Genomic DNA, 71,870 nt, shown 5'->3' on the forward strand with positions numbered 1-71,870 from the left:
TTGAGCCAAGTCGTTCATGAGATCATGCATTACAAAATATGATTTGTTGCTACCAGACTTTTGAAAAAATGATCTTGATAATAGGTCATAAAAGTACCCATCACCTATCTCTTCCATTGTTTTCTTACCTTTTTCTGATTGTTGCAAAAACCCTTCTGCCATCCACAATAAAATCAAGTTTTCCTTCTCAAATTGGTAGTCTTTAGGAAAAATAGAACAATATGCAAAACATGGTTTTAGATGTGAAGGAAGATGATAGTAGCTCAATATTAAGGCAGGAAGAATTGCATTATTTGGTAAATCCCATGTTTCACTGTTCAATACATTTTCCCATTCTTTTACTCGACCTTCTGAGTATAAGGCACCCCCAAGGGTTTTGACAGCTAAAGGCAATCCATCACACTTTTTTACAATCTCTTTGCCAACCTCTTCTAGCTTTGGATGTGGACTAGAATTTCCATTTTCAAATGCATGTTTTGCAAATAGGGACCAGCAATCTTCAGAGGATAACTTTGCCAAATGATGAGTATGAACTGAATGCATGACTGCTGCAACCTTATTGATACGTGTAGTTACAATAATCTTACTGCCATATAGACCAACATTGAATGGAGTTTGTAGCGAATCCCAATCATTATAGTCTTCATTCCAAACATCATCAAGGACAAGTAAGAATTTCTTCCTCGTAAGTCTTTCCTCCAATTTATGTTGAAGCAGATTCAAATCATTGTCATCAGGAGTCCCAGAATCAATTGCCTTAAGAATGGTTTTCGTTATCCTGACAAGATCAAATTCATTTGAAACACAAACCCATGCTTTAAGGTCAAAAAATTCCACCACTCTCCTATCATTATACACCAGCTTAGCAAGTGTGGTCTTTCCAATACCGCCCATACCCACCAGGGCGATCACACTTATCTTATTCCCACTTGCATTATGGGACAACAAAAATTTAACTATCTCCTCCCTGTTAACATCCCTACCGTACACCCCAGACTCATCTACCAAGGAAGTCGTCGGCCATCTTTTTGACAAATTTTCTCCAACGCCTTTTTTCAACCCGAGAACATCTTTTTTTTGTGAAAGATATTCTAGTGTGTCAGTGATCTCCTCTACCCTGGATTCGATCCCCTCACCAAAGATGATGTTCCGTACCTGAGTTTGAGAATCAGACTCCATCTTGCGCCGTAAAGCTTCAGTGGTGATATCATCCACCAGGTCCTCCGCATCATACACAGCATCTTTCAGCTCATCGACCCAATCTTTGACAGCTAAATTCGTGATTTGCTTGGCCTCGGCATCATTCAGCACTGCCTGAACTTCCAGCAATTTCATCTGCAACTTCCTTAGGAGCGTAGCACTGAGTTTCTGTCCCCGGAGGAAGGTGAGGACGTCGCGAGAAGCCATCCGATCAAATATAACTTGGAGAGAAGCCGAGAGAAGTGCTCCCCCTCCTGCTACAGCCCCGGCCATGTCTGTTGGTTTGTAAGGGAAGCGAGTAGTGGATCAGAGAAGAATGAGAGAAAGCAGATGCAAAGCAACGAGGAAGAGCCTGGACCTTGGATAGAAGAAAGAGGTAGATGAAGAAGATGGCCTATCAACAAATGCCAAATGTACAGATGAATTCATTTTCTACCCACCCATATCTTATGGGTTGCAATTGATCCCTGCCTTACAAATAAATAAGAAAATATACATCAACCTTATACATATTTAATTTGCAGGACCCATAATCTACACGCTAAACTCAACATCAGGCTTCTGGACCAATAATAAAATTATTGATTGTAGGTTTTCTGGATGCATAACATGTTGGAAAGGCCTTCCCCTTCAATACTTTACAACATTAAGAGACCTTTGAACAGTATGACATTGACAAAATCACCCTCCTGAGTTGCAAAATGTTGAAAAGAGACCCTTGAATGTCCACCACACAAAGATAAGATGGAAAGGAATCTGGACCACCCTTTGAAGAAGACAATGATGTTGAGCATGGGTTGCAAGAATGTAGAGTCTAATGTCATGTAATTTCAAATTCATTTTTATAGGACAATAATTAAGAAAACATTAATAGATTTTCAACATGGTATGTTGAAATGGTTTTTATTATATATTAGATCTTGAGAGTTTCATAATTTTTGGAACTTAATTGATAAGAAAATTTGAGAAAGTGAGTAGTATTACAACATTTTTTTTTAGGCAAATTTGGAACCGTTTTAGGTTAAGGCTTAATTGATGGTTTTTTTATGATCATTTGACTTAGAAATTGATTTTTAAGGTTTCTAGATTTATCAAACTCAAGTTTTGGCTAAATTTAACTTCATTTGCTTAGTTTTTCATTTTTAGGAAAAAGAATGGTTTTCTCATATTCCATTTTATTAAGAAAAATATAAAAATAAATAAATACAAATAAAATTAGATAGAAACTTATATATTTTTATTCAATCTTTATATAAAAAGGTTAAAATAAATTAAATAGGTTTAAAATAGTACATAACAAATAATTAATTGACTCTATATCTAGTTTTTTATTTTCTTTTACTTTTATTTTTTTTCTACTTTCTTCCCTTGCTTTTAATTCAAATTTTTTGAGAATCAAACAACCTTAAGGCTTTCTAAGTGACTATCATATTTTATGTTTGCTTATAAAATTTTATAAAGATAAAGAAGAGGCTTAAAATCGCATGGGAAAAATGAATTACAACAAAATTACACAATTTTAGGAAGCATGCCATGAAATTTTAATGTTAAACAAATATGATCTCAAATGATATTTTATCATATTTGTTGTTTATTAATTGAGGGTTTGTTTGCAAGTGGTTAAAATAAAAGTGTATTTAATCTCTAGTCTTTCATTACTTCTTTAGAAATGCTTTTACAAGAATTAACTAGTGACCTCGCCTTTTTTTTTCCCCTAATTATTAATTATTTTAAGACAAGTTTGTGTTAATGAAAAGGTTGAATTTTTATTTTCTTATTTTCTGTCAATGAAAAAGATTGTTTTTCTTTTAACTTTACAATAGTTATTTTCCTAAAGAAAACCAATTTACTTTTAAAAAACTACTTAAAAATAAATCAAATTATAATTTCATATAATTTGATGGAAAAAAAAAGTAGGTTTTGACTCACTAATTTGAAAGAAAATAGAAAAAAAATCAATATTTATAAATTGGTTTTATCTTCATTAATTTAAAGATATTTTAAAATACATGACTTTTTTATAAGTCAAATAATTATTTTCTGAAATATTCTTTTACTTTATTATATTAATTAATAATGATTTTATATCATGTATTATATAAGTTCCCTCATCTTCTTTTATTTTTAAAATAAAATTGAATAAAAATTTTATTAGTTGACATCAACAATAAAATAAGAAAATTTTAAAATTAAAATTACACTTAAAACTAAAATACATAAAAATTAAATACAATGAAAAAAAAAACTTTAAAATAAAAAATTAAATATTTGCTCCTATTGTATTTCCAACACTTTCTGGATATCTATATTTTCTACCATAATGTTTTAACTAAGTAAAAGTTAATATTTTATTTTTATATTTTTAGAGTATTTTTTAAAATTTCTTATTTTATTAATCTCAAATTAGTTCTCACGGTAAAAAAATAAAAAATAAAAAATAAAAAATGTTTAATTGGTGTTATCAACATCACAAGTAAAAGGGTTGTTTCAAAAAATAATTTTTTTCAGTTATAAAAAATTGCATGTATTTTAAAATATTTTTAGATGAGTGAAGCTAAAATTGATTTATAAAAATTGGAATGTTTTTGTTTATATTTTTTCAAATTAGTAAATTAAAACTCACTTTTCCCTAAACTTTTGGTTATTGCAATCAGTTTTGGTACTTTAGGATATTAAAAGCTATATTAAAGTACTATCTTTTTATCAAATTATTAAGTTTCAAATATCTTTCTAAATGAGATAAAATCATATTATAATTTTTTTTAATATTTAAGGTTGTTAGTTTCGAAATATCTTTATGAAAATTATTTAAAATAAGTAAAATAAAATAAATTATTTTTTAAGGATAAAGATTCTTCATTTAACTCATAGCAATAGTAACACATCATTGAGAAAAAAAATTAATACTTCAATAATAAAAACAAATTGATATTTAATAATATTAAGATCTATTTCCATTTAGTCAAATTAAGGTCTAGATATAAACCCAAAAGGTGACTTGATATAAAAACAAAATTACTTAAATGATTCTTTTTAGATTTTTAAAAATAATTATTAATTTATTTACAAAATAACTAATTTTTATGGGAAATAAATACTTTCAAATATTAAAAGGGTTCTAATTATCACATATTCATCTAAATAAGCTATGAGTTATACTGATTTTATTTAACTTAATAGTGTATTTGATAATGATTTTAAAAAGTGTTTTTAGCCTTTTCAATACTTGAAAAGTTTTATTTTTATTTAAAAAGTATAACCGCCAGACTGGCTCTTAGTGCACACATACGAGATTATTAAATAATAAAATCCAAAAGCCTCATTCCAATGTAAGCCAACTTGATATGTTGTCAACCTAATTTTCCACAAGCTTTAAGCTGTTATTGCCAAATAAAATAAAAATGAAAATTGAGGAGCTTGTCAATACAAAGGAGGAGCAAACTCTATTGCATGTCAACAAAAACAAAATTATCATAACCATACAATATCAACCTCAAATACAAAGAAAGTTTAATGAGGGAAATTCAATTCACTCATAGCAGACTTATGACTTGGCTTTAAATGATTAAGTTACTATTTAGATTTCAAAAAAAAAAAAAAAAACAACACCCATAAAAGGGCTTAAAGAACTTCGGCTAGCCCTCAAAGGTTGGATGAAGGGCTTAGCCCATCATCTTCATCACTACACTCATTTAAAACCCTAGTACTAATTCTCTTTCTCCTCATTTTCCTTTGCTATCTTAATTTTTTTGGTAAATTATAAAAAATCGATAAGTACTGTAATTCATATCTCAATTTAATCCTTTTAACATTTTTAAGAAGAAGTATCAATCAGGCTTAAATTATACTAAAATATGAAATAGTTCCTTCTATTAATATTTTCTATAGAAATTAAACAAAGATTGATAGACATAAATAAATTGAATTCTATGCAATTTAATCATTCATAGGAGTCCCACTCTAGTATAAAACTTAATTAGGACATTGATGTACTTTCTTATGATATAACCAGAAGTTATATCATAACATAATTGTCAATTCTCAATTGTTTAATGTTATTATAATATTACTTAAATTTTAATTATTCATAACCTAAAGCTATGAAGAAAAAGTTAGTAAATTAATAATTGTTAAAACTTGTATGGTCAAAAGCTATATGAAAAAATATATTTTTTTAATTATAAATTTATATTATATAACCAAAAGTTATATAAATATTATTATTCATGCATAGTCCGAAGTTATGAAAATAAGAAAATTAATATTCTTTGTGCTAATCAAAGGTTATGCCAAAATTGTTAATATGTACTTTCTTATAGCTAGAAGCTATAGAAAACAAAATTGTTAACTAATAATTTTGTACAACTTTATAAAATGTATATAACCTAAAGTTATAATGAAATATGTTATGGTCTGAAGCTATGATAACAAGCATATAGATAATATTTACATATTATCAAAAGATTAATATTTTGTACATCAAGTTGTACAAATAGGTAAGTGTTTGATAGTTTTTATAAATTTCTATTATTATAAGTTATATTGTCATTAGTAGAAAAATTTACATATAGATGTGGAATTTTGGATTGCATGAAAGTATGATATTTTTGTATTAGAGATGATAGTTTGAAATATTTTTGTTATTCTAATTGTTTAATACACAATAATCTTTTGATTTAAAAAATTAAGATTTTTTGGATACATATGAAATATATGACTTGGTCATAGGATTAATAAATTGATTTTACTTGTCAATTTTCTTTATAACATGTTTTTATGATTGAAAATTTTTGAGTTATATAAAATAATATATTATTACATGTTGCCACATATGCTATTTTTATTAATGCAATAATTTCATTATCCAAAATTAATTTTGAAATTAAAATAGATTCAACTATTGTTCTCAATATATTATGTTATATATTTACATATATGTTTAGATGGATTTATAGTATTTCAATTAAAGTTTTGAGACAACAAGATGTTTTAAATCATGATATGTTCTCTTGAAATTTTGATTTATAAAATAATTTTTGCACATTGATTTACATCATAATAATATTTTGAACAAAATTATTGATCTATCACTACAATTAGTTTGATTATTGAAATACTTCCTAGTTATTTCATGTATAAATTGTTTCACACTTACAAAATCAAATGTATGAGATATTTAAGAAATATATAACTTTAAATTATCTTTTTCATATTTGTTTTATTGTGTTATACATGCTCTCATTGCTTTTACACAATTTATTAAGTTAAGTTATCATTGATGACTAATATTTTTCATTGATTTAACTCTTTCTCTATGATAATATTTCTTCAACTCTATAAAGGCAAGGTCTTTATGAGTTGTTATTTTGATGAAACTCTTGTGTTGTTAATTACACAACATTGATGATAGACAATGTTAATACTATATCAGGTGATAGAAACCTAATTAAAGGCTCCGAAAGAGCTTATATTATGTCACTAATAGTATTTGATTTTATGTAAATGACACTTTATACGATGTTAGATGCAAAAGAATCTAGTAAGACTAACTTGGTCCCCTAAGGTAAAAGGTCATATGAATGTACATTATAAACCCAGAAGTTTTTATTTAGTGACTAGTTTACCTATACACTTAAAAGGTAGAATGACATGTTTTGTATATTATCATTTTAATGAGACAATTTTCTCATCATTGGGAGGAGAAGAGCCTGTTCCAAAAGAACGATGTGAAATTATTTGGAATGCATTGACTTTGACTTATCTTGATTATCGTACTAATCAATGTGAACTATAAGTTTAAAAGATTATTTATTTGTAAAAATTTTCAAATCAACTACCAAATGCTTTCATTGATGCAAAGAAAGTGACAAAATCATTTTTACTAACCTAGAATATTACAGTACGAATTGATGTCCTTGAAGGACAATTAAATAATGTGGTGATGTCCCTAAATGACGATTAAATAATGAGTTGATGTCCCTAAAGTATGATTAAATAATGAGTTGATGTCCCTGAAGGACAATTAAATAATGAGTCGAAGGCATGCTTGAAACATGGCAGACCCTAAAGAGACAAACACATTCCCTAGAAGAGGAAAACACAAGGAAAATATATGAAATATGACACTCTTAAAGAAGTTGCATATAAAATGAGTTATTAAATGAATTATCGGTCTCAAGCAACCCCTGAAGAGGCACAATTTAAACGAGTAACCCTATGAAAGACATGTTTTACAATTAGCTCCTGAAAAAGTACAAGTACCTGATATTGATGAAGTCTCAATTATTTACTTATATATAGAGAAAAATGGGATTGAAATACTTTTGTCATTGACAATATATTTTCTTTCCAAATAGCTATTGACATCATAAGAAATGATGAGGATCCCAAAGTAGAAACTATGAATGAATGTCAACATAGAAAAGATTGGCCAAAATGGAAAGAATACATCTTGAAAAAATTAGACTCATTAGAAAAACGGGAAGTATTCGGATCTGTAGTCCAAACTCCTAAAGTTGTCAAACTTGTTGGATATAAATGAAAATTTATAAGAAAGTGTAATGAGAAAAATGAAATCATAAGATATGAAACATGACTCATAGCTCAAGGTTTCTCACAGAAACCTAGTATTGACTACGAGGAAACATATTCTCCTATGATGGACGCAACCATATTTAGATATCTAATTTGTTTAACAATCTTAGAATGACTGGATTTGTGTCTCATAGATGTCATTACTGCATATTTACATGGATCTTTAGATAATGACATATATATATACCCTAAAGGATTTCAAATGCCTAAAGCAATTAATTCAAACATTGTAACATATACTTAATTAAGCTACAAAGATCCTTGTATCGATTAAGCAATCCAAAGAATTGTGGTATGATCACTTCAATGAATATTTGAAGTGAGAAGTATGTATGTGCTACCTTATTTGTCTATGCATATTCATTATGTGGAATATTTACAATTATTATAGTATATGTGGAACATTGAATTTTGTTGGAACTCTTAAAGAGCTTACCAAAATAGTTGACTATTTGAAAAGTAAATTTGAAATAAAAGATCCTGGACAACAAAAAATTTTCCTCAGCTTATAGATCAAGTACTTTTCAAACAAAATATTAGTTTATTAGTCAACATATACAAAGAAAGTCTTGAAGCACCTTCATATGGATAAATCACATTCATTAAGTTCTCTGATGATAGTTCATTCACTTGAAGTGAAAAATAAGCTCTTATGTCCTAAAGAAGATAATGAAGAACTACTTGGTCTAGAAGTACCATATTACAATGTTATTGGTGTATCGATGAATCTTGCAAATTATACACGACCAGATATTGTATTCCTTGTTAATTTACTTGTGAAATATAGTTCTACACCACCCCAAAGACATTGGAATAAAATCAATCATGTAATACAATAATATGGGTTTATGTTATCTTCAAGGTAGATGTTGACTATCTTTCAAACCCCCACAATGCTCGATCTCAAATGAAGTATGTATTTATCTATGGTGGTACGACAATATTGTGGAGATCAATCAAGCAAATAATGGAAATATGTGGATTACCATCCATTAGAGGTAATGCTACCAAGTTAATAATGTTACATGTATTGCACTTATTAAAGTATGATACATCAAGGGTGATAGAATTAAGCATATATCGCTCAAGCCTTTTACTTTCATTAACTCCAGAAGAGTGATGAAATTGTTATTCGATGAATAAGATCAAGTGACAATTTAGTAGATCTATTCACAAAGGTATTGTCAACTGCAATACTCAAGAAGCTCATTGGAATACACCGACTCAAAGATCTCCATGTTGTACTACTAAAGAAAATATAATCATGTCAACATGAGGGAGAGCTAATTGATAAGAATATCACTACGCTACACTCTTTTTTCCTTCGTCCAGGTTTTGTCTCATTGGGTTTTACTGGTAAGGTTTTTAATGAGGCAGTCGTAGTAATCCAAAAGAATATTGTACTTTTTTTCCTTCACTAGGGTTTTTCCCAATAAGGTTTTAATAAGGCATATTCTTATAATCATCCAAGGGGGAGTGTTATAAAATATGAGAATTTATCGGATTATGAAAATTTCTGAATGATCATCCATATTGATGTATATCCCTTTGTAACTCCCTATAAAAGAGAGATACCTCTAATGAAAATTCATCTCGTTCTTTTCCTACATTCTATTCTACTTTTCTTTGAATGTCTTTGTTTATTCTCTCGTATTTTCTTATCATTATTCTTTTATTTTACAACTCATAAAAAGTTCTTACATTCTACCTTTTAAATTGTTTCTTTTTCTTTTTTCTTTTCTCTATAATTATACAAACCAAGAAATTTTTTATAATTGTTATTCTTATAAATCAATTAAATAGAATTTATTATAATTTTAATTTTATCATATTAAGGAATTAAAAATAAATAAATAAATAAATATGATATATACATATTGATAGGAAAACTTAAAATAAAAGACGTGAGAGAGTAATTCTTATAAATTGATTAAATAGAGGTTGTTTAGAATTCTAATTTATTGTATTAAATTATTAAAAATCAATAAAAACAAAATATTCTATTTTAAAAGAACTTGTATAAAATAATTTTTTTAGAAATTAATTTTATTGTATTAAGGAATTAGTAATGAAATATTTTAATTCAAAAGAAAGCGTTTTAATTTAGAGGAAGTGAAATTTTATAATAAAAATAAGTCAATAATAAAAATCATTATTTTATAAAAAATGGTTAGGATGGAATAAAAAAGTTATAAAAATTTAAAAGTCATCGAACATGTTGTGTTATGAATAATTAGTTAGATCTCTATTGCTAAATGAAATAAGTGGATTTTAAGTGCTCTTAATTTGAAGTGGTTTAAAATTTATATTATCAAATATACTTAAAAAAAATAGGACCCATTATTATTATTATTATTATTAAACACAAAATTAAAATTATTATTATTATTATTATTATTATTATTATTATTATTAAAACACAAAATTAATATTAATATTAATATTAATATTATAATGGGAATTAAAATTAAGACATAGATTAGAATTAAAATCAAAATTAAAGAAAAAGTTTTAAATTGAAATTGAAGTTAAAACTAAAAATAAAGTTTAAAATTGATGCAAATAATTGCTTATGAATCAATTAAACAGTGACATGTTATATTTTAAGCAACTATTTATGTTGTGATGGGCGATTATATCACGGATGATATGTTAAAAACTTATTGAGAAATTGATCATTAATACTTATATGTAGATGTCATATATAAATATTTTGGTCAATATGTTGATTTATATCGATGAAGGTATAACATCATATATTGTGCTATGAAATAGAACATAAGAAGATTTTATGGGTAAAAACTTCCATGAAATTACTTGACAAAGACAAGAATGTTGTCAAAATTTTCAATAGAATTTATCATTTTTATTTTTTTTAATAATTATTTTTAATTTTAATAATACATAAATCATATATTTATGATTTCACAAGTCAACTATAGTTCAACCACTGATCCGACCATCGAACTACAAATCTATCACTTTTCCAATTCAATAATCGATCCGAATATAAATAACGGAAAAATAGCATATGATATTTGATGAACTAGCATAACATGAAAATTCCATTTGAAGTAATATTTGACCAAACTTGTTACTTTTCTGCATCTAGCAAAGAAGAAAATTCAAGATGGATGAAAAACTCAATACAAAGTCATCATTCCAAGTCAAAATACAAGTTCAACAAGGGAATTCAAAACAACTGCTTCAAGACAATAACACATCGATTTCTCAAAGAACAAGATAAGATACTAGACTGAAATCTTAAAGGTCAAATTAATAGTCCCACTCCACATAAAACTTAATCAAGATTTTGGCATTGTTTTCTTATTTTCAAAGAAACAGCTATGCATCTTCATGCTTTAAGATCAGATCTGCAAGTCCCTCCATGTTATTTCTTGCTTGTCACATACTTGGGACTAAAAGCTCACTCCACATGGACCTTTTAGAATGCAACTTAAGGCAGGCAATGACAAATCTTCCTTCTGGAACTGCTCCAAAGATCCAAAGTGGTAATCTGAAGATAAAATTTGCCACATGGTAATCAACGGAATTTGATAGTTAAACCATCTAACTTTAAATTAAATTTAGAACATATTCAACCTATATTTTCTTTTAGGACCAAAACCATTAAAATATATCAAGTTTGGAAAATCAACAATAGTATCAATAAGATGTCACTCAACTGACCTGAACTTGGGCGGACAAAGCCACTCTGCAGTGCTGTCACTTTGAATATGCTTCGCCTTCTCTCTTCTAAAAGTCTCTGCCCCAGAATCACAATTGAATCAACAAAAGATTCAAAACATATTAATCATTTGCAAGAACAAGAAAGCTGGAATATTGAAGTCCTGATGTTGATGAAGACATGTAAAGGAGAATAAGATGAGCATAAGCAAATAAGAATATGAAGATTTTAGTTTGAGTATCCACATTATTCAAAATATGTTACATAACAATAAATAGTCAGTCCAAGAATCCATGATTGTGTGGATAAAATTTCAAACGTATTTGATTAGAAGTATTGGCAAGTGATGCTTCAAGTAATACATACCCATTGCTTTTTGGAAAAAATAAGTTATTGTTGCAGATACTGATTTTCATATGACCTGCAAACCGATGTACTACATGATAAAAATAGTTGCAATTTAGGGGTTAGAAAATTAAATTTCTATTTCAGAGCATTGTAAGGACATCAGCAGGTAAAATTATACCCCTCTGGACTCAAGTAAAAAATATAAAATCAAAGGAAGAAGGCATTTTATGAACAATTCATAAAGAGAGCTGAAATGGTTAGATAGTTGTCAAAAGCCTCTAGTAATGTTGAGAAACTCAGAGCTGAAAGCTTAGGATACTTGCGTTAGATTCAGCATATAATGCATATGAAGTTATAAATCTTACAATAAGTAGATGTGAAATTACAGTTCTTATTGAATAAGTGTGCATAAAGAATATGTTACCTGGGGTCAATCTTCCTTTACTCCTCTTCATATCCTTGCTCGAGACTACTGGCTTTAAAAAAAAAACTTTATATCAGACAAACAGAGTGTCCTACATACTAAAATCTCCAACAGCAAGGCCAGCAAATAGCTTTTGTAGATGTACGATTCTTGAATGTAGTTGAACATAATTCAAAGATCTTAGAATAGTTACAAATATGTGTTCCACAGGGGAGAGTCATCAAATATCGTTTCACTGGGGAGATCATGGCCAAATGTCTTGCATTTAGTGAGAAAATCATAATTGAAAGCCTGCAATGAATATCAATAGATCAGCCCACAGAAAAGAAGTTGAGGCTCATAAATATATATCAAGAAGGCAAGTCTCTTCTTATACCTGGAAAGCTGCTTCCAGTCTTACAGGAAGCAATGTTAACCTCAGAAATTTAAAAATTAAATAATTAGAAATTTTGAAGTACAACTTTGGCTCCTCAATGAATTGGTAACTGAACATTTTTGAAAGAAAATCATTTTCAGCATACAGCATGTACCTGTCTTAAGATGAATTTAATCTAAATTATACTTTTGCAGACCCTTGAGCAGAGTGCCAAGATCTTATGTGCCTTTGGATGCAAAAGGTGGTAAAAAGGATTTAATTGGCCACACATTAGTATTGATCCCTTCAACTGCCAAGTACCAAGAAAGTGTCTCTGGTACCTATTTCCAGACAAAGTCCCAACCCTTGGAAGTGACAACAAAAAATAAAAAAGAAAAAAAAAAAATACAGGTCAAGAAATCATACACATAGAGCTGCTTGGTGCACCAGCCTTATAAACATCAATTGATCATAGGCAGATGCATGAAAGATTCAACATAGGCACCCACTGAGCAAGGGAAATTTAGAAGATTAGATATGAGGATATGTGGAAGCAAAACCAGAGTGATTAAGGATGTACAAATCAGAAAGAAAATAAAAATTGGTATTTAAGCATAACTTTTTTTTTTTTCCTTAAGAAAATTGTTTGCAGGACAGAGCAAGCACCTTCATTACAGAACTTGGTTGTCCACCACAATGTGTGGAATATGAGCTATATGATGCTGATCTTCCCTTGGTCAAAATTGGCACCCATGCTTCAGCAATGGACAGTTCCTGATTGTTAGAAAAGAGAGGGAGTTGTGCAGTGAGAGATCTGTAATTTTTTAAATAGAGGTGAGCAGTTAAGACCTGAGATTTGGTGAGAGGTAAGGGTGCAGGGCATCAAGCATTCCTTTGGGAATGATTCCAAGTCTTCCCATCCAAATGCTGAAATGTCAAGGAACCCTTGTGAAAAGCATCTAGATAATTGAATTTCATTCAAATATATGATATAAAAACTTAGAAAAAGGGCATATCTAACCTCACTTGAATTATTCCTATAGCTGGATACATGATGAATCGGGACAATATGGAAATTCCAATGGAAGTAATATTTGACCTTGTATTGTTCATCTAGCGGCTTTGAAGTGAAACCCTAGAGCAAACTTGTAACTTTTCATCATATAAAACAGAAGCAAATTCTATATGAATGAAGATTAAAATATCATTTACATGTAAATGAATATACACAAAATCAGTAAGTTCAAAATATATGATTCAACAAACACATTACTCAAAGAACAAAATGGGAAATAAAACTACAACCTTCAAGGCTGACAAACCAATTGCTACAATATTTTTCATGGGAGTCTTACTCCATATAAAACTCCAGTGAATCCATCTTTGTCGTTCCTTCTTCTTTGCACATACTTGGAAGTAAAAACTCAAAGCACAAAACTCACAAAAATGAGTTGAAGTCTTCCAAGATAAAATAAAATCTTCAAATCTCACTTGGACCCAAAGGCCCATATATTGCATAGGGAGGCTTTGGCAAAGCTCCCTCCAGGAACTGCTCCAAAGATTCAAAATGCCACCATCTGAAAATAAAAATAGTCACATGTTACTCAGAAGAATTTGACAGTGAAATTCATGTGGGGTTATAGATAATTTTTAGACTTTTAAAAATTTTATTGCAAAACTATGAACTATAAACTGAGAAGGGAACAAAAGCTCAAACCATGCTCCAATCAATAGAATTTAGTTGAGTAGCCATTCTCCAAGTACAGAGTTATTAAAATTCATCTATGGAGGGAGGTGGTATGAGTAGATCCAATTAGTTCACAATTTCTTAGCGCAAAGTCAATATAACAAATAGTGCTATGACACTATTTGATCATGCATCCTTCAAGTATTAATAAGATTCAACTCAACTGACCTGAACTTGGGAGGAACAAAACCATACTCTGCAGTGCTATGACATTGAATATGGTTTGCCTTCTCTCTTCTCCAAGTATCTGCTTCAGAATTACAAATTTAAAAAATGAAAATCAGAGCTCACATTATCATTCACTATTAGTTTACAATCATGTAAATGAGAAGCGGATGAGCGTGACTAGGAGGTGAGGTGTCTAAAATGAACATCTGCAGATTAATTAAAGCTAAAAGAGATGAAAACAACATGTGCACCAAGGAAAATGTTGACATCCAGGTCACTCGGATGCCATATGAACATAGTGAATAAAATTCATCAAAAGATATAACCTCAGGCAGTAAGATTTTTGTTTTAGCTTCAGTAGAATTTAGTATTAGGTTTATCTTGTTTTGAAAATGATGGAACTCCACAAGGTGTCAGTTTATGGAAAGTACGAACCAAAAGAAATATAGTTGTTGCTTTTAGAGAAGAACTAAGATATTACAACAGATGCAGCCTCAGAGAACCTAAAAAATAATGCCTAAAGGATTATTAATTGGAATTATAGAGCATACCCCACTCTCCAACAGAATCGAGCTTTCTGTAGTTTGGATGCAAAAAATCTCTGCTACTTCTAGAAAGAGAGTCTTGACTCTGAACTCAACAAAAAGTGGTCCCATTGGAAAAACCATTGCTAGACAGCTCAAGTTTTTTGAGAAAACTAGAACTAAAGGCCTGCCATGAGATTTCAGTGAATTAGCCAATGGAAATGAACTCAAGGTCCATGATATTATACAAGAAACACAAGTTACTAAATCAGACCTGCAGAGTTTCTTGGCTTTTAATCATCAATTTACTCTAGATGAAATCTAAAGCATTCGGCAAGGCGCTAATTAAGCAAAGGAGTCTGAAAAGATTCCTGATGAAGATATGTTGCATCAGTGAAGAATTATGGATAACCTGAAAGAAAACAAGAAATTATTATAATCATTAGAAAATTTAAAGCATATTTTTCCTATTCATACCCTCTATTTAGTTTAGAAATAAGAATATTATAACCTAATAGCTGGTGAAATTAAATTGGTATTTAACATGTCAGTTTTCCTGAGAAAATTACTTTGAGGACAGAATAAGTAACTGACTATAAATTGGTGTAATACCACCTTCATTACAAAACTTGGTCATCGATCACAATGTGTGGAATGTGAGCTATAAGATGCCAATCTTCCCCTGTCCAAAACTTGCACCGATCTTTCAGCAATGGACAGTCGCGGATTGTTAGAAAAGAAAGGGAGCTGGGTAGCCGCTCTTCTGTCAAAGATTGGAGCTTGGGGCCGTCACAGATCTGTAATTTTCGAAGAGAGGTGAGCAGTTGAAGCCCCATACCGTCCAGGGACATGAGATTTGGAAGACCTGAGATTGTGAGAGAGGTAAGAGAGGGCAGTCCTTGCAGACCCCACTCCACCTGGGATGTGAGTTTGTCGCAGTTTTCAATTGATAGTGAAGTTAGATCGGAGGGAAGACCCTGTATTGGGAATATCAATTCCGGACAATCTTGTAATGTTAATGATTGAAAGCATGCAGCGTTGTGCAGCAGCCACTTGAGATTCTCGCAATAGAAGATTGAATATCGTGAGATGTTGAGAGCTGGCAATTCAATAGACACAAGATTAGGGCACCTTCCGATGTTCAACAAATCAAAAGTTGTAAGATCCCCGCCTGAAATTGAAATGGAGAGGGATTCAAGCCCCTCGAGACGACCGATTTGAATAATAGCCAACCTTGGGAACTTGCCGAGTGGGATATTGAATGAGAGAGAATTGCAAGTACTTCTTATGATAAACAAATGGGCAAGGGAAGGGTGGTGACATTTGAAGAACTCAGGTAGGAGAAACTCTAGTTTCTTACACTCTACGATATGCAATGATTTCAATTCAATGGGTAAACAAATTCTGCACAAGGGTCTGGAAAAAGAACATTTTATGATCCTCAAATCTTCAAGACAAGCGTTGCTTTGCAACATTCCCTCCTCCAGTAGAGACTCCGCAGAGTCGGAATTTGTAATTGAGAGACTCCGCAATAGTGGTGGCAGTTCCTTCCACTGTGAGATGTCACAGCTGCGCGTCGTCAATACACGGATGGCTGGAACCCTTGGAAGTGGAGCCACAAGCTGCTCACATTCTTCAATCTCTAGTTTCGTCAATAAAGGCAGATGGTTTGGTAAGTCCCCAGTTAGCTTGGGACAATTCTTTATATAAAGCTCCTTGAGACAAGGGAATTCTCCACCTTGGCCTCCCAAACACAACCATTCCTTCCATACTGGCATATCCTGAAATGATAGAGCTTTTAAGGATACAAAGGAGGGCTCAGTCCCATAAAACTCAGCGCCCACTCTTTCTATCTCCCCCAACCCCAATATATATAAATGTTTAAGGGAGAGTAGCTGCCCAAGCGGTGGGAAGGTTGACACATTCTTACAATTCCAGAGACGCAGCGACACCATATTCAGAATTGAAGGACCTCCTAACCAGTCTGGAAATTTTGAACCACCATATCCATAAATAGTGAGTCTCTTTAAATTTGAATGAGGTTGTAAGTTGTTGAGGACTATGTATGCTCCATTTTGTTCAACATCACTATCACGATTCCATTCCAGCTCTAACTCATCCAGATGCTGCTTGCCTACCAAATTGGCCTCTGAGGCATCCTTAGCATCAACCACATTCTGCAGCTCTTGAATGACAAGACTCCCACCAATGTGGGAAAGCTCCCTCAACTCTCCAACCCTCGTTCCGCTTTGCTTGCCTACTCTATAGTTACTCAATTTTTGTAAAATTTTTAATTGACCCATTTGACTTGGCATCTCTTTCACTCTGCTACGCCTGATATCAAGATGACGTAAGCTAATCATTTTGCACATCATTTCAGGCAATCCAACAAGACACTCACAAAAATATAATATCAATGTCTGTAAATTATACAAATTACAAACAGATTCAGGTAATCTTTTGATGGGTGTGTAGGTAAGGTCCAAATAGCGTAAATGTGTTAAATTACCAATTGAATCCGGTAAATCCGTTATGTCATAATAACACAACGATAACACTCGTAAATATTGACCTTTCAATAATAAATCATTCCAAACTCTATTACTCAAGTAAAACACTGCACCATACCTACGATTAACTGGATTTCTTGACTTTGAAACCTTGTCAAACCGAGGCCGAGTCCTCAAATCCAATGGCAAGAAGGTCCGAAGACAATGAACTTCACTAAGGGTGTCAAATCTCTCAAAGGAGTCATATTCGCCTCTAAAATATGATGAGTGACGAAGCTTTTCAGGAATTTCATTTATCTTATCATCCTTCAAATGAACACAAACTTTTCCAGAAACAAATCGAGCCAAGTCGCTAATGAGATCATGCATTACAAAATATGATTTGTGGCTACCAGACTTTTGAAAAATGACCTTGATAATAGGTCATAAAAGTACCCATCACCTACCTCTTCCATTGTTTTCTTACCTTTCTCTGATTGTTGCAAAAACCCTTCTGCCATCCACAGTAAAATCAAGTTTTCCTTCTCAAATTGGTAGTCTTGAGGAAAAATAGAACAATATGCAAAACATCGTTTTAGATGTGAAGGAAGATAATAGTAGCTCAAGAATAAGGCAGGAAGAATCGCATTATTTGGTAAATCCCACATTTCACTGCTCAATACATTTTCCCATTCTTTTACTCGAACCTCTGAATATAAGGCACCTCCAAGCGTTTTTGCAGCTAAAGGCAATCCATTACACTTTTTTACAATCTCCTTGCCAATTTCTTCTAGCTTTGGATGTGAACTAGAATCTCCATTTTCAAATGCATGTTTTGCAAATAGGGACCAACAATCTTCAAAGGATAACTGTCCTAAATAATGAATAGAAGCTGAATGCATGACTGCAGCAACCTTCTCGATTCGTGTGGTTACAATAATCTTACTTCCATCTAGACCAGCACAGAATGGAGTTCGCAGCAAACCCCAAATATTATAGTCTTCATTCCAAACATCGTCAAGGACAAGTAAGAATTTCTTCCTGCTAAGTCTCTCCTTCAATTTAAGTTGAAGCAGATTCAAATCATCGTCATCAGACGATTTTCCAGAAGTCCCAGAATCGAATGCCTTAAGAATGGTTTTCGTTATCCTGACAAGATCAAATTCATCTGAAACACAACCCATGCTTTAAGATCAAAATATTCCACCACTCTCCTATCATTATAGACCAGCTGGGTAAGGGTGGTCTTTCCAATACCGCCCATACCCACCAAGGCGATCACACCTATCTTATTCCCACTTGCGTTACGGAACAACAAAAACTCAACTATCTTCTCTTTATCAGCATCCCTACCGTACACCCCAGACTCATCTACCAAGGAAGTCGTCGGCGATCTTTTTGACAAATTTTCTCCAACGCCTTCTTTCAACCCGAGAACATCTTTTTTTTGTGCAAGATATTCTAGTGTGTCAGTGATCTCCTCTACCCTGGACTCGATCCCCTCACCAAAGATGATGTTCCGTACCTGAGATTGAGAATCAGACTCCATCTTGCATCGTAAAGCTTCAGTGGTGATATCATCCACCAGGTCCTCCGCATCATACACAGCATCTTTCAGCTCATCCATCCAATCTTTGACATCTGAATTCGTGATTTGCTTGCCCTCGGCGTCATTCAGCACTGCCTTAACTGCCAGCAATTTCATCTTCAACTCCCTTCGGAGCGTAGCACTGAGTTTCTGTCCTCGGAGGAAGGTGCGGACCTCGGGAGAATCCATCCGATTAAGTAGAACTTTGAGAGAAGCCGAGAGAAGTGCTCCTCCTCCTGCTACAGCCCCGGCCATGTCTGTTGGTCTGCAAGGGAAGTGAATAGTGGATCAGAGAAGAATGAAAGAAAGCAGATGCAAAGCAATGAGCAAGCGCCTGATCCTTGGATAGAAGAAAGAGGAAGGTGAAGACGGTGGCCTATCAACTAAAGCCAGATGTACAGATGAATTCACATGGATTGCAATTTGATCCCTCCCTTGTGAATAAATAAGAAAATATACACGAAGCTGAGGACCATGTTTGAATTTTCGGATATAACATAATATAAGATAAAAGAAAGTATATTATACTTTAGTGTTTGGTTAATAATAAGATATGATAACTTATAACATCATGTTCTATATTCAATTAATTATAAGACTGAATAAGTGGTGGGATGTGTCATAATAGATTCTAAAATTTGTTTAAATTTTATTTTTATATTAATTTTGAGTTTAATTTTATTAATAAATTTTAAATTCTGATTATATGTGTTTTTTGACTCACTTATCCTTTAATTCTTAATTTTTATTATTTTATTTTTATTTTTATTTTATTTGTTATTATTATTATTATATTATTTATTTTTTATTTTTTTATTTTTTATTTTCTCTCTCCTCACTACTTTTCTTCCTCCACCAACCCTCACCATCTTCACTCTTCCTCATTTTTTATTTTCTTTTTCTTTTTTTATTTCTTTTTCCCCCTACCCCCCTCTCTCACCCTTTTTTACCTCTTTTCCCCTTGCTCCTACGGTTGCCCTCCCACTCTTTTTTAGCAATTTTTTTCTTCTCCTTCGAACTCTACCCCGTGACGACCCAACTCCCCCACACAGCAGTAGCCTCTCCATTTCTCTTCTCATCCCCCCATTTTCTCCATTTTTTGTTTCACACGGACCGCCGGGGCCCCCCACTTCTTCTTCCCCATTTTTCTTTTTTTTTTCCCATTCCCAGGGTGGACGGTCGGCCCCCAATTCCATTCTTTTTCTTCTTCCCCATTTTTCTTTTTTTTTTTTCCTCCAGCCCTTTCTCTCCCCATAAACTCCCACATGGGCCTGCATTTTTTTGCTCCATTTTTTTCTCCTCTATCTTCCCTTACTCCCATACGGCCGAAGCCCCCGTTCTTTTTCAGTTTTTTTTTCACTCCCTCCAATTCCTAACAGTCGGCCGATCTGCCCATCTCCTCTGCTCCTTTCTTCCATTTTTATTTTTTTTATTTTTTTTTTTCCACTTGCTAACTCCCACACACACCGGCCCTAGACTTTTTTTTTTGCTTCTCCATTTTTTTCTCCATCTTCTTCTTCCACACACTGCCACATGCACCCTCATTTTTTCCTTCTATTTCTTTTTTTTTTTTTCATTTCTTTTTATTTACCATCAAACCCATCTCCATATTCATGGCCGGTTAACGTCATTTCCGGCAGTTGGGATCACCTCCCCTTCCACCCATTTTTTCCTACATTCGGTTATTATTATTATTATTATTATTATTATTATTTATTTGCGATGGTTTGTGATTTTAGGTTTAATTTATTTAGTTATTTATTTTTTAAATTGAGTTTGATTTTGATCGTGATTTGTGATTTTAGGTTTAATTTATTTAGTTATTTATTTTTTATATTAAGTTTGATTTTGACCGTGATTTGGGGTACTATTTTTGTGTTTTGGGCTTGTATATTTATTGGATATTAAATTAGGCTTAATTTTGGTTGTAAATTTAAGTTTGTTTATTAAATTAGGTTTGAATTATGAGATATTAAATTTAGGTCTAATTGAATTTATTTTAATTTATTATATTTGCTTGTATTTTAGTAATTAATTAAAAAAAATTGTACTATGACTATTGACATGAGAATATTTTTGTTGGGTTATATTTGTTAATTTTGACCAGTTTTTAATTAGTGAAATTTATAAGACTAATTTGAAATTTGAATTTGAATATTTGTTTGGAATTTTGTATATTTTTAAATATTTATATTTGGGTTATTTTTGTTTTTACATTGACCATTTTGCAAGTTTGTTGGTTGAGTGCCGACACATGGAGCACGGAACTTCATGAAAGAAAATTGATAATCAAAAAGTTTTATGAAGACATTGAGCTTATTGTAAGTTTATTTTGATACAGATTTAATTTCTCACTTTTATTTGGCTTTATTTTTATTAGTTCTTATAAATTTTTGTTTGTAATATATTTATCGATGGTGTTTAGAATTGAACATCCAACAAATTAAAAATATATTTATTGAATGTGTATAGAATTGAACATCCAATAAATTAAAAATTTTGTTTAAATGAGAGAAAGAATTTAGTAAATATATTTTAATAAAATAATAATTTTAAAATACTCTTCTTAATAAAAGAAAGTTTTTTTCATTATTAATAAAAATTAAAAAAAAAATGTTTTTAGAAAAAAAAATGTTTTTAATAGAATTTGAAAATTTCTTTTTAATAATGATTGTCCAAAAATTTCTTTGTTTAATAAAAATTGTTTAAAAATTGTTTTGTAAATAAAGTTGTCCCAAAAATTAATTTTTAATAAAATTGTCCAAAAAATATTTTTTTAAATGAATTCTTTTTCCTTAATTAAAATGGAATTAAAAGTATTTTTAAGAAATAAATGATTTATTTATTATTTATTTTTAATTAAAATTTCTTTTACAAATAAAGTTATGTCTTTTAAGTAATTTGTATAAATCACTTAAATGAAAACAAATTGAAATAATTTTGTAAATAAAATTATAAAAATTCATTATTTTCTAGTAAAAGTAAATAAAAATAATTTTTGCACCCAAATTAAAATTTGTAATAAATTCTTTGAATACAATAAATGTAAATAACTTTTTTGAAAATTAAATACAAATGAAATTGAGAAAATAAATTTATTTTTTTTGTAAATAAATAAATTGAAATCATTAATTCAAAATCATTTTTAATAAAATCCTTTGAAATTTCTTGAAAACTATTTTTTTTTAATATCCTTTTTTTAGTTCAATAAATCATTTTGCATAATTCTATTATTATTTATTATGTATATTTTTGTAATTACATTTCATCATTATTTTTATGCATATTGATTTTCACTATTTGCTTGATTATTTTTCTTGGTATCCATAATTAATTAATTGATTGTCACAATACCCTTAATTTGTTTAGTAGAAACCGTGTGTATACAGACTTAAAGGGATGCTACAACTCACCACTGTACCTTTACAATAAGTAATTTTTAATGTTTTTCCTTCAGAAGTCAGACTTAGGGTTTTTATTTCTTATTTTGTTTTTCCTTTAAAAAAAATAAAACAAAAATAAATAGTGATTCCAAGTTTTTTTTAAAAAAATCAAATTTTCACAAATAAATAAAAACAAGTTTAACCATCAACTAGGAACTCATCATGCGAAAATGCGGGGTCCACAATCATCCTTTTTTTTTTTTTCATCTCTTTTACATAAAATATTTTAATCTCATAATAAGATATGAGATATATATGTCTCATGTATCAAAAATTTATTTTTTATTTTTTAATATATTTATTTTATAAAATAAGTTTTTTATTATAAATTAAATTTATGATTAAAAAATAAAAACTAAAAAAAATATTTTATAAAATAATATTAATATATGATATATAAATTATTTTTATATATTAAATAACATAATAATAAAATATTTATAAAATTTAAATATTTTAATCATAAATATTGTTAAACATAAATAGAAAATATTTGAATGTGATATAATTTTTATTTTAATTGAAAATAATTTATATTTTATATTTTTTTATTTATTTTGTAAATTAAATATAAATATAATATAATATAGCATATCCATTGCATATGCTACTTTAAAATATCATATTCATAATATATGTATATCTAAAAATATCATATCTTTCTACAATATAAATATCTTATCTAATGGGATATGATTCATATCATATCCTACCAATCAAACGTAGCTTATACATATTTCATTTCTTAGGACCCCAATCTATATGGTAATTAGTAAACTCAACAACACGCTTTTGGACTAATAATAAAATGGGACAATTGTGTTTTGGACCTAGTTGAGCCAAAAAATTAAGTTTTGATCCATATAAGTTTACTATTTAAGCCCAAGATCTAGGGGAAGTGTAAAAATTGTGAAGAAAAATATGGAATTTTTAAAATTCCAAAAATGACATTTATTAACTATGAAAAAAAGAGTAAAAAAATATTAATTTAAAATTTTATTCATTTTTTAAACCTCAATAAATTTTAATTTAACTTAGTGATTTGGAAAAAAAATATACTATTTTCCAAAAAAATAAAAATAAATTATTATTATTATTATTTAAAAATCAAACATATTGGAAAATATATTTTTTTTAAATTATGTATGTAAAAAATAACTAAAAATATGTCAAAATTATTTTTTAAAATGATATATTTTTAGAATATTTTTTTTAAAAAAATAGTTTTCTAAAAATAATAAATTTTCAGAATAATTATTAAAAAAATTAAAATAAAAAAGTTTATCAAACATTGTGGTAGAAAATATTCAAAATAGTTTTAAAGGGTATATTGATCTCTTCATATTTTATATCGTTCCTATCAATTATGTAATTTTTATACGTCAAATCTTAATTTTTGGGCGTAATCCGATCTAAAACACAATTATCCCTAATAAAATTATTGATTTTCGGTTTTTTGGATGCTTCAAATGTTGAAAAGGTCTTCCCCTTCAATCACTACCTTTGAATAGTCTATAATATTGACAAAATCACCCTTGTCAGTTGTAAAATGTTGAAAAGAGACCCTTGAATATTATCCACTACAAAAAATGATAGAGATAGAAGGGAATGTGGGACCCTTTGGAAGAAGAAAAGAATGTTGAAAATGGTTGTCTGTCGGTTCATATATCCAAGTTGCAAGAATTAGTGGAAGAATTATTGGCCAAGAAGATACAATGTTCCTGTTGAGGTTGGCTTACCCACTCTTAGGAAAAAAACAAGAGTCTATCTCATTGTGCGATTAAAAAACACTTTTTTATTTTCAAAATTCAAAAATTGTTTTTAAAATTTCATAACAATGACCATTGTTTTTTATTTTTAATTTTTAAAAATAAAGTGAAATAGAAACATGTTTTAAAGAATTTCCATTAGTTTTTAAAAATAAAATAAAAAGATAAATAAAATTTAAAGAAATATTTAAAAAGTAATTTAAAATTTAAAATCCGATTTAATTAGTACTAGAAAGTCAGAGAACTCAATAACATTGAAAAGTCATTGATTACAATTTATTTAAAAAAATCACCAGACAAATAAACTTCAAATCAAGAAAAACTTAATTCATTGTTTTTACTAATAGTTGAGAATTTTTTATTTTAAAAAAGAAAACATTAAAACTCAAATTGTGGTCCAATTAATATTAAAAAAATTTTAAATACAAAATTTTAAAAAAAAATTAGTCTAAAAGGAAGAATCATATTTTTTTCAATTTTTTTACTAAGAAAATTAACTATAAATTAAACAAGATTTAATACATTAGATTCATTAATGAGTCTAATATTTTTTAAAAATAATTTTAAACTCATATAATAAACCCATTAATACAAAAAATCTATAAGTAAAAATTGGTTTATAATGATTATATTAATTTTTTTTTAACACATAATTATATTTTTATATATTTTCTCAGTAAAGAAATGAACTTAAAATCAAGCGACACACTTTATATTAATTTATTAATGACTTTAACAATTTTTAAAGAAAATAATTTGGTATTCAAAAAATCGATATAATTAATTGTAGATTCAATTAAAGTATTCCAAAATAATTTTTTTCATAATGGAATACTAAATTTGTACATATAATAAAAAACTTGGCTAATCTATATGTTAAAAAGGAAAATTGAACTTTATTTATTATTCATTTTAAATAAAGTATTATTAATTATTATTATTTTAAATTATTATTGTTTATTCTTAAAAAAAAAAACCAATTATACTTTTACAATATCCATAATTTTGTAATATATACTAAAAAAAAATACATTTTATAAAAAAATTTAAAATTTATTATTTTATTATAATATTAATTTTCATGTTTTAATAAAATTATTTAGTTTTAATTTATTTATAATTACAAAACTATTTTTACTTTTAATAAGTGAAAATAGTTCATGTCAAATTATTTTTTACTATTCAAAAACAAAATTTAGAAAAAAGAGGTTGTGTCAACTTGGTTTTTATTATTTGAAAATAAAATTTAATAAAAAATATGTTGTATCAACTTTCTTTAGGTATTTGAAAATAAAATTTAAGGTAAAATAAGTCAGTGTTAACCTTTTTTTTTTTTAATAAATAAAATCTAAAGAAAAATGGGCATTGGGGGATTCAACTCTTATTCCTATGATACAAAATTATTCTGTTGAGTCTCTTCTTGTTTTCTTTCTTTCCATTTTCTTCTTTTCTTTTTTTGTTTAAGATTTTGGATATTTGAATGTTTCTTTGCAAATCCTTCAAAATTAAAGAATGCATTCATGAACTCCAATTCGTGGCCTAGAGGATCCACTTGAAGGCACACCCTCTACCTCTACCACCACCGGCACCACTTGAAGACTCCCACTAATGCCGGAAAGCTCCCTTAACTCTCCAACCCTTGTCCCACTTTGCTTGCCCGCTCTATAGTTACTCAACTTTGTAAAGTTTTTTCATAGACCGATTTGATTTGGCATCTCTTTCACTCCACTATACCTAATATCAAGATGATATAACCTAATCAATTTACATGTCATTGTAGGCAATTCAACAAGAGAATCACAACAATATAGTATCAATTTTTGTAAGTAATACAAACTACACATTGATTCAGATAACCTTTTGATGGGTACATAGATAAGGTCTAAATAGCACAATGACAACACTCCTAAATATTAAACTTTAAGCAATAAATCATTCCAAACTCTGTTACCGAAGCAAAATCATAGAAGATTTCTACACCCATCCAATGGATGCATAACCTTTGAAACCTTATCGTATTGAGACCAAGTTCTCAAATTCAGTGGTAAGAAGGTCCGAAGACCATTAACTTCATTAACGGTCCTAAATCTCTTAGGCCATATTTGGTATATTGGAATAAAGAATGAGAATGAAAATTTTCTTTTCATTTCTATTTCTCCTTGAATGGAACGAATTTGGCAATTCCAATTCTTATGTTTGGATGCATATAACAATGCAAGGTTGAAATGATTATTTGTTTTCATATCTTGAAAACAAGGACTCTGATTCAAGTCGAACTATTAAATTGGCCCAAAAGCCCAACTTGCACCAACGTCACCTTGAGGAGGATAAAAGAAATCAGAAATGCTAAAAGAGGTTGGATTGGAAGTGATTTGCATATGATGTAAACTCTTCTATATACCAAAAAGCAGAAACAGGGCTTATCTAACCTCACTACAAGTAAAATCCTAGAGCAAAATTATGACTTTTCAGCATACATCAGAGAATCAAATTCCACATGAATGAAAAAGAAAACATCATTTACATGTATGTATATACACAAAGTCAATAGTAAGTTCAAAATATATGATTCAACAGACACATTCCTCAAAGATCCAATGGGAAACAAAACTATAACCTTCAAGGTGGACAAACCAATAGCTACAATATTTTTCATGGGAGTCTCACTCTATATAAAACTTCTATAAATGGATCGTTGTTGTTGCTTTCTTTCTTCTTTGCACAGACTTGGAAGTAAAAGCTCAAAGCTAAAAAACTCAAAAAAAATGAGTTGAAGTCTTCTAAGAGAAAATAGAATCCTCAAATCTCATTTGCAACCAAAGGCCCATGTATTGCATAGGGAGGCTTTGGCAAAGCTTCCTCCTGCAACTGTTCCAAGGATTCAAAATGCTACCGTCTGAAAATAAAAATGGTTACATGACAATCAGTTGAATCTGACATTCAAATTCATAGGGGGTTATAAATACTTTTTAGACTGAAAATTTTATAGCACTATACTTGAGTAAGGAAGAAAAGCTCAAATCGTGCTCCAATATATAGAATTTAGTTGAGTAGCATTGCTATGACTTTGAATGTGGTTTGGCTTCTCTCTTCTCCAAGTATCTGCCTCAGAATCACAAATTTAAAAGAAGAAAATTCAGAGCTCGCATTATTGTTTGTAAGTACAAGAAAAGCTTGAATATGGAAATTAAACGGTAGCATCCATGCTCAACTAATGTAGTACAATTATGATTCTTTTCCTATTAGTGACGTAAAAAAATCAAAGGTTAATGACAGTAATTAAATGGGAAGGAAATGAGCAAAGACTAGGAAGTGGTGGCCTGCCAGAAGCTGAAGATTTTGAGTTTGAGGTGTCTAAACTGAACATCTACAGATTAATTAAAGCTGAAAGAGATGAAAACAATGATTACATGCACTAAGGAAAATGTTAACATCTACATTGCTCAGATGTCATACGAACATGGTGAATAAAATTATTAAGGGCAGAACCTCAGGTAGTAAGAGTTTTATTTTAGCTTGAGTTGACTTTACAATTTGGTTTATTGTGTCTTGAAAATGATGGAACTCCACAATGTGTTAGCTTATTGAAAGTATGAATCAGAAGAAACATACCTGTTGTTTCTAGAGAAGAACCCAGATATTAACACAGAGAACCTGAGAAATAAAGCAATTGAAATGTCTTACTAATTGGAATCATAGAGCATGCTGCATACTCCACTCTCCAACAGAGTTGAGCTTTCTCTAGTTCCTCAGGCAGAGCACCAATCATGAGCCTTTGGATGCTAAAAAATATCTGCTACAATCTTCCAGAAAGGGAGTCTTTGAACTCACAATAAGAAGTGGTCCCATTGGAAGGATTGTTGCTAGATAGCTTGAATTTATTGAGAAAACTAGGATCAAAGGCCTTCCATGAGTTTCGGTGAATTAGCCAATGAAAACGAATCCAAGGTCCATAAAATTATACAAGAAATGCAAGTTACTAAATCAGACCTGCAGAGCTGCTCGGCTTTTAAGTTAGCATCAATTGACTCTGGATGAAATCTGAACTGAAGCATTTGACAAGGCATTATTGATTAAAAGAAGATTCCTTATGAGGATATGAAGCATCAATTTACAAGAGTGAAGAATCACTAATAACCTGAAAGAAGCAAGAAATTATTATAATAATTAGAAAATTTAAAGCATATTTTTCCTATTTATGATGGATCAAATTAAAATTGGTATTTAAGCATGTCAGTTTTCCTGAGAAAATTACTTTTAGGACAGAACTGGTACTTAACTAAAAATTCGTGTAATGTTACCTTCATTACTGAACTTGGTCATTGGTCACAACATATGGAATGTGAGCTATATGATGCCAATCTTCCCCTGTCCAAAACTTGCACTGACCTTTCAGCAATGGGCAGTTCTGGATTGTTAGAACAGAAAGGGAGGTGGGCAGCAGCTCTTCCGTCAAGGATTGGAGCTTGGGGCAGTCATGGATCTCTAATTTTTGGAGAGAGGTGAGCAGTTGAAGCCCCAAACTATTCAGGGACCTGAGATTTGGAAGACCTGAGATTTTGAGAGAGGGAAGAGAGGCCAGTCCTTGCAGGTCCCACTCCACCTGGGATGTAAATTTGTCGCAGTTTGTTATTGGGAATGTCAATTCAGGACAACCATGTAATGTTAAAGACTGAAAGCATGCATTGTTGTGCACCATGCTCAACTATTGTGATTATCTTACCATTAACAAAGTAAAGCTCAAAGGTGGATGACAATCATGTAAATGAGAAGGAGATGGCATGCCAGAAGATGAAGATTTTGAGTTTGAGTTGCCTAAATTGAACATCTGCAGATTAATCAAAGCTGAAAGAGATGAAAACAATATGTAGACTAAGGAAAATGTTAACATCTAGATTGCTTAGATGCCATATGAACATACTGAATAAAATTCATGAAAGACAGAACCTCAGGCAGTAAGATTTTTGTTTTAGCTTCAGTAAAATTTAGTATTAGGTTTATCTTGTGTTGAGAATGATGGAACTCCACAATGTGTCAGCTTATGAAAAGTGCAAATCAAAAGAAACATACCTGTTGTTTTTAGAGAAGAACTAAGATATCAATGCAGATGCGGCCTCAAAGAACCTAAAAGATAATACATATGAGATTATGAATATTGTAATTTGTAGCTTAGTTAAACCAAATCAATTGAAATGTCTCACTAATTGGAATCATAGAGCCTGCTGCATACTCCACTCTCCAACAGACTTGAGCTTCCGTTGTTCCTCCAGCAGGGTATCAACTCATGAGTCTTTGGATGCAAAAAATCGTCCAAAAACAGAGTCATGAATCTCAACTCAGAACAAAAGAATGGTCCCATTGGAAATCATTGCTAGACAGCTAGAATTTGTTGAGAGAACGAGGATCGAAGGCCTGCCATCAGATTTCAGCAAATTAGCCAATGAAAACATATTCGAGGTCCATAAAATTATACAAGAAACACAATTACAAAATCAGACCTGCAGAGCTGCTTGGCTTTTAAGCAACAATTCACTCTAAATGAAATCTGAAGCATTTGACAAGGCACCAATTAAGCAAGGGAGTCATAAAGGATTCCTTATGAAGATATGTTGATCAGAGCCAGAGTGAAGCATCACAGATGACCTGAAAGAAAGCAAGAAATTGTTATAATAATTAGAAAATTGAAAGCATATTTTTCGTAGTTATAATGGATCAAATCAAAATTGGTATTTATGTTAGTTTTCCTGAGACAATCATTTTTAGGATAGAACAAGTACCTGACTATAAATTGGTGTAATGCCACCTTCATTACAAAACTTGGTCATCGATCACAATGTGTGGAATGTGAGCTATATGATGCCAATCTTCCCCTGTCCAAAACTTGCACCTATCTTTTAGCAATGGGCAGTTCTGGATTGTTAGAACATAAAGGTTGGTGGGCAGCTGCTCTTCTGTCAAGGATTGGAGCTTGGGGCAGTTACAGATCTGTAATTTTTGAAGAGAGGTGAGCAGTTGAAGCTCCAAACTATCAAGAGACCTGAGATTTGGAAGATCTGAGATTTTGAGAGAGGTAAGAGAGTGAAGTCCCTGTAGACCCAACTCCACTTGGGATGTGAGTTTGTTGCAGTTTGTAATTGTGAGTGAAGTTAAGCTGGAGGGAAGACCCTGCATTGGGAATATCAATTTCGGGCAATCATGTAATGTCAACGATTGAAAGCATGCAGCTTTGAGATTCTTGCAACAAATAGACACAAGATTAGGGCACCCACAGATGTACAACAGATTGAAAGATGTAAGATCCTCGTCTGACATTGAAATGGAGAGGAATTCAAGCCCCTCGAGATAGTGGATACCGAGATAGACGCCCCTCGGGAAGTTGCCAAGTGGGAGGGATAAGAACGAATTGCAAGTACCGTTGGAGATGTACAACCATTCAAGGAAAGGGTGGTAACATTGGAAGAACACAGGTAAGAGAAACTCAAGTTTCTTAGACAGTTCTATATACAATGATTTCAAAGTAATGGGTAAACAAACTCTGCCCAAGGGTCTGGAAAAAGAACAATTTCTGATTGTCAACTCTCGAAGACAAGTATTACTTCGCAACATTCCCTCCTCCAGTAGGGACTCCAAAGAGTCGGAATTTTGAATTTCGAGATCCTGCAGTAGTGGTGGTAGTTCCTTCCACTGTGAGATGTCACAGCTGCGCGTCGTCAATACACGGATGGCTGGAATTCTTGGAAGTTGAGCCACAAGCTGCTCACATTGTACAATCTCTAGTTTCGTTAACAAAGGCAGATGGTTTGGTAAGGCTCCTATTAGCTTGGGACACCTCTCTATATAAAGCTCCTTGAGACTAGGGAATTCTCCACCTTGACCTCCTAAACACAACCATTCCTTCCATTTTCGCATACCCTGAAATGATAGAGATTTTAGGGATACAAAGGAGGGCTTAGTTGAGGAAGAATCAGTCCCATAAAACTCAGCACCCACCCTTTCTATCCCCTGCAAACGCCATATATGTAAATGTTTAAGAGAGGGTAACTGCCCAAGCGGTGGGAAAGCTGACACATTGGTACAACCCCAGAGACGTAGGGACACCATATTTAGAATTGAAGGACCTCCTAACCAATCTGGAAATCTTGAACCACCATACATATGAATAGTGAGTCTCTTTAAGTTTGAATGAGGTTGTAAGTAGTTGAGCACTATGTCTGCTCCATTTTGTTCAACACCACTATCGTCATTCTGTTCCAACTCTAACTCATCACTACTATCGTCATTCCCTTCCTCATCACCACTATCATCATTCCCTTCCAACTCTAACTCATCACTACTATCGTCATTCCCTTCCTCATCACCACTATCGCCATTCCCTTCCAACTCTAACTCATCACTACTATCGTCATTTCCTTCCAACTCTAACTCATCACCTCTATCATGACCCCATTCCAACTCTAACTCATCCAGGTACCGCATGCCTGCCAAATTGGCCTCTAAGGCATCCTTAGCATCAACTACATTCTGCAGCTCTTGAATGACAAGACTCCCACCAATGTGGGAAAGCTCCCTCAACTCTCCAACCCTTGTCCCACTTTGCTTGCCCACTACATAGTTACTCAATTTTTGTAAACTTTTTAATTGACCCATTTGACTTGGCATCTCCTTCACTCTGCTATGCCTGATATCAAGATGACGTAAGCTAATCAATTTGCACATCATTTTAGGCAATTCAACAAGCCATTCACAATGATATAATATCAATGTTTGTAAATTATATAAATTACAAATTGATTCGGGTAACCTTTTGATGGGTGTGTAGGTAAGGTCCAAATAGCGTAAGTGTTCTAAATTACCAATTGAATCTGACAAATCCGTTATCTCATAGTAACACAATGACAACACTCGTAAATATTGAACTTTCATCAATAAATCATTCCAAACTCTAGTACTCAAGTGAAGCTCTACAACAAGCCTACTACCACTTGGATATCTATTCTTTGAAACCTTATCATCACGAGACCAAACCTCCAAATTCAATGGTAAGAAGGTCCGAAGACCATTAACTTCACTAAGGGTCTCAAATCTCTCAAAAGAGTCATATTCACTTCTAAAATATGATAAGTGGCGAAGCTTTTCAGGAATTTCATTCATCTCACCATCATTCAACTGAACACAAACTTTTCCGGAAATAAGTTGAGCCAAATCATTGATGAGATCATGCATTACAAAATAGGATTTGTGGCTACCGGACTTTTGAAAAAATGACCTTGATAATAGGTCATAAAAGTACCCATCACCTACCTCTTCCATTGTTTTCTTGCCTTTTTCTGATTGTTGCAAAAACCCTTCTGCCATCCACAATAAAATCAAGTTATCCTTCTCAATTTGGTAGTCTTTAGGAAAAATAGAACAATATGCAAAACATCGTTTTAGATGTGAAGGAAGATAATAGTAGCTCAAGATTAAGGCAGGAAGAACTGCATTATTTGGTAAATCCCACATTTCACTGTTCAATACATTTTCCCATTCTTTTACTCGAACCTCTGAGTATAAGGCACCCCCAAGGGTTTTTGCAGCTAAAGGCAATCCATCACACTTTTTTACAATCTCTTTGCCAATTTCTTCTAGCTTTGGATGTGGACTAGAATTTCCATTTTCAAATGCATGTTTTGCAAATAGGGACCAGCAATCTTCAGAGGATAACTTTGCCAAATGATGAGTATGAACTGAATGCATGACTGCTGCAACCTTATTGATACGTGTAGTTACAACAATTTTACTTCCATATAGACCAACATTGAATGGAGTTTGTAGCGAATCCCAATCATTATAGTCTTCATTCCAAACATCATCAAGGACAAGTAAGAATTTCTTCCTGGTAAGTCTCTCCTCCAATTTATGTTGAAGCAGATTCAAATCATTGTGATCAGAAGTCCCAGAATCGATTGCCTTAAGAATGGTTTTCGTTATCCTGACAAGATCAAATTCATTTGAAACACAAACCCATGCTTTAAGGTCAAAAAATTCCACCACCCTCCAATCATTATACACCAGCTTAGCAAGTGTGGTCTTCCCAATACCGCCCATACCCACCAGCGCGATCACACTTATCTTATTCCCACTTGCATTATGGGACAACAAATATTTTACTATCTCCTCTTTATCACCATCCCTACCGTACACCCCAGACTTATCTACCAAGGAAGTGGTTGGCCATCTTTTTGACCAATTTTCTCCAACGCCTTCTTTCAACCCGAGAAAATCTTTTTCTTTTGCAAGATTTTCTAGTGTGCCAGTGATCTTCTCTACCCTGGACATGATACCCTCACCGGAGATGATGTTCCGTACCTGAGTTTGAGAATCAGACTCCATCTTGCATCGTAAAGCTTCAGTGGTGATATCATCCAGCAGGTCCTCCGCATCATACACAGCATCTTTCAGCTCATCCACCCAATCTTTGACATCTGAATTCGTGATTTGCTTGGCCTCGGCGTCATTCAGCACTACCTTAACTGCCAGCAATTTCATCTTCAACTCCCTTAGGAGCGTAGCACTGAGTTTCTGTCCCTGGAGGACGGTGAGGACGTCACGAGAAGCCATCCGATCAAATAGAACTTGGAGAGAAGCCGAGAGAAGTGCTCCTCCTCCTGCTACAGCCCCGGCCATGTCTGTTGGTTTGCAAGGGAAGTGAATAGTGGATCAGAGAAGAAGGAAAGCAAGCAGATGCAAAGCAACGAGGACGAGCCTGGGCCTGGGGATAGAAGATGAAGACGGTGGCCCATCAATTAAATGCCAAATTTACAGATGAATCCACATGGGTTGCAATTTGATCCCCCCCTTATGAATAAATAAGAAAATATGCATCAACCTTATACATATTTAACAATTGAATAATAAAAATTTATATATATATATATATATATATGTGTGTGTGTGTTGTTATTGATATTTTCATCCATAATTCTTATTATGTCATGAAAAAATACTTTTTTATTTTTAAAATTCAAAAATTGTTTTTAAAATTTCATAACATTGACAATTGTCTTATATTTTTAATTTTAAAAAATAAAGTGAAATTAAAAAAAAAAACGTTTTTAAAGAATTTCCACTAATTTTTAAAAACAAAATAAAAAGATAAAAAAATTTAAAGAAATATTTAAAAATAATTTAAAAATGCTTTTACAAAATAAAATTTGAAAAATTATTTCAAAAAACAACTTAAGCTTTTTGTATTTTATAAACATCCTTATTTTTGTAAAACATTAAAAAATCGTTTTGTTTATGTTGTTAAACTTAATTAAAAACGGTTTCTGAAAACAATTGTCCGAAAATATCATCCAAACGATCCTTAGATAGAAGAAAGAGATAGATGAAGACGGTGGCCTATCAACTAATGGCAAAAGTCCACATGGATTCATTTTCTACCGACCCATATCGTATGGGTTGCAATTCGGTCCCTGCCTTGAAAATAAATAAGAAAAATATACATCAACCTTATACATATTTAATTTCCAGGACCTGTAATCTGCATGGTAAACTCAACATCAGGGTTTTGGGGCAAACTCTGGGATTTTGGTTTGTGATATGAATGGCACTGCAACTTGGCCATTCAATACTATCTAACATTAAGACACCTTTGAATAGTCTATAGAATTGACTAAATCGCCCATCTCAGTTGTAAAATGTTGAAAAGAGACGCTTGCTTATGCACCACAAAAAGATGAGATATAAAGGAGTGTGGACCACCCTTTGAAGAAGAAGATGATGTTGAACATGGGTTGCAACAATTACTGGAAGACTTGTTATTGGGTGATATGCAATATTCCTGATGAGGCTGGCTTACCCACTCTTAGGAAAAGAGAAGCCTCCCAGCTCTTCCCGTAGGCACCTTGCTTGCCAGGACCAGGCTTAGGCTCATCTAGCTCAGCAAGTCAAGACTCACTAGGTCAATGCAAGCCCCTGATTTGTTGGGTGGGTTAGGCTTACATCAACCCAAATACAAAGAAAGTTTAATGAGGGAAATTCAATTCACTCATAATACTCTTAAGATACAGCAAAATCACAATTCTCAAAGAACAAAAAGGCCACCAAATAGATGGTCAAACTACTCTTCTTGGGAAGGAATCTCACAGCCTCAGCCCTGCTCAAGATTTTTGCTGTCGTTCCATCCAGGACATCTCAAAAGATGCAAAATTGGAAATCTGCAGTAATGAATGACAGTCAGCATAATACATCTGAAAATTCAACAACTCTATATTCAAACCCAAAAAAAAGGGCATGACAAGAGAATTGGGCTCTACAGAAACTATTAAGTATATGCAAGCTTGTAGGAAAGAAGACCGAAATCATGGTTCCCTAATTTCTTGTTATCTTCATGTCTGAGAGAAAGAATCCAATTCTCCTCCATATCCAGCTATTTGGAACTCCCTGATTCTGCCATACATGCTTTAAGAAAGTAATTATCTTTTGGTACTGACTTCTAGGATTCCCTTTTTTCTACTACAATTAATTCCAGGTATGGAGAAGTGTAATGTTATGTTTGGGTGTCGACAAAGCAGAGGAATGCAACTAAGACTCTTTAGGAGCACATGGAATGCAACTAAGGGAAATAAATCTACTGCTGACAGGAGAACCAGAGACCATCAAGGGCAGTACTCTTTTAGACTTAAGACTCTCAACATTCAAGTCAGTAAGAACACATTAACAGAATACAAGATGACAAATTGGTTCTCAAAACCATAAATATTTCACAGGATATATGAATGGCATTCCATACAATACCTTTCTAATGCAGAGATCTAAGCAATTTGAATGCTGGACATAGTGAGGTTTCTAGATACTGCAAAGAAATCCATGAAATATTATTTGCCTTCAGTTAAACCTAGGACATGCAAAATTGAAAACTAGGTTTAATTAGCTTTCTTATATTTTTATTTTTTTCTCTAAGATAAATGGACTCCAAAAATATGACAGCATGTAAAATGTATCCCTGCAAGCCTGTGTTAGAAAGCTGTGCTTTCAAATTTCTAAAAGAATGTTTTTTATTGTACATGCATTTGTAAATATGAGCTACCTGGGATTAATCTTGCCTTCCTTCTGTTCATATTTTTGTTCCCAGCTTCTCGATCCCCAGACCTCTAAACACATTCCAAGCAAATGAAAGTTGTAGATGCACAATTCTTGAACTGAGCTGGAGTTCTGCAGTCCCTTGAGTAAAGTCTCAAGATCTTAGGAGTCTTCAGATGCAGGAGGCTGTTTGGATGACTCTGATTAGCCACATCAGAATTTACCATTTATATTTCAAATCAAGAACACTGATATAAACTTCAAATATTATAATAAATCAATTTTGTATTTCAGCATATCATTTTCTCGAAGAAAATTATCTTTAGAAGAGAACAAGCACCTGAATATAAATTGATGTAGTGTCACCTTCATTACAAAACTTGGTCATCAATGACAATGCGTGGAATGTGAGATATGTAATGCCAATCTTCCCCTTTCCAGAACTCATACTGATGTTTCAGCAAGGGGCAGTTGCTGATTTTTAAAAATGACAGAGAGCTGGGAAGCCCCTCTGCTGTCAAGGATTGAAGCTTAGCGCAGTCATTGATCTCTAAGTTTTGAACAGAAGTGAGCAACTGAAGCCCCTTGCCATCAAGAGACCTGAGATTTGGAAGACCTGAGATCTGGAGAGACGTGAGAGTTGAGGGCAGCAGGGATTCCTTCGGAAATGACTCCAGGTCTTCACATCCACCACTAATTCTGAAATCTGTCAGAGAGGCTAGTCTATGCAAACCCCACTCCACCTGGGGTGTGAGTTTTTTGCAGTTATGAACTACAAGTGAATTTAGGGTGGACGGCAAACCAGCAACTGGAAATAGCAATTCAGGACAATTTTGTAAAATTAATGTCTGAAAGGACGCAAGGGTGCACATCAGCAACTTGAGTTTCTTGCAATCAAGGATCTCATAGTGTGTCAACTTGAGAGCTGGCAACTCAATAGACACAAGATCAGGGCACTGAATGATTTGCAAGAAATCAAGAGCTGGGAGACCCCCCTCTGAAATCAAAATCGAGAGGGATTCAAGTCCCTCAAGACCATGAATTTGAAGACGAGTCAGCTTAGGGAAGATGCCGAATGAGAAGGCTGAGAGAGATCTACAATAACCACCCCTGATGTCCAAACATTCAAGGAAAGGATGATGGCACTTAAGGAACTCAGGAAGAAGGAAGTGTAGTCTCCGAGAACCGTAGATACATAGTGATTTCAATGTACGGGGTAAACAACATGTGCGCAAAGATCTGGAAAAACAACAACGTTTCAGAACCAAGCGTTGAAGAGAAGTGTTGTTTTGCATCATTCCCTCTAGTAGAGACTCTGCAGAGACACATCTTAGAATTGAGAGTGCCCGCAATCCATGTGACAGCTCCTTCAACTGTGAGATATCAGATATTTCAATTTCAAAACCTTCAAGACAATCAAAGCTACGATCTGGACTTCTCAGCAGAACCTCGCGACAGTTGAGTATCTTCACTTCCCGGATGGTTGGAACTCGTGGAACGGAAGCCACAAGCTGCTGACATCCATTAATCTCGAGTTTTGTCAAGGAAGGAAGGCAGTCCGGCACTTCTCCAGTGAGCTTGGGACATTTCCATATACAAAGCACCTGGAGATGAGGAAACACTCCACCTTCACCGTCAAAAGGTAACCATTCTTTCCACTGCCTCATTTTCCCAAAAATTAGAGTTTCTAGGGATAAGAAGGGCTTAACTGAGGAAGAATTATTCCCATAAAATTCAGTACCCACTTTCTCTATTCCACACATCCCTGATATAGAGAGGTATCTGAGAGAGGACAGTTGCCCAAGTGGTGGCAAGGACGAGCAATGTTTACAATTCCTGAGATTTAGGGACACCATATTTAACAATGAAGGATCCCCTAACCAAGTAGGAAATCTTGTACCACAATAGAAGTCAATGGTAAGCTTCGTGACATTCTTATGAGGCTGCAAGTTGTTAATTATATCAACTCCATTTTGTAAACCATCACTGCTGCTATTCCACTCCAACACCAATTCATTAAGATTTTTCTTATCCTTCAAATTTGCCTCCAAGGCATCTGTACCAGAAACCACATTCTGCAGCTCTGAAATGTGAAGCTTTCCACCAATTTGTGAAAGCCCCCCAAGCTCTCCAATTCTTGAACCACTTCTTTGACCCACAATAAAAGTACTCAATGTTTGTAAACTTTTCAATTGACCTATATGACTTGGCATCTCTTTAACTCGAGATCCATGAACAAGAAGATGACGCAGATTAATCAATTTCTTCAATCCGCTAGGCAACTCATGTAGAGAACGGCACTCATTGAGTATAATTGTTTGTAAATTATACAAAGTACATACGGACTCCGGTAATCTTTTGATATCTGAATGCGAGACGTTCAGGTAACGTAAATGTTTCAAATTGCCAATTGAATCAGGCAAGTTTATAGTCTTATAATTGAACAAAGACAACACCCGTAAGCATCTAAATTTTGGTAATAGCTTGTCCAAAATCCTGTTACTCAAGTAGGACCGCGGCAAAAATTGCAATTGCAATGTGAAAAGAGTCCGAAGACGCTTAACTTCGATGAAATTCGCAAATCTCTCAAAGGCATCATACTCACTTCTATAATATGACAAGTGGCGAACCTTTTCATATGTTTCATGCCCCCAACCATCCTCTAACTGAATACAAAACTCTCCCGACACAAGTTGAGCCAAGTCATTGACAAGGTCATGCATTACAAAACATGAGTTTCTACTACTTGATTTTTGAAAAAAGGACCTTGATAATAGTTCATGAAAGTATTGGTCACCTACCTCTTCCATTCGTTTCTTGCTTTTTGGTTGTACCTCTTCCATTCGTTTCTTGCTTTTTGGTTGTTGCAAAAAGCCTTCTGCCATCCATAATAAAACCAACCTCTCCTTTTGGAACTGATAGTCCTTGGGAAAAATTGAGCAATAAGCAAAACATTGCTTTAGATGTGAAGGGAGATGATAGTAGCTTAACCTCAAAGCTGGAAGAATTTCATTGCTTGGCAAATCCCACATTTCGCTCCTCAAGATATTATCCCATTCCTCTGCTTCTACCTTAAAGTGTAAAAGACCCCCAAGTGTTTTTGCAGCTAAAGGCAAACCTTGACACTTCTTCACAATCTCTTTGCCAATTGCTTCTAAGTATGGATGTGCACTAGGATCTCCATTTTCAAATGCATGTTTTGCAAACAACCACCAGCAATCTTCAAATGATAGTTGTCCCAGACGATGAGTGTGAACAGAGCGCATGACTAATGCAACATTTTCACTACGCGTTGTTACAATAATCTTACTTCCGTTTGACCCAACTTTGAGCGGAGTTCTTAGCCTGTCCCAATTATTGTAATTCTCGTTCCAAACATCATCCAAAACAAGAAGAAATTTCTTTCCATTAAGGCTCTCCTTCAGTTTCACTTGAAGAAAATTTAAGTCATTCACATCAGAAGTCAAACCCCGTGAAGTGGTTGCTTCAAAAATTGTTTTTGTTATCCTCAGAAGATCAAATTCTTCTGAAACACAAACCCATGCTTCCAAGTCAAAATATTTTTTCACACTCTCATCGTTATATACAAGCTGAGTAAGAGTGGTCTTGCCAATACCACCCATGCCTACAATGGATATCACACCTATCTCATCGCCGCTTGAATTATCTGACACCAACATTTTGATTATCTCCTCTTTGTTGCCATCTCTACCATAGACACCAGATTCATCCACCACAGAAGTCGAAGGCCATCTTTGGAACAGTTTCTCCCCCACACCTTGTTTCAACCCGAGAACATCTTTTTGTTGTGCAAGAAATTCTAGTCTATCAATGATCTCCTCTACCCTGGACTCCACCCCATCAGCAAATGGATTAAGCGAGTTAGAGATGATATTCCACACCTGATGTGCACTAGTTTGAGGGTCGGTCTCCATCTTTCTCTGTAGATCTTGGTTAGCAATCTCGTCCAGCAGGTCCTCTGCATCATAGACAGCATGTTTAAGCTCATCCACCCACTCTTTGACATGTGGATCTGTAATTTGCTTCACCTCAGCATCATTGAGCACTGCCTGAACCGCCAGCAAGTTTATCTTCAGCTTCTTTAGGAGAGTACCAATGAGTTTTTGTCCCCGGATAAAGTCTAAGACTTCCCGAGAAGCCATCCTGTCGAATAGGACTTGAAGAGAAGCCGAGAGAAATGCTCCTCCCACTAAAGCCCCGGCCATGTCTGATTCTTTGCAGAGGAAGAGAATGATGAATTACACAAAAATGAAGGGAAGTAGATGCAAAAGCTAACCAGAGGTGTTGGGTTTATAATATGAAAATGCAAGGCAGTTTGTAGAAACGTTGACCTTAGAGCCCGCAATTGTGTGCCATAGAAATAGTCGCAATTGTTTATTAAATAAAGAAGAAGAAAACAAAAAGAACAAAACAAGTCGAAAACAGTTGGAAAAAGGCAGGAGCTGTTACCAATGTCCCCCGATTATTCACCATATAACTGCAATGAAAGAAACATTTACGCAGTTCTAAGAAACCTCAAACAGTTCTCAAGATCATCCCATATAACCAAATACCCAGATGCTAAAATCAGTTTCTTATAAATTGCCAGCCACCAAACATAGGCCTAAGTAGAGAAATGCTGAACATGAATCAAAAAGTGTGGAACGAGAGGCATTTGGAGTGGCGAAACCAACCAAAAGAAGAAGCCCATCTAGCCTGAATCTCAAAAATCCTAGAAACCTGAAAATTACGGGTGTGATTTCTATACTTTTACATCCGTTCCCCAACAAAATCCCTGTGGGTATGCCCTGCTCTGTTCACACCCATCGAGCACACCACAATATCTTTCCTTTTTTTCTTTTCTTTTTTCTTATATGTTGCAAAGAAGAACAGAACAGGCAAAGGCCAAAAACAGATACAATGCAGATATGACACCCAGTAGAGCAAAGGCGTTGATATTCAGAATGCCAATGTTCACCTTGGCCGCAGTGATGGTGACGGCAGCAGTGGAGGCCTTTTGCTGAGCTGCACAGGTGACAGCAAGGATGAAATTTTCGCGATATATATCCAAAATATCGTGCTTCGGCCCCACCGATTCGGTATGAAGATGGAATTTTCCCTCCCTTGGTTTTTAAAAGTAGTCTATATCGAGGGGATAACCGACTAAAGGGGGCGAAATTCCCAGACAAAAATACCCCTGCACTACTCCTCCAGCTACTTTAACCCCTTTACTTTTTTTTTTTTTCATTCTTTCTTCCCCATTCTCCCTTTTTCTTTTTCTTTTGTTATTCCGGTTTCTCTCTTTTCTGTACATTTCTTCAAATTTTACACACAAATTCTTTTCAAATTTCTTTGATATAAAGTGCTTAAAGCTGTGGTTGGATAAACAACATACATTTATTTATTTTTTCACATATTTTTCTTTCATTTTTTATTTGTTAAATATTTTCAAGCATTTAATAAGATGTAGTAAATATTTAAAATTATTATAATTTTTTTAATATCATTTACAACCATAAAAAAGGAAGTTAAAAGAAGGAAACAGCCATCCTAAAAAGTGTAGCATGGATAAACATTGTCCATATGAAAAGATCAAATAATGGTGAGTAACAAAACCTATTGAATTTTATGATGGTTTTGATATCGTTTGTATATTTGTTTTTTATATGAATGTAATATGGTAATAGGGTTTTGATATAATATATAAAGTTGTCTTTTTTAGTCGTATACCACAACTTTATCGATGTTTAGTTGAACTTAAAATAAGTTAAGTTTATATATTGTACTTAATTCGAGTTGAATCCTTTGTAAATTACCCTTGACATTAAATGAATTATAGCATAACCATCTTTTAGTAAATAAATATATTTTTATTGTTAAAAATAGTTAAGAGTTACAATATTTTAATTTATTTAATAACTATAAACATTGCATTTCTATAGCATTATTGGTATTATTTAAGGTAGTAAACATGATTAATAATATTATTTATTTGTTGTTTATTAAAAAATAAATATGTGTAATGAAATAATATGTATTTAATAATGAATGATTTTTTTTAAAATGAATACCTACTTATTGATGGAAAGGCTCCAATGTAACTAAAAAAATATTCTCATATTGTATGTTGGTGCCAATAATTGGATTAATTTATTATTTCAGTAGTTGATGAAGTAGGAATAATGCTTCTATATAAAGGAGAATGGTTACAAGATGGAAATACTTTCTATTTCGAATGAAGTAAAGGCATTGAGGTCTCGAAAATTGTATCATGTGAAGAGTTATCAAGGGTTGTCCATCATATTCTGAAGCTAGATCCAATGAATTGTTCTCTTTCAATGAAGTATGTATTCAATGCCAACATATCCACAAGTTTTGTACAACTAGCCGATGATGGGGATGTGAAATTCTTTATTGGTCTAAATTATACAAATTGTAAGCTACTTGTTCCATTGTGCATCACAATTGAAAAGAGAATTGAGAATTATATGCAGAAATCAATTTGCAACTCTTATTCTAAATATCATATGTCATCTGATATTAATAAAGAATTGGATGGGGACCCAATGTTGATGTATAAAAGTAAACACATTCATTGTGAGTCAGTTGAAACTCTTACTATTGATGGTGAAAATGAACCAAGATTTCAAAATTAGTAACTTGAAGGGTACAATGTTCATGATTGGAACATGAATGAGACTACTATAAATGAAGAGGATTATAGGATGGATACTAACCTTGCTAATGATGAGCAAGTGATCCAAATTGGCTCATTCAAAATTGGTTCAACTCAGAGTGCACAAATTCTGACCATGATTGATACAGATGATGGTTTGATGCTTGATAATCCCACCATAATCGAAGATGTAACAAATGAAGGACAAAACATGAAGCAACAACCTATAGTTAGTGGAATTAGTGATGATCACCTAGAATAGCACCAAACATACTCAAGTAAGAAAGAATTATAAAAGAAGTTGTACATGATGGCTCTCAAAAGGAAATTTGAGTTCAAAACAACTAAATCCATGACTAAGTTATTGCTTGTTGAATGTTTTGATATAGAATGCAAGTGGCGAGTTCATGCTACCAAGTTGGGAATTTCCAGTATGTTTCAAATAACGAAATACTATTCAACACACACTTGTCGGTTAGATATGATGTTCCATGACAATTGACATGCAAGTAGTTGGTTGATTGATAAGAGTATAAGAAAAATATATCAAGGGGTTTCTTGTGATATCGATCAAAAGACATTGTAGTAGACATTCAAAAGTAGTATGGAATTTAAATTTGCTATGATAAGGTGTGGAGAGTAAGAGAACATGCTCTAAGATCTATTAAGGGATCACCTAAGGAATCCTATAGTGTTTTACCATCCTACTCCTATGTTTTAGAGTAAAAAAACTTGGTACCATTACTAATATAGCTATTGATTGTGATAATCAATTCAAGTACATTTTTATGTTGATTGGTACATCTTTTTTTGGGTTTCGCACATCAATAAGGCTTGTGGTTGCAATTGATGGGACATTTTTAAAGCAAAGTACTTGGGGACTTTATTTATTGCATAGTGTAAAGATGGCAACAATCAGATATACCCTTTAGCTTTTAAGATTGGTGATTTAGAAAATGATGCTTTATGGGAGTGGTTTCTAAAAAATTTGCATGATGCAATTGGACATACTGATGATTCGTTTATGATATTAAATTAGCACAATAGCATTGAGAAAAGCATTTTTGTATGTGAAGCACGATGTCTGCACTTATCACATTGGATTAAATTTGAAGACAAAGTTCAAGAATCCTACAATTCATAAGTTGTTCTGTGATGTTGCCCATGCTTATCGTATTTTAGAGTTTAATATTATATTTAAACATCTAGAGATGATTGACCCAAGAGCAACAAGATATTTAATGGATGTAGGAGTTGATTGATGGGCTTGTTCACATTCTACTAGAAAAAGATATAATATCATGACCACAAGGATCATTGAAAGCCTTAATGCAATATTGAAAAATGTTAAAGATCTTCTGGTTTTGCAATTGGTTGAAGTATTGAGAAACTTACTTCAAAAATGGTTTGTGACTCATCAACAACAAGCAATGTCAATATCAATTGAACTTACTATGTGGGTTGATAAAGAACTTTCTTCAAGGCATAATATATCAGTGGCATATCTAGTGAAACCTATCAACTCCAAGTAGTGTAATGTTAAATATGCTGACATTAGTGCTCAAGTGAATTTAAACACTCGTTCACGCACATATCGACAATTTGATCTTGATCATATTCCATGTGCACATGCTATTGTTACTTGTAGATATTAAAACATTTCATGTTACACTTTGTGCTCTCGGTATTTTACTACTAAAGCACTATTATTTTCATATATATTCAAAGTGTATTTATCCAATTGGAAATAAGATAGATTGGGTAATACCTTATCACATTCATAACCAAGTTGTGTTACTACCTAAAACAAGGTGCCTGACAAGAATAAATGAAAGTAAGAATTCCTTTTGGTGGAGAGGGTAAGTACACATCTCGTTGTAGTCGATGTGGTTAATATGGGCATAATTGGAAAACATGCAAATGACCAATCCCTTGATATCATTATAGCTTTAGCAGCCGATGAATTGACATGGAATGAAAATTGCAGTAGTTATTTATTTATTTTTTTTGTACCCATGTGAATGGAAATATAAGTTACTTTATCACAGTCACCATTGCATGAGACATAAATAATCAATGTTAGAGTTGTTATTAAGGATTAAGTATATAAGATATAAAAGTAAATCTAAGATCACTTACTCATGTTCTTGTTGAGGAATATCTTATAACCATTCAATTACCATTCTTGGTAGTTAACCTTAGTATCACCATGAACCCTGTAATATGCTATACCATTCAATATATGTGGCAACAATTTGGCTAATGGTTTAATGGCAACTTGCGACCTTGCATTACTATTGATGCCCATAAATGAGTCATATACATGTATTATCCTTCGAGTAAGGTGGACAACTTCTAATACCCAGTGACTGGGTCGAACATTGATGGGGACATACACAATATCAACATCAAACCATTTGACAAAATAAATAGGTTGAGAACCATTAGCATAATCAATAAGAATATCCTTCTCAAGTAATTTGAATTAATTCCATTTCTTGCCATGCTTAATCCATCTTGCCTAAGCATTTTGCTACATAGAATAAAGTTAACATACATAAATAAATAACCAACATCATGAGATTCATTATTACAAAAAATTAAAAATGATAACAAAAATTTAAACTATACGTACCCAAAACATAGTGTCCACTATGGTAAACTTTTGGGAAAAAAATATGACAATTTTCCATTTACTGCTTGCGAAAGAAGAAGAAGGCAACATCCATATGCTAACAATTACAATAAAGTAAATTAATTATATTATTTAGTTGTAAGCTCAACACAGTAATAAATAAAAATAAAAACAAAATGCATCATTTATGAACCGTGTTAGTAAGCCATGAACCATGATTAAACAATGATTGAAACCATTTTTGATCTACATGCTAGTCAATGTCAATTGTAGAACTTTGACCTCAAAGTAGAAGAAAGCATTAGTAATTTAATAACTTGTGAAAAGAACAAATTTAAAACCTATGGATGTATACAACTTATCCTTGGTCATGACTTATCCACTTTCGAAATGATTTCAATGCTTCTTTAGAAGTTGGACGCAAATGATCAAATAAAGTTAATGGTTCTCCAATCTCTTTTCGTAGTTTCTTTCTCTTGGTGAGATATGTAAAAGTGTGCTACAAGATACATGATTTTTTAATTTCACATCTTGACATAAAAATGGTAGGAGATAGATGGTGAGGTATGACATATATTGAAAACTTGCCCGACATAGTTGGGATACCAAACAACTTGGCAATATCAATAACTAGATCATCATTAGAGTAATCATCTTTCAAATCTCCGGTCATATGTTTTTCTGCAAGCTAAAGGTCTCCAAAAGCTTCCATGTCAATGTTCACATCCATGGGAATGTCATTTCTCTCCACTTCATCATTTGCAACATTCTCAAATATTTCAATTTGGAAATTAAAACCTATATTCTTATATTTTTCCTTTGTACTAGATTTTGTGAATCTAGTGTCATGCATAACATATTATTCATTTAAACTCTTAACCTAAAGTTGCATACACCACCCAATAATAATAAATATGAGAAAGTATAAAAGTTAAAACATTGAAGTATTAGAAAATATAAACATAGTAAACATGTCACTAACTTCTAACAAAAGTTGTTTCAATTCATCCATCTTTGAGTTGAGTCCCTTAATTTCCTTCTTTAAATGACTAAAATTTGACTATGAGCTTTGTTTGAATTTCACAAACTTCATCCATAATTTCTGAAAATATTGCACATAAATGAAATAAGAATTTAACACTTACAACATTAAAAAAAAAAAATGTTATGACATGTTTGTTCACTTTCAAATAAGACACTTGTTTAATTTAGGTTTTTTCATGATCCCTATGGACTTAATTTGCAATAAGTTTATTTATAATGAACTTAACACTGGTTAAGGTCAAGTTCCACATGTTAATTATGGAGTGAACATCTTGTATTATAATAGAGTCCCAAAAAAAATGCATGCATTATTTATGATGGCTAAGTTTAGGTTAAGTTAGCTCAATTGATGGGGCAACTACATGCAGTAGCGGCAGCGACAACATATGTTGCAATTCCATATGGGCTTTCTTCATGGCTTAAGTTATGCTTTTTGGCATCTTGTGAGGTAGTTGATTGGTGCAACATTTTCGCTAAAGCTCCTTGTTTATCTACATGTTTGCAATACTCCTGTTGTTGTTCCTCTCAAGTGGGTATTGGAGAAAATGAAAAGATAAGTACATAATTCAAATCAATTGTAATTGTCAATAAACAATAATATAATAATATATATATAATTGTATTCTTAAATTTTAAAGGTAAAAAATTACTTACATTAGTCTCTAATTTAAAGGTAAGAAGTTACTTACATTAGGTTCTAAAAAGACCTTATCAACCTCAGTAAACCTTAGAGCACTAGTTGCATTCCGGTTTAATATTCGAGGATAGCTCTTAAATACACAAGTGGCATATTTCAATCCAATAAGTGAAATAACCTCCTATGCCTAAACCTAGAAGGCATATGCAAATCCAACAAAAGAACATGCTTCAATTGTAGCTTTTTCCTTTGCTTTATTATTATATTGATATTTAGACACTTGGTTCTCTAAAGCTCTTTGCAAACCAAATCGTGTCCTCTCATAACAGATCTTCTCCTATGGATATTTGTTAAAAGCATTCAAATTATCAACCAAAGCAACCCATTGCATACATACATATATATAATAATTTTTTTTATTTTTTCCCCAAATAAGACATGCTCTAGAAAGTAGAAAAGTGTTAACTTTACCGCATCTTCATCTTCAAATTCTTTTATTTTTTTCTTCTTTTTTTTTCTCATTTCTTCTAAAGAAAGAAAAACTTTCTCTAACTCATCATTACGCACCTTGTTTTCTCCCTTAAAGTATGTGTCCCTTATTCGTAATGATTTTTGGTGACATTTGGAATAGAACCAAAACTCAGGTCTGTAATCAATGCAAACTATTCTTTATTAAATCTTAAGCTCTTTAACTTTAATAAAATCCATATTTCATTTCTATTATTATTATTATTTCACATTGATGTAACAACAATTAATGGAAATTTTGGGTTGAAAATCTAAGTTTAGGAAGTAGTAAAAAGTGACCAAAACATAATTTTCTAAATATCTCCAACTTTGGTTCAGTCAATTTCTTCTTAATATTTTCAATGGTTACCAAGTGAAACAAACATGCTATTTTTCCAGGAAAGTACTCCTCTTTAGGTATTTAAGATATAAAAAATGAAAGAGAATGAGGAATGTCAATTTGCAAGATGATAACAAATCGTAAAAATATCAATATAAATTATGTAAAAATATATTAACAAACTTATCCAACTATGTTAAATCCATCATTTTGTAATACTTTCTAACATAGATTCTCTTTTCACATTATTCAAGGATGTCATGTCTGATGCTAATATTCTACAAGAAACCATATTTCATAAGGATATTGTTGATGATACTGATGCAATTGAAGCTATTATATTTTATTAAGTTACAACTAAAAAAAATGCAGACAATATTCTAATGTCTATTTAAACAAAACCAAAGCATTTTAAAATTGGAACCTATTGACAATGAACATGATAGCAATTAAGTTCAATTTTTTCTTATTATTGAAATATTGCTTCGGGACTTGACTATGATCTTACCGAGAAAAATTGTAACTTTATTTTCATTTTTAAAGTTTTATTAACCAAAATATCAACTATCATGAAAGGATGACTTAATAAAATATACAAAAATAGAGATATCAATAAAACATTAAGTATAACATATTTAAATCAAAATTCTAAATATTTAGATCAAATAATTTCATAAAAATTCTATTCAATTACATTATCAATTCATAATAAATAACTTCATTACAAAAAATTTCAAACAAAACCAACGCAACTTAAAACCTCTTAATAAATAATTTGATAGTAGTTAGTTTCAATTTTTTCTAATCATTCAAATATTACTTCATACCTTGGACTATAACCTTATAAAGAAAAATTGCAACTTCAATTACATAAAAGTTTTATTCAATTACATTATCAATTCATGACAAATAAATTCATAAAAAAATTGAAAACCAAAATTTCAAGTAGAAAATTAATGCTTATTGATCAGTTGATTTCTTCTCATTTTCTAATGATGATGATGGGGTTTTAGAACATTGTTTTCTCTTATTTCCCCTTCTTGCCAGGATTTTATACCTTTTCTATTTGGTATTCTTCATCAACGAATTTTCCTCTTCCATCATTTTGATCAATTGAATCAACACACAATATTAGTAAGATGAAAAATATGGTTTGATTTTTAAAAAATAAAAGGAACCAAAATAGGGAACTTAGGGTTTCTTCTCACTTCGTGCATGAAGGTTCATAAGTAGAGTTCAAAAAACTGAAATTGAAGAAGGAAACAATAAAACTTGCTTTGTGTTTTTCTATCATGTTAGTTTTCTACTCTCTTGTAATGAACGAAAACGTCATTTATAGTTTCTTTCTTGTAGGATAACAAATGGAACAGATGAGTTTGTAGGGTAAAGAAAGGGCACTATAAGAAAATTGGAATTGGAAGGTATGAAACCAAGGTTTGGTTAATCTCGGTTTTGACGATAATAAAACATGGTTTGGATCACCTAAGGGGACACACTATCTCAATCTCATGAGATATCATGATGCTTCAATTAAGAATACCTTTGTCACCAACTTCCATCAATAGCGGTTCAATTTTTAAGGATATATGACCACATTAGGGTCTTACCCATAAGTCAAAGTCTCTTGTTGATTTTAGCACAAACTCAATATCATCTCAAGATTTAGAGTCCATGTAACATAATAGCTTAGCAAATCATGACAATCTAACAACCTTACATCATGATTTACCGTAAGTTCTGTCCAATGTGTAACCATACACACTAGTGCACTCATCAAGGGAAACTCATCTCAACGACCAAGATAAGTCTTCCCTCCAATTAGTAGGTAGTGCACTACAATCTCTATTGGATTGCCTAAATCTATGAATCAATTGTGAAAAATTTATTATTTTAGAAGGAACCCATGACATGTACCTTTATGCAACTCCTAATGCATCCAAGTTATGTACAATGCAAGATATATGGACTGAATAATCAAATCAATGTTAATGGTTAAAAAGGATAACAAATGGACAATGAAGTCAAACTTTATTACATTATGTCTTGCTTTTAAGGACTCAATCTCAAAAACAATCACCACCATGCCCCCCATGAAGACACAATGTCTTCGTTATGCCCCATGAGATTGTGAGGTCAAACAAACAGACAACCGTTATAGAACCAAACAAATTCCCACATTGAGATCAAAGATTGGCTATGATACCTTTTGTAAAGACCTGCTTCCAACTATTTAGATATTATCAACTTTGAGCCCAATGAACCCTCATGGCTTCACGCACACTTTTAAAAGGAACTCATACATATATAGTGTCATAAACTTTTTCTCATATCTAATGTGAGATCTTCGGTATGAAAGATTTTTTAGACCCTATAAGAGATGTTTATATGTTTAACCCCTCAATCCCATGAGGTAGGACACTATGTTCACATGGAGGATGATTATGATATCTCACATCAAATAAAGGAAAAGTTCATGGCACTATATATTTATTGGTTCATTTTATCTTTATAGGCAAATTTTAAAGCCATAAGAGCCTATTGGACTCAAAACGGACAAAATCTACACAATTGAGAGCGGGTCACTACACAAGGTTACATTAGATATTTATATGTATCAATTGTCATAAAGTCTACAAATGACCCAATAGTAACTATCCATTTTATTTATAGTTGTCCTCATCTTGTAACAATTAATCTCTACCATTTTTTTTCCCTTCTTATACCTATTCTACATTAATAACTTACACAAATATTAATTTCCTTAAATTACAAGTGATTAAGCAAAATATTTACAGCTTTTAGCCTCTCGCTTCACACACAACTACATGATTTGAACCAATTAGTGGTTAGACTACCACTTCAAGTGATCCAATTCTATGAATGGGCTAAAAGTGTGAACTCGACCAGAAAAGTGTCCAAACATCAACCTAATTGGTCCAATCCAATTTTCAAAACACTAGAGAGCTTTTCACCCTCTAAAGCACGATAATGAGATTCCTCTATGATAAGTTTTTATGATTGAAGCCCTACAAAGCACCACTAATAATAACATTCATCACACTAAGTGTCTATAATTAAATCCTTTTTCTAAGCTTGTAATCACGTAAATGATATTTTTCGTGACCACTAATAACATTCCTTAGTAATGAGTATCTATAATTAAAGCTATTTTCTAAGCTTGCAATCTTGTAAATGATATCTTTCACCATGATACATTCGTGTGAGTCCTATGGATGAAAATGATTTTGTAATTTATAATTTTAACTTTATATAAACATATGACATGGAGTTAAACGGATAATTGTAATCTAGAGAGGCCACACATTCTAAAAAAAATTGAAAGCCATTTGATATATTCCTTTCCAACCCACTATCACATATGTAACTTATCGAATGAAGATGGACTCATGACAATTTGAGCTGGCTTTATTTTTCTTCCCATGACAAGAATATTGCATCTAAATGAGTTTCATTTTCCCTATGAAATTAAACACAAAAGAATTTCATATTAAAATCATATATATGCATAATAAATGATAAAAAGAATATTAATATCTTTGAAATCAAAACCGTACCTTCATAAAAAAAGGATAATATTTAAGATAACTCCAAATTTGTAGTAGAATTGTATTCAAATTTGGTAGGTAATTATTTTTTTTTGCCAAGATGAGTTATTATCTTTAGCACCCATTTAAAATGATGAGATATTGTTTCTACTGAATGTTGAAAGCATTCAACAATGGTACAAATTCTCTCATTATAAGCAATAATGAGCAAGAAAATTGTACTTGTTCTCCTAGGAAACAAATTTTGAATCGTTTAACAACTTGTAATTCGATTGTACTTCGTAGAAAGATGTGAAAACATTGTTTTCCATTCTATAGGAATCATAAGTACTACCATGTCCATGCAATACTTTAATAACATACTTATTTCCTATGAGCGTAGATGTCCTGCATGGTTCCACAAACAAATACACTTTGTAGTATTCTTCAATAATCATGATTTGTAAAAGCTTCTCACACTCATTTTCTATCTCATCCTTAAACATATTATAAATGTTAAAAAATGTAGCATGATGAGACATCACTATAACCTATCATAAAAAAATGAACTAGTTCCCATATTTAAAGTTTCATAGAGGGCAAATAATTTCAACTAGGTTTGCATGCAACTTTAACTTCCTAATGCTTATAAAGTTTTGTATTGGTGTGTTATTATATATAGCGACACATCAACAAAAAACTTTATCAACATTAGGAGGAAGCTAAGCCTTTGACTCTTTGAATCATAAACAAATACTTGTTTGTTAACTTTCCTAATATGTCTCACTTATATTTCTTATGTATTATGGAAAAGCAAGCAACAAGTAGGAATGACAATGGAATATGTTTTTTCAGGTGTATGTCTTGTCCCATTCATAATGGAACAAGTTTGGTATAAATATCAACGGGTTCAAGGCAAGTTAAGAAATTTGTTAAAACCCAAGACGGGTTTGGATTTAAATTTATCTTGCACCGTCCAACCTCAATTATACATAATATTAAATATAAAAAAATACTTTCATTGAATTTTTTTTCCATTTTCCAACTTTTTTAACATATATAAAATATTACTTTTCTTAAAAGTAAATTATAAATATTTATTAATTTATAATATAAGTTAAAACCTTAAAAATGAATAAAATTTCAAAAAAAAATAAAAATAAAAAGATTAAATGTGGCTGGACAAATATAGGACAAGAAGTTGAAGAACATCATGTCAAAAATGAAAAATAAAAAACAAACAAGTTTAATCAAACTTCCCCTATTATCTTCACCTAAAAAAAGTCATCCAACAACCATATTAAATAAAGTCATCTAATATATCTCAAATACCATAACGTAACATCAACTAGATATGTAATATATCACTTTAAACCCAATACAATTCCTTCTTCTAGATTCCGACATCTCCAAGAAAAGAGTTCTCCATACTTCAACACGTAATTTGTCCAAATCTTTTATAGAATTTGTTGTATCTATCCCTTCAATTGCATTTAGCATTTGCATACTTTCTTTTAAATAGCTATTAGGGCCCTCCTAATTGAAGCTACTTTGGCACTCGAAAACATGAGTAACATCAACATCATCACAATGATCATCCAATGGTGCCTCCCGATTTAGCTAGAATTCAAAATCAACCATGTTCTTGTTATCCTCAATAGTTGAGGACCTTATGTAAAAGGATGAGTAGTGTGACACTAGTTATTGAAGTGTTCCTATTGTATATAACTTCACATTTAATGGACATCCATTTCTTTTTTGTTCTCTTTGCAAACTTATGGACCTATATATGTGTGTGTGTGTGTGTGTGTGTGTGTGTGTGTGTGTTATTTGTAACTTATTACAAATGTGTTGTATCAAAATATAAGGTTAAACATTTACTCAATAAGAATAATTAAAACTTTGATTAGTTTTAATAAAACATAAATCTATCCACCATCTAACTATGTACTTTGTTCTTCTTTTCTTAGTATTAATAAAGTTCTAGTTTTTTCCTTTATTTTCTTGGCAACTAATTAACCATAGTGTGGACCCCGCATTTCGGCTCAATGCGTTTCCCACTCGATGGCGAAACTCGATTTTTATTTTTGAAAACTTTGATTTTTATTGATTAGGAAAAATGACTTGGAGTCGCCACTTATTTTTGTTTTATTTTTAAAGGGTAAACAAAATAAGAAAGAAAAACCCTAAGTGTGACTCCTTATTTTGGAAAAGGCGGTCTGTGAAAAACCGGATTGGATTCGGGGGTCAGGTTACTTATCGGGAAGGTACGGTAAAGACCGTTGCACCCCTCTAAGTCCCTAAAGTCGGGTCTCTACTAACAAAATGAAGCTGATGTGGCAATGATGAGGAAATCAATGAATACTCAGAGTGATCATGCACATATGAGAAACAGAACAATGCATAGAAGATGGCTAGAGTGAAAGTGGGTACGTACCTGAGCAACGAGCCACCATGCGCTATCAAGAAATGGGGTTAGTGCACAATTAATGAATATAAAATATAGCCTGCGAGTTAGTAAATAGATAAAGAACTATCAACAGCACACATGGCATTTCACTCAAATTCACTTTTATTTTGAAGAAAATTTATTTGATGTCGGGCCCCCACCATAGCCCGTTTATTTTTGTATGAATTAATTTCGTAAATTCTATCACCAAGAATTACGAAAAATAAATTCACACCTATTTTAAAACATTTTTAAAAACGAGGAAAATGTGAAAAAGACTTGCCGAAGAGAAAATGGCAATCTATTTTATTGAAAAACGGATTTTTGGAACCTAAGAAAAATGTTAAGGATGGGAAAATTTGAAAAAGTTAAAGCTATTTGAAACTGGGATTTAGGAAATTTATTTTTGAAGTCAAAAGGAAGGAATTAGGGAGGATGACACGCGGCCTTAAGGTGGCCATGCAAAGGGTCTTGTGCACTGGTGATGCCAACAACTGAGAAGGTCCAGATGACTGCTGTGGGTTTGGATGACACAAAAAGATCTCTCCAACTCTTTCTGCATGAGTACTTGCTGCTGTTCGATGAGTTCCAGTAACTCAACCCTCCTCAACAGTGCCGCCACCTTCTCACGTTCTTCTTCTATATCAGCCTGTGCTTTAACCAGGGCAGCACTCTTCATCTCCAACTTGTTCATGAGATGAGAGATATTCTCTTCCCTCTCTTTGTTTTGCAGGGCCATTTCATCCTTTTCACTAGCAAGCTTTAATTGAGCCTCTGAAAGCCCCAATTTCAACACCAATGCCATCAAAGAAGCCTCCTCACTCTGCAACTTCAACTGCACAAGTGAAGAATAGCAACCTTCCAATTCCATGCTGAGCTCCTTTATAACCGCATCTTTACTCTCCACTTTTGACCTATAGTCACTCAAGTCCCCTGTCAATTTTTCCAGTTGAGAGCTCCATTCAGCTTCTTTGGCTCTGAGATTTGAAGAACAATCTCTGTGCATGTGCTCCAAACTTTCAACCTTGTTTTGAAGCCCTTCTAGAGAAGACGCTCCCGATTCATGAATCTGCTGTTCCTGTAATTCTTCAAGTGACGTTTGCAACTCTTGATTATCTTTCTCCGATTTTGTTGCTCTCAGTTTCAGCTCCTCATTCTGTGACTTCAACTGCATTATTGAAGAATGGCAACCTTCCAACTCCAAGCCAAGCTCCTTTATATCTACATCTTTACTCTCTAGCTTCAACATGTAGTCATTCAAGTCACTAGTCAATTTTTCCTGTTGGGAGCTCCATTGAGCTTCTTTGGCTCTGAGATTTTCCTAACAGTCTCGGTGCATGTGCTCCAAACTTTTGAGCTTGTTGCGCAACTTTGCCAGAGATGAAGAAGCTCCTGCTCCATGAATCCGTTCTTCCTGGAGTTCTTTGAGTGATATCAGCAGGTCCTGATTCTCTTGCTCTAGTTTCCTTGCTCTGAAATCTGCTTCTTTGTAGATTGTTTCTTTTGTGCTCAGTGAATTTCTCAAAGCTGCAATTTCTTTATCTCTTTGAATGCTCAAGTGTTTGATCTTTGATTTTGCATCCTGACACTCAGAAAACACATTCTCAAAGCAAGTTTTAGATTCAGAAAGTTGAATTTCCAGATACTTCCTCTGTATTTCTTCCTGAGCTAGAGCTTGGTTGCGCATCCGTAATTGTCTTTGAAGGCCTTCAGAGATTCGGGTTTGAGAATCCAATTTTGACTGCATGGCACAGATCTTGTCCAGCAATGTAGATATCTCCTGTTCCCACTCTTTCTTACTTGTCCAGAATTGGTTTCGAAGCTTTTCGTGAGCTTCCTCAAGATGGTTGAACTGCTCCTTCTTCCATTTGAGCTGATCTTCAATCCTCCTGTATTGCTCCTCTGATTTGACTAACATATCATCTCTCTGTCTTCTCTCTCTCTCTCCCACTTCGATACAAGGCTTGAGGATGTCACCATGTCGGATATACAGCATTTCCCAAAGATTTGCTCATCTCGAAACCTTTCTCATCCAGTACAAATCCATGTGTAATAACACTGGAGTATTGAGTTTTTCCCTTCGTAGAAACACTGGTTAGCAAAGAACTTTGAAACCACTGTACCTTCAAGATACAAATCTGCAGGACAACTAAGATCATTTCTGCCATCCAACACAGCAACCCAAGAAGAACCTGGGTCAAACCAAACGTCCATGGTATCAGTCCCCTTTCCCTAGTCTTTAACAGTTCCTTGTATTGCTCAGCTTCTTTGAGAATCTTGTGGCTCAGGAAGACACTCAGACATAGGATATCTACCCCAATAGCCTCATAGAGAGCCGACGTGACGTTAATAAAGGAAATTCTCTAGGTCAACGAACCTGAAGTCACATCCCCATCCTCTTCATTCCTTAGCCTCTCTTCGTACAACACATGTATTAATATTCTCCACTAGCTCCTCTGTGCCTCTGTCGCCTTCTTGAAGCTGTACATGAGACTCCTATTTTCTGTTTCGATGCTTTCCCGGTTCAGAATGAACCAACAGTTGAATCGCCACCACCCATCTCTGCTTATGCTGAAATAAGCCATGCATACCATGCAAAGGGAGGAATGGGCGAGCTAGCAAAGGGAGCGGGCGGTGATGACTGTGGGCTAAGTGTCTTAGCCAAGAAACCGGGTGAAACAGGCTGGGCATAATGAGTATGGATGATGGGATGAAGAGAGAGAAAAGGTGGCAGTATGGAGTGAGCAGTAAGAAATGGGTATCAGAGATCAAGGAAATGGGAAAAGGATGAGCATGAACTGTAGTAGGCATGGTGGGTGTGAGATATGGGTACAGAGGTTAGGTGGACTGGGTATGTTGAATATAGAGAGAGAAAGTGGTGAAGGCTATAGAAGATGAGCAACATGGGTATGCATGGAGAAAGGTGGTGATGCAACCATAAATTCATGCATGATGGTCTTCATACACTTGGGGGAATGGTTGAAACGAACCGGATGGCAGGCAAGTTAACAGGCAGGTAGAGGGCATACAGTCAAACAGTGAAACCCAGTCTTTAATTTCACTCATAATCTACCAAAAGAGGCTCTAGAGGTACAGTTCCCACGATCTGAATCGACCCCACCACTGACCACCTGGAAGATAAGAAAAACTTGGGGCCCAATGCAGTCATTAGCACGCTTTCTGATTCAGCCAGGACACCGTTCCATGATCTTTTGTTCAGTTGTATAATGGCCTTTAGCAAAATTGTTGTTGGTGACTTCCTGGCTAAGGATGGATCATTCTGGACTGAAAGGTAAGGGATGAGCATTTCGTGGCTGGGTTGGTGCTGCGAGCATGGGTATTAAACCTTGTGATGAGGCCATTGTTACTGGATTTCTGGCATGAATCACCAAAACAGTGATCAAACCATCAGATTCTGGCTTCACAGGGTTGCCTGAGACGTCCTTACATGCTGTAATGATGCTGAAAAATCTGTTTTCTCCCAAATATATATCAAAGAACCTTCCAAATGATTGACCATAGCTGGGACTTGGCTCATAATAGTCGTCATGAAACAAATCAAAAACATTACAGCCGGTTGTCATCACAAGCTTCTCATTGCCCTATTGTGACTAACAGCCATATTTACTTGCTGTATCATCTCATACTCTCCCTTTTATAACCAAAACTGAGCACCCTCTTCAACCTGTATAACCTTTTATCTACGCACCCTAGCGACCAAAACCTTGGAGATGGCAGACTGTACAGGATAATAATGCATGGCTTTCTCAATATGTGAACGTTGTATTTCCGATCAGAAATCCCCATAAACTGAACCCCCAGCTCTGATATTCAGCATCATCAAACGTACCAGTAACAGGGAAACAAAATGGAAGTAAAAGGAGCCAAAACAAAAACAGGGGAGAAAATGAAGAAAAACAGGGTGAGCTTGAGAGAAAATAGTACCATTAAACCCAACCCCATTTTATGAAAATCAAGGAGCTTAAGAAAACTGGTGGGAAAGTCTGTGTGATCTCAAACATAGAAAACAGGTAGTATAATCGTCATGCAACTCATGCAAGAAGAAGCAAAGACCGAGCAAAAAGAGAATGAGAAGCAGGTTTAACATGTTAGATGATTAAAACAAACATCTCAAACGTCATAAAGAAACATGGTATGACTAAAAATGAAGTTAAACAAGATAACAGTGAAGAACTTGAGCTGCGAAATGATCAAACCTGAATGCCTCCTTTGAAGCCGAAACACTTGATTCTCCCGGAGCTGTAAACCCTCTAGAATGGCAGTCAAGCTTCCCTTCTCTGTAACTAGTAACCTCCTCCAAAGAATACTCTCCAGCTCTTTTCTCCAAAAGCGGCCAAAACCTCCTCACTCTGTAACTAGTAACCTCCCCAGAAAATGTCTCTCCTCTACAGCTAATCTCCTCTCAGCCTTCCCTCTCAAGCTCTCTGCCCCTCAATAACAGCCCTCAAAACTCTCTCAAGATATCTCACTGAAAACGGCCAGGAAGACCTCTCTCCCGGCAACCCAAAAGCACCCAAAACTACCTATTCTCTCTAAAACCCCCCCCCCCCCCCCCCCCAGAAGAAGAGCCCCTCCTAATAACCAAACCAAAAAGTCCCCTAACCAAAAGCTCCCTGCCTCTTTTTCTTTTCTTTCTTTCTCCTCTCTCCCGGATTTGCCCTCCTAACAGCCTCTGCAGAAAACCACCCCAAAAAGCACTCCACCCTACAGCTGCCAGCCTCCACTCACCTCTACATGCAGCTGGCAACGCCCTCACAGCAAAAATCAAATACGCTCCTCCTTCTAGAACCTTCCTCCAAGTGTCCAGCTTTCATTGGCTAACAAAGCCACTAGCCTGATACCTCACCAACCAGTTCGGGAGTGACACGTGACCATCCCAGATGATGACACTTGTCATAATCAGGCTGTAGAGATGTCTCCCCAAAATGGGGGTCTACACATAGGTTGGGTCTTTATGAGGGGAGATCCTCCACCATGTTTAGCTAACTTGATGTGATATGAAGAAGATAAGCATGGAGGTGGAGAATTCACAAGAGAAGTAGCAATAACCTAAGAAAACTTTGATTGGTTTATTTATGTTTTTATGTTTGAATTAGTAGGAAGAAATTCTTTGTATAGTTTGACTTATAGTTGGTACAATAAATGCTTACTAAGTTACTAGTGATTCTTGAAAATACCTTAATCACTAGTTAACTTGATTTGATCTATTGTTAACGAGTCTAAAGGTTGAATGTGCAGCATAGATGGGGTTTGAGAATGCTTAAATTGAAAATTAAACTAACCAACATATTTAATTGGTTTAAGAGATATTTTCCAAAGTAAAAAAATCAAGTTGTTGATGAAATCTGGTCTTCAAATTTAATTTGGTCTCAAATCAACTTTGATTTTATACCTGTGATCATAGGTTTTTTTTATCTCTTCATGAATTTAACACTAGATTGTGAAATTCTTTGGAAGTTTTCATTTTAATTTTTAATCTTTTTAGATAGTTTAGATAATCATTAGTTAATCCTCACTTGTATTCATTTAAATTAAGTTTTCATGTACATTTAGCACCCAGTACATTAGTTTAACTTAAATAACTAAGCATATTAGTATTAATCTCAAAGGATAACAATCCAAACACTACAAGCTATAGTGATCCTATTTCCGGTTTTTCTTAGAGCAAGATTTCTACATACTTAGGCTTTAACATATACAAATATAGATAACTAATCAATTCCATTGCTTGAAAATCATGATAACGTGTGTATGAAAATGATATGGAGGCATTACTAGGGTTCTAATGGTCTTCCTAAGTCTTATTACCCCATCACACACCCACACCCATGTTCCAACTAAACCTTATGATTTAGTTGGTGTAGATGAACTATTCAAAAATACTATTACAATGTCATGATTCCATGCTAGTACAGAGGAAACATTGGGTTAACCTAAGCAACTATTAGATCTAAATAAACACAAACATACACATATTATGACATAAAACCATTTTGTAAATCTTTGGATGAAAACACCTAATTTGGATTTACAACAATCAAACATAACTCAATAAAAACATATTTGCCACATGAATTCTCTACCGAAATCAATAAGCCTACAAACTCAATACACTATGCATCTAGTATACTATGATTATAAATCTAGGATCATGGAAATGGTCAAATCAAAACGTATGATGCCAAAGCCTTGAGTCGACCCTTTCAAAATTGAGAACTACTTGCTATCTAACCTACTGGTCATGCTTACACTCTAAATGACAATCTGTTAGTGAAGCATCTAGTAAGTGATCCTCTTTAACACACTAATTGCAGACTCATACCACCCATAAGACCAAGTTAGGCCATACTACCAATGTAGCAATTATGTGTAACAATTTACTAAGTTGTTTACCCAATTCCACTTGCAATTGTGAGTAACATTTTGGCTTGGACATTACAAATAACCATGAACTCATTGTGCATATTTTGCATTATGCATTATGGTGTCTATAATCCAAACCCTAAATGTACACTATTTGTGTACTAAGAGAGATACAATTTAATCAAATTTTGAGCAATGATTCTCATAACGTACCAATACGCTATCAAGATAAAATGCCTCTTGAGTGGCTTTTTAGGCATATAATGCCAACAAACACTATAATCAACAACCACAAGGGTTGATGTATGTCTATGGTGTCATTTATCAATTGTTTAAGTTAAATAGACATTGAGGGAATTAAATAAGGATTAGAGAATGCTAAGATCTGTTTCTCTAAGTGGAGTTCTCTCTTTTTATAAGTTATGGTACCTCATCCTTTTACTTTGTCCATAGCGTCTATGCCTTTACTAACTCATTCTTATGAACTAAGTTAATGTCTTATTTGTTTTCATTGCAATGTATGCCAATCCACATTCTTTCTTCAGACATAAATATTCTCATATGACATGAAAAGTCTTCATAAAAAATGTTGGTTAACTCATAAGTTTATAAAATATTTACTTATAAAGTTTTACACCATCGAAGAGATACTATGTTGAAGTTTTATACCTTTGACTACTTTGTTAATATCGTAATCTCTTTATAAGAAAATATCTTATTTGTACCCACTGAATTTACAATCTCAATCATTAAAAGTGTATAATAAAATTTAAGATATTGAATCAAGATAAAAATATATGAAATTAATGTATAAATAAATGAGATCAAATATAAACAAAACGAGACTAACATACAAAATAAGACCGAACGACAAATGAATGAGACACAAATAACGTATAACATAATAATATCAAATTGTATATATGATATACTGTAATTAGTTTCATTCTTCAATAAGTACCAATTTCGATATTGTATTGGGACCTCCTTCATATGCGGTTATGGGTTGGAAATGAGATTAGAAGAGGAAATTCCATGTAATTAATCACACCTCGCAAACATTTTGGAGGGGTCATTTCCCACATCGAGGACATTGTTGTGTGAGCCATTCAAGAGAGGACCAGGTAACCACCCCCATCACCCACCCCCAAACCCCTATAATTAAAAAGAAAAGTCAATTTGGCATTAAAAAAAGAAACCGAAGCGAAACCAATAGACACACTCCAAACAGAGATCTCTCATCATTCAATCCATTGTTTCCCCAAAGCCAAAAGAAAGGCATTTTCACTGCTTCTTCAATCTCACAGTAATAATATCTTAAGACTTTGGCAGAGGCACAATACACAAGGTTGAAGATTTACACAGAGAAAAAACCCAGACCGAGAGAGAAGGAAGATGAAGATGAATGGGTCTGGTCTTGTGTTGAGGCTGCTATTGTTGTTGTGTATCAGTGATCTTCTGATTCCCATGTCCCAAGCCATCTGGCTGAGCATTCCCTCTTCAGGAACCAAGTGCGTCTCCGAAGAAATCCAGAACAACGTCGTCGTTTTGGCCGATTACCTCGTCATCCCAGACGACCATACCCATTCCAGCCCCACCATCTCCATCAAGGTTTGTTTTTCTTTGCCCCCAGTTTACCCCCTTTCGTCCATCTTCAAATTCGTCTTTGACCCTGTTTGGTTGTAGAGAAAACCAGGGAAATGAAATTAATTTTGGGATCTTGTGATACAATTATGATTCAAGGGTTTGATTTGTTTTTATTTTTCTGCTTTTTTTCTTGGCTGCCGAAGGCAGTTCTGATCTGGATTTTTCCCTTTTCATGTGATTGGAGAGTTTTAGGAATGTGGTGCAATAGGAAACGCATAAATTTTTTTTACCTTTTACAACATTGAAAACTTCATGAAAGGAAAAAGTATGAAAGAAGAGATTGTTGTAATCTTGTTTGTGTTTGCTGTTGTTTTGAGAATCTTAAGTATATTTTTGCGATTCAAGGTGGATTATCTTTAATAAATTAGGGTTTTGGTTTTAGATTGGAGGCTAGCCTTTTGGGTTCAAACACTAAAGAATTTGGAGATTGGAGGTTCAAGGAGGAAGAACTTCTAGGGTTCTTAAAATCAAAATTAAGTGGGGTAGACTCACACACCTATTGACCTAAAAAGGTCCTCCCTGATGTCTTTTCTTCACAATCATTCATTACATCACTTATGTAGACTATCAATAATCGGGTTTCTATTTGCCCCTATTTTGATTGCTCTTGTGGGTGGCTTTGATGTTTTAATCAACTCTCTCATTTTATGAGAGAAATATTATTAAACCAGCTTTAGTAGCCGAAAGCACAGCCTATTGGTTTGGAGGAAAGTGGTAATAAAAGCACCTAGTTTATTACTATCTAGGTGTTTTGAAATTCTTCTTCTTTTTCCTTCAAGATTAATTTTGATGGGCAATCAAGGTTTGCTAGGGATTGGAGCCTTTTGTAGGGGCCATATTGGAAATATTGCATTGCTTTGTGCAGAGTTACAGTGAAATGACAAGATTATGACTTTTACATGGGAATTTGAAAGTGAGTGTTGAGAGCAGTTTTGGATCCAACCGTAATGGAGGGTGACATACTCCAATATGGAGTACTTTATTGATCTTTAAAGTTAGGGCCTTGGAAATGGCGTAGAGAACTTATTATGTTTTGATCAAGGTTGCCCGAGAAAAATAATTGATAAAACTATAAATATGCCTGGAGGTGTCCTGCTTTGTTAAGAACCATCAACAGTGTCTTTGATCCAGGTTGCACAAGGAAAATGTTTGATAAAAATAAGTATATTGAATTAAGGAGATGGCTCCTTTATTATGAAGTTATATGGGATGAGAGCATTGAAGTGAGGATTAGATTCTCTCTCTATATGCTCTATCGAAGGTGCAATCTTTGTGGCATTTGATTTTTGCTCTCTTTGGAGTTCAGTGGGTGATGCACTCCACTATTAGGGGTGTTCTATTGAGCTGGTGTGGAATATCTGTTGGTAAAAAGAGAAAGAAAGTTTGGAAGGCTGCTCCTTTATGCTTGTTTTGGACCATTTTGAGGGAGATAAATAGGAGAGCCTTTGATAATTGTGAAAGCATGGGTCATTTAATTGGAAATTCTTTTTTGTACTTACTTTGAGAGTGGGTCAGATTGTATAGTGGGTCGTTTGATAGACTTGGTAGATTGGATAGGCTCTATGTAAAGCGCGGTTGCAGTTTTTTGGGTCTTCACACTTTTTTTGATTGTTGGGTGTCTTTGCATACACTGTGTATACCTTTTTCCTTTAATACACTCTTTCTTACCTATCAAAAAAAAAATTACGTGGGTGAGGGAAATTGATGGGAGGAAAACATACAAAAGGAATGTAAAGATTGTTGGGATTTCCCTTGTGCTAATCACTATTTTGTGAATCTTATGTGGTATATTTTACATTAGCATCAAATCTCTCTGGTGGTTAGTATTTGTTACAGATTTGGTAAATAAGGTTGTGTTGTTTTCCAATGTAGTATTTTATTGATCATTAAAATCCATGCATTGGAAATGTTTAGAATTGTTGTTACTTGGGTTCCTCCTCAAGAATTTGCAGGCAGATTTCTTCCTGGAAAAGGGAGCATCATAAGGGAATGTTATAATGGATCAATTATGCCGTTGTAGTCGGAGACTTTGCATCTCTTCTTCTTCTTATTCCATATTATCAGGCCTCCCTTTGTTTTCTAATAAATTTTCAGTTTTTATAAGGATTATATTTTTCTTGGCTGGGTTCCTCCTTGAGAATATGGAGTCAGATCCCTTCTTCCAAATCTTCGAGCCTCCCTCTCTTTTTATAAAAAATTTTGACCTTTTATAAGGATTAGAATTCAGTTACTTGGGTTCCTCCTTGTGAATTTGGATTTAGATTCCTTCTAAGAAAAGGGAGCAATAATTAGGAAAAGCTACAATGAATCTACTATGCCTTCATAGTTGGAAGCTTTTTATCTTCTCCTTCCAAATTATCAAGCCTCCCCTTTTTTTAATGCCATTGCTTCTTCTTCTTCCAAGGCATCAAGTCATCCTTTTTTCAATAAAAATTTCACTTTTTACAAGGAAAAAAGCATTACAATATAACGTCTTCTTCTTCTTCTTCCAAATTATCAATCCCCCCTCATTTTTTTCTGAAACATTTCACTTTTTAGAAGGAAACAAGCATTATGGCAGAATCCCATGAAAGTCACTCTTTCTTCTTCTTTCAAATTATCAAGCATTCCTCTTTAGGTGCAATTTTCACTTTTTATAGGGAAAAGAACATTATAATATAAAGAAACACCATGAAAATCACTATCTCCTTGAAGAAACATCTGACAAGCATAGGACACCTATAGAATGAAGTTTGCAATCTACACACAAATTTAAAACTGTGGTCGTGAGCCTGGTTCCTCACTTGAGAAGAGAAGAGAAGGAAAGTTCATTAAATTTCTTGTTGTTGCATGGGAGAATGTATGTAAATGAGAGGTGAGCCAGCTTAGTAATCAGGGTTTGACCCATTGGGCATTGAATAAAAGGAGCTGTTAGGCATTTATCTGGAGGGCTCAATCAGCTTAGCCCTGGCACCAAAAGGGCTAGATCGGATTGTGGTGGAGAGAATTTGGTTTGGGTTTCTCTTGTCTCTCCTGTGAGAGCAGCCACAATTGAAGGATCTGGTGCTGAGGGTAAGAAACATTGAACCAAGCATGGAGAAGTAGCTTTGCTTCACTAAATGGAGCTGGTAGTGGTTGTTCAGCCTCCTAAATTGTGATCGAAGTTTTCTGGTTTCAAAAGGCAGCATTAAGGAAAAAGTAAGTTGTCAAAGCGGGTCCTTAGTAAGGTGAGGGTTTTGGAAAATCTTCGGGGCTTCCTTTTGAAGGGTTTGAAGTTGCAGGCATCAAGACTGTTTAAGCTTTTAAGATTAGATGGGGGCATGTGGGAAATAATATAGCATAAGAAAAAGGCATTTTAGGTTGAGCTCAAGAAAGATAAGGAATTGCACATGCCCACATGGTTAACTATGATGGTAAAGGAAGCCGAGGTATTGATAGTAAAGGGATGGTGGGAGAAAAGGATTGGGCAATATTTAATATCCTCCCTAAGCTTAGAATTATCCTACAGAATATGAGGGTCTTCAATGACGAGTCCAAAAAGATGGGTAGTCAAATCTTTTCTTTGTGTTTAAAATGCTAATTTGGTGTGCTTGTGGGAAACCAAGTGTTGGGATATCCATTAATGCTACAGGTTTATGAATCTTTTTTTTTTTTTTTTTTTTTGTGTGTAACTGAAGGTAGTAGAACCCTTAGATTCTTCTTTTTGAAGCTGATTAACGTAATCATCATGACAACTAATGTCTGTATTGCCTCGTTTCTTGTATTAGATGAAATATCATACAGAACCAGGGTCTTAGATTTGTTTGGAGTAGTCTTTATCCCCAAGGAAAATTACAAGTTGTTTGAGTTTTTAAAAAATAGTTACATGACAATGTAATCTTAGCAAGTATGGCAGCCACTCCATTGGGTTCTTAGCAAGTATTCCAGCCACTTCATTGGGTTCTTAGCAGGTGCGGCAACTACTCCATTGGGGTTACTCCAAGGGATGAAAAACACAAATATACTTGGAACTTCCTCTCAAAATTAAGCACTATTCTGCATCATAGTAGATTTGCTATCGGTTCTAGTTTTTCGTTAAATTTGAGCAAAAATTTTCAATACAGTAAATCAAATTTAGTGGCAGTGTAGGGTTGAGAATCATGCTTCAGATGTAAAAAAACAGTATAATTTGGAAGCTTGCCAGGAAGTTCACTTTAAAATGTCATCATTGGTGCTGCTTCTCCCTTTTATTCTTCTTGCTTCTGTTTTCCCTTTTCTTATACTTTCATCATTCACGCATTTTGTTGTTAATGTTTGTTCATCCTACTTCAGGGTACTATACTTGGTATTCAAATTGCACCATGAATATATGAAAAGCTTGTTTCTTTTATCACGAACAACAGTTATTGTTAAGATTTGCTAACTAATGATTGCTACATTTAGCTGATCCAATGATTGCTACACTACTTGTAGTCAATAGTTAAAAAATTTATGATTCTACAATTTTTTATCGTGTCACTTAAATGACCTTGTAAATTTATATATATATTCTAGATGTTAGATGCTTGTTCACCATTCCTTTACATATTCACACGTTCTGAGAGCTTCTTTTAACAGTCTGTATGCTATTCCTCAGGCCTCCTAGTCCTTCACTTTGTCCTGTTGTCTATGTGCTCTAGTAACTCTGTGCCTAAATCTCATTTCAGAAACTTGTTCCCTTGTTTAAATTGCTTTTCCACTTTATTAATGCTTAAATTGCCGGTGTTCTAAATTGTATAGCTTGTCGGAGTTCTTAATTGTACCGCTTGCAGGTGTTCTTAATTGTACAGTTTATTTGATCTATCTCACCCTGTGTTCAGGACCCCCAACAATGATAATTTCTTCAAGGATGTTTTTTTTGTTCTTGTTCCCAAATTTGACTATATGGGTCTTAGAAACAAAAGGAAGGTGTCAAGCTACAAATTTTCCTAAAAGTTTAAAAATGTTTTAAAAGGCTAAAGGTGGTCTTGAAGTGGTTTGCCTAAATGAGGCAAGGCAAAAGGCTCAAGGTTGAATGAGGTGTAAGCCTCAACTTAAACAAATAAATAATAAAAAATTATCAAAAAAAAAAACTCATAAAATCACAATAAAATTGAAGAATTAAAAAGACATAAACTTCATAATATTAAAATTAATTATTTTTCATTGTTAATAGTTCTAATTCAGTTCCCCTTTTTTACATAAAATTTAGCTCTCTCACATGGTTTTACCAATAATTTCAACATTACTATTACTATCACTGGCATCCTCCAAAAAAATATAATCATATCCAATTGTTATATCATCTTCCCCAATGGTGTTAATCTCCACTCATTCTTCTTCTTTGTCTACCAATTATAGTGGTATCTTTTTTTATCTATCAATAATTAGATTATATATGAGATCAACCACTAGGACAATCACCAATTCCCTTATTCTTCTCAATCTCTCTTTTTCCCTTCCATTTAAAATGTTCATTGAAAGTCAATTAAACCCTTATTTTGTAAAAGGTTTAACCAAGTAGGGACCCAATACAAAATTCAAGAAATTTATATCAGAAGTCCACAAAAGGAATAGATGATAGAACCCATTAAAATTCATTGAATATTGAGATTTGAGTCTCTTATAAAATATATACCAAAAGCCTATAAAGGCTGAAAATCCTTTGGATATTTGAGGCTTAGGCCAAAAACCCTTTGGATGTTTGAGGCTTAGGCTTCAACAGCCTTGAGGCTATAGCCTCAAAGCTATAAGCCCCGGGGTGAGGCTTAAGCCTCAATTACCATAACTGAGGCTATAGCCTTAAGGATAATTTGTGGAGCCTTGCCTTGAGGTAAGCCTCAATAGCCTTTTAAAGCTTTTTTTTTTTTTTTTGATAGGCAAATTTTTGTCCTCATTGGGACTTAAACTTGAAACCTCCCAAAAACGCTCCCCATCACTTTACCACTTGAGCCAAGCCTCCAGGGCTCGATAGCCTTTTTAAACATGGGACTTTAAGCCATTAGGTAAGCCAATAATATATATCAAGCTTTATTTAATGTATTTGGGTTTAGGTCATTTCATCTCTCCTCATTGGCGACCTTCTTTTTGGGCTTGCATGTGGACGCAATAAATTAGGGCAAATAAATATGCAATGAAGTTTCAAATCATGATTTCCCAACAAATCAGGTTCTGATACATTTGAGTGCCTTTAGATGTTGAGATCATGTGCACATATTTGTTATGCATCTATCGATATAGTCATTAATCATTATTCCTCTATTTTCATTTATTTATTTATTTACTTTGATAGGCAAAGAGAAAAAGTAGCAATAAATAGAACACCAAGAAAGGGCACCATCATAGTTTTAAAAAGCGCAAGCCACACCTAAGGTGTGAAAGTTTCCTACAACTTAAGTGCAAGGTGCAATATAAGACGCATGTCTAAGCGAAATAAAATATTACTTATGATGCATATCAATTTATAAAATATGATTTAATGATAAAAAAAATTATAAAATATGATCCAAAATATAATCCAATCAATAAAAAAATTTATGATTCCTAACATTAAAAAAAAAAAAAAAGTAATGAAATTATATAAATTTCAATATACAATTAGAAATTTCAAGAATAAAATATTTAAAAAGAAAAAAATAGAATAGAATAGACAAGGTATACCTCTCCAACAAGGCACATGCCTTGGCAAGCAAGGTGATATAACTAAGTAGTGGTAGCACCTTTGGTCAAGCGTGCTTTAAGCATGCCGTTTGAACTATGGGTGCCATCTAAGAAAACAGAGATATATGTTGCATACATTTTTATATGTAAATATAAACCAATTTTTGGGTTTTATTCACACAAAAATAATTTAATTTTAGTACTTAAATTGGTTTATATTTGGACTCAAAATAACATAATCTTGATATTCATCCAAGCATGTAAACAGGCCAGCTTGGGCTGCCCTTAACAAGGTCCAGGCAGGTCCTTGGATTGGGCTGGGAATTTAATTTTTTTTTATGATTATGTCAATTTTTTTTTTAATTTTTTTGCAAGAGTTCAAATCCTATCTCAGGCATAATATTTGTGGATTGTTTGGGGCTTTAATGCTTGGGCTGAGCTAGGGCTTTAAACAATTAGTAGTCTAAGCCTGGCCCTAGATGGATTGAGCTGGGCTTAGGTCAGGCTTTAGCCTAAAATTTTCAGGTGTGTTATGGTTGGGCTTTTGGCCAACAAGCCAAATTTACATCCCTACATTCATCCACCATTTTATAGATAATAAATTATGTTGTATGATCATAATTTGTATGTTGTTGGTAGGAAGTATTCTGGTAGCTACTAAGATGCTATGGTGGAGTAGCCAGTCAGTTGTTTCTCCTGAGAAGTTCCTGGTTTAAAGTTTCTATAAATACATTTCATGGTTTTCTTGACATAGTGTCCTGGACTGCAGCCTGATTCACAAATTCAAATCTGGGATCTGCAATTTCAGTTCAAATTCACTCTATGCCATATAATGCTAATCTTTGTCCTAATCCACCTCCTATTTAATTGGATTAGTTTACTAATAGTGGAGCTGTCTTTGAAGTGCTTGATCCTCACTTAACTTGCCCCCTGACCTCTTATGTTGTTCAGTGCTCCTTTGGCTGCATACAAACATATTGTTTTTGGTTGGATATTTACTTGGGCTCCAGATTTCTGGGAACCATTTACCTCTTTCTTTTTTAATTATCATGAGTACACTGTTATTTTGGAGGGAGATGAATGGAGAATTGTTATAATATAATAGGCGTTGGCTTGATTCTATGCTTGAATTATTAAGGGATTGCTTGTCTTTCTGTCTGAAGCCTTAATTTTTGGATGTTTATGTATATGTACCTTTTGTTTTTTTAAGTTAAATCTTATTTCAGATATATTTATTTTTTTCCTGAATACAAGAAGTCAACTTATAATTTTCTATCTGATAAATGACACTTTTGCCTCATTTGCTATTCAGATTTAAGACAATTGCCACCTATGTGTGCCTGAAGTCAACCTTAGGTGTACATGCCTCCTCTTGGTTTCAGTGTCATAGGAGTTCGACTTTATTCTTGTTTATGATATAGGAGATGGATATTAGTGCTGTTCCTTTTTCCCAGGCAAGAACATTGCTGGCTCTCCTTGAGTTTCACTTGGGCTGTTTTAAGTTCTGGGCTCTTAAGAAATGTAGGTCAGTTGAGATTAAGTTCCTCTCTATTGAGTCTTGAATTTGTTTTGTTAGTGGGGGTGGGTACCCAAATTGCAACTGAACATACTTTTAATTAAATTTGTGAGACAATATGTACCTTTGTGTTGGATTGGAATGGCTCAACATTGTCTCAGCTTACTAAAATAGTGCTCAATGTGCCTCTTATAGGTAACATCACCATATGGGAACAATCTACATCACAAGGAGAATGTGACTCATGGTCAGTTTGCATTTACAACTAGTGAGGCTGGCAACTACCTCGCCTGTTTCTGGGTCGATGGCCATAATCAAGGAGGCGGAGATGTAAGTGTCAACCTTGACTGGAAAACAGGAATTGGAGCAAAGGATTGGGAATCTGTTGCCAGGAAGGAGAAGATTGAGGTGACCTCTTCAAATTATTTTTTCCCATTTAATGTTATGGTACTTATAGTTAAAATGTTAATGTCCAACCACATTATGTGTGTTTTATTCAATTGAATCTTTTGATCAGTGCTTATTATCATTAAAAAAAAAGAAGGATATGGCATCCTACCTCATCAAGAATGAATGCTATATCACAAGGTTTCAAAAAAGTATTCTCTGAAATAAGGAATGGTTTCCTATGTCAAACAACATAACAGTTTTACATACCTCTGAAATTGGCATGTTACACCCTCCTATCTTTTAATTTCAACCGCAGAGCTTGTACTATAAATTAACGAAAATGGAGGATGCTGCTGAATTGTAGTAAATTTCTGATGATCCACGTTGGCTTCAAGTGTGTTGAAGGAAAAATTTAAGCTCTTCAAAATCAGTACAGCATTTAATTTTGAGGATGAGAATATGCAAACAGCACAAGCTCAATGTTTTAAACAGTGTTGATGATCGTGGATGTTTGCATTTGATCAGGTTTAGTATTACTAATTTCATGGATATTGTATGGAGTAGATTTCTCATTTTCTAATTTTGGGGAAAAAGGAGGATTTGGTGAGCAAAGTCTGGAACCAGTACCAATTTCGGAGTTTGTCAAGATTTCTTTAATGACCCAAAACTTTCATTCTACATCCTGGCTATTTGATAAATTTTCCTTTCATCATGCTTTCATCTAAAACCATTTTTGTCCTGTAGGGTGTTGAGCTTGAGTTGAGAAAACTTGAAGGAGCAGTGGAAGCCATCCATGAGAATCTACTCTATCTCAAGAGCCGGTAATTTTTATGGTTTTAGTTGGAACAGCATCTAATGTTTTTGCATTGCTAATCAATTAGATCATACCAGTTACCATTTTTCTCCCATTTTTTTGGACTTATACTCACAGAGAAGCAGAAATGAGGATGGTGAGCGAAAAAACAAATGCAAGAGTGGCATGGTACAGCATCATGTCATTGGGCGTCTGCATTGCAGTTTCAGCTTTGCAGTTATGGCACTTGAAGCGATTCTTCCAAAAG

General features: G+C 33.4%; 6 protein-coding genes and 2 pseudogenes across 20 annotated transcripts in view; 1 reads left to right on the forward strand and 7 right to left on the reverse strand.

Moving 5' to 3' along the window:
* Positions 1 to 1,550, reverse strand: part of LOC117926312 (putative disease resistance RPP13-like protein 1) — a 4,502-nt gene extending 2,952 nt beyond the window's left edge. For both annotated transcript variants that reach the window (XM_034845400.1, XM_034845399.1), the window contains exon 1: positions 1 to 1,550. This exon is cut by the window's left edge. In XM_034845400.1, the coding sequence (XP_034701291.1) occupies positions 1 to 1,473 (1,473 nt within the window). In that variant the 5' untranslated portion in view covers positions 1,474 to 1,550.
* A 9,324-nt stretch (positions 1,551 to 10,874) lies between these two features.
* On the reverse strand, positions 10,875 to 13,028 carry LOC117926619. The gene is made up of 6 exons (XM_034845785.1): positions 12,631 to 13,028; positions 12,448 to 12,545; positions 12,255 to 12,302; positions 11,849 to 11,918; positions 11,485 to 11,550; positions 10,875 to 11,311 (listed from the first exon to the last, which is right to left on the reverse strand). Exons 2-6 carry the CDS (start codon positions 12,533 to 12,535, stop codon positions 11,200 to 11,202), a joined length of 384 nt encoding a protein of 127 aa, XP_034701676.1. The 5' UTR covers positions 12,536 to 12,545; positions 12,631 to 13,028; the 3' UTR covers positions 10,875 to 11,199.
* Positions 13,029 to 14,089: 1,061 nt separating this feature from the next.
* LOC117925924 (putative disease resistance protein At3g14460) lies at positions 14,090 to 17,927 on the reverse strand. The gene is made up of 5 exons (XM_034845034.1): positions 17,677 to 17,927; positions 15,678 to 17,382; positions 15,076 to 15,154; positions 14,525 to 14,603; positions 14,090 to 14,186 (listed from the first exon to the last, which is right to left on the reverse strand). Exons 1-5 carry the CDS (start codon positions 17,925 to 17,927, stop codon positions 14,090 to 14,092), a joined length of 2,211 nt encoding a protein of 736 aa, XP_034700925.1.
* On the reverse strand, positions 17,831 to 19,522 carry LOC117926618 (annotated as a pseudogene).
* A 7,313-nt stretch (positions 19,523 to 26,835) lies between these two features.
* LOC117926617 (putative disease resistance RPP13-like protein 1) lies at positions 26,836 to 34,144 on the reverse strand. Of its 11 annotated transcripts, none has more exons than XM_034845778.1 (9): positions 30,115 to 34,144; positions 29,836 to 29,980; positions 29,568 to 29,749; positions 29,408 to 29,461; positions 29,061 to 29,165; positions 28,639 to 28,940; positions 27,950 to 28,475; positions 27,335 to 27,439; positions 26,836 to 27,233 (listed from the first exon to the last, which is right to left on the reverse strand). In XM_034845778.1, exon 1 carries the CDS (start codon positions 34,001 to 34,003, stop codon positions 30,146 to 30,148), a length of 3,858 nt encoding a protein of 1,285 aa, XP_034701669.1. In that variant the 5' UTR covers positions 34,004 to 34,144; the 3' UTR covers positions 26,836 to 27,233; positions 27,335 to 27,439; positions 27,950 to 28,475; positions 28,639 to 28,940; positions 29,061 to 29,165; positions 29,408 to 29,461; positions 29,568 to 29,749; positions 29,836 to 29,980; positions 30,115 to 30,145. The 11 variants fall into 11 exon arrangements, with proteins under 11 accessions (XP_034701669.1, XP_034701665.1, XP_034701675.1 ...); XM_034845774.1 differs by having other exon boundaries at positions 29,539 to 29,749; XM_034845784.1 differs by having other exon boundaries at positions 27,950 to 27,991; positions 28,328 to 28,378; positions 29,408 to 29,749.
* Positions 34,145 to 35,065: 921 nt separating this feature from the next.
* Positions 35,066 to 41,460, reverse strand: LOC117926238 (putative disease resistance RPP13-like protein 1). Of its 4 annotated transcripts, none has more exons than XM_034845320.1 (4): positions 39,238 to 41,460; positions 36,744 to 39,204; positions 36,411 to 36,603; positions 35,066 to 35,538 (listed from the first exon to the last, which is right to left on the reverse strand). In XM_034845320.1, exons 1-2 carry the CDS (start codon positions 40,627 to 40,629, stop codon positions 36,775 to 36,777), a joined length of 3,822 nt encoding a protein of 1,273 aa, XP_034701211.1. In that variant the 5' UTR covers positions 40,630 to 41,460; the 3' UTR covers positions 35,066 to 35,538; positions 36,411 to 36,603; positions 36,744 to 36,774. The 4 variants fall into 4 exon arrangements, with proteins under 4 accessions (XP_034701211.1, XP_034701209.1, XP_034701210.1 ...); XM_034845318.1 differs by adding an exon at positions 36,119 to 36,176 and having other exon boundaries at positions 36,744 to 41,460; XM_034845319.1 differs by having other exon boundaries at positions 36,411 to 36,589; positions 36,744 to 41,460.
* Positions 41,461 to 54,684: 13,224 nt separating this feature from the next.
* Positions 54,685 to 56,232, reverse strand: LOC117925925 (annotated as a pseudogene).
* Positions 56,233 to 61,799: 5,567 nt separating this feature from the next.
* LOC117927352 (transmembrane emp24 domain-containing protein p24delta3-like) overlaps positions 61,800 to 71,870 on the forward strand; it is a 10,378-nt gene continuing 307 nt past the window's right edge. Inside the window, exons 1-4 of the mRNA XM_034846846.1 lie at positions 61,800 to 62,231; positions 70,615 to 70,827; positions 71,554 to 71,630; positions 71,741 to 71,870. The exon at positions 71,741 to 71,870 is cut by the window's right edge and continues 307 nt beyond it. Of these exons, the coding sequence (XP_034702737.1) occupies positions 62,016 to 62,231; positions 70,615 to 70,827; positions 71,554 to 71,630; positions 71,741 to 71,870 (636 nt within the window). The 5' untranslated portion in view covers positions 61,800 to 62,015. The remainder of the gene's footprint in view (positions 62,232 to 70,614; positions 70,828 to 71,553; positions 71,631 to 71,740) is intronic.

Source organism: Vitis riparia, chromosome 12 (assembly GCF_004353265.1).
Source record: "Vitis riparia cultivar Riparia Gloire de Montpellier isolate 1030 chromosome 12, EGFV_Vit.rip_1.0, whole genome shotgun sequence".
Lineage (NCBI taxonomy): Eukaryota > Viridiplantae > Streptophyta > Magnoliopsida > Vitales > Vitaceae > Vitis > Vitis riparia.

What these genes read in the sequence shown, in the direction of transcription:
- LOC117926619 (XM_034845785.1), bottom strand. Translation starts at nt 12,535, where the DNA reads ATGATTTTCTCACTAAATGCAAGACATTTGGCCATGATCTCCCCAGTG. An exon ending in TTTTTTCCAAAAAGCAATGG is followed by an intron (nt 11,551 to 11,848) that starts GTATGTATTACT and finishes AGAGACTTTTAG; the next exon opens with AAGAGAGAAGGCGAAGCATA. An exon ending in CTTTGTCCGCCCAAGTTCAG is followed by an intron (nt 11,312 to 11,484) that starts GTCAGTTGAGTG and finishes TTTTATCTTCAG; the next exon opens with ATTACCACTTTGGATCTTTG.
- LOC117925924 (XM_034845034.1), bottom strand. Translation starts at nt 17,927, where the DNA reads ATGCATGATCTCATTAGCGACTTGGCTCGATTTGTTTCTGGAAAAGTT. An exon ending in AGAAATCCAGTTAATCGTAG is followed by an intron (nt 17,383 to 17,676) that starts GTATGGTGCAGT and finishes TCTTGATATCAG; the next exon opens with GCGTAGCAGAGTGAAAGAGA. An exon ending in CGATTCTGTTGGAGAGTGGG is followed by an intron (nt 14,604 to 15,075) that starts GTATGCTCTATA and finishes ATTCTGAAGCAG; the next exon opens with ATACTTGGAGAAGAGAGAAG.
- LOC117926617 (XM_034845783.1), bottom strand. Translation starts at nt 34,003, where the DNA reads ATGGCCGGGGCTGTAGCAGGAGGAGGAGCACTTCTCTCGGCTTCTCTC.
- LOC117926238 (XM_034845319.1), bottom strand. Translation starts at nt 40,629, where the DNA reads ATGGCCGGGGCTTTAGTGGGAGGAGCATTTCTCTCGGCTTCTCTTCAA.